The sequence below is a fragment of the Panthera uncia genome, chromosome D1 (genome assembly GCF_023721935.1).
Source record: "Panthera uncia isolate 11264 chromosome D1, Puncia_PCG_1.0, whole genome shotgun sequence".
Taxonomy (NCBI): Eukaryota; Metazoa; Chordata; class Mammalia; order Carnivora; family Felidae; genus Panthera; species Panthera uncia.
The window spans coordinates 106,281,374-106,353,462 of record NC_064808.1 but is presented as its reverse complement, the minus strand read 5'-3'; positions in this window follow the sequence as shown (position 1 = coordinate 106,353,462).

The following is a 72,089-nucleotide window of genomic DNA, read 5'->3' as shown; positions in this document are numbered from 1 at the left end:
GACAATACAAAGGATATGTGATAGAATTCCTGCCATTATCTGGCTTATGGTATGTTGACATACACATGGAAATAATTAAAAAGTAATGCTGGATGGAATTGGATTGGATTTTAGAGAAATTACATGCAGCAGTCAGTAGAGACTAGAGAAGTGACCATCTTCTGAAGCAAAGGAGAAACCCTTCATGAATCAGGGTGGTTTCAAAGGAATCTTTTTCAAAAGAAAAAAGGAATTCTCAGACAGAAGGATATACAGAACTGGAAATAAGAATGTTCCAAAGCAAGTGGTAGACTGGTTGACTGGTTTGAGGATTGGTCTAGCCAATGCAGAGCAGCAAGATGTACACTTATGTAGGAGGCACATGGTGAGCTCTCATTATGTGTTTATTAAGTAACTATGTGCCTCATACACATATTCTTTCCTAAGTCTGCAGGATCTTGGGAAATTTAAGCTCTGTTTCTCTGATTCCTCATTTGTAACTAAGGATAATAATAAATGAGCGTCATGGTGCTACTGTGATTAGTAAATCTGTGCAGAGTACTTATGCAGTACTCCGGTCCAAAATAAACACTCAACCATTATCTTGTTCTCTGCTGTATCTGTAGTCCCACGGAACTTTCTGACCCTTGCTCAAATGTTGTTAAAAGAATTAAAAAAAAAACAAGCAAAGCAGGGAAATGTATGTTCTAGGTAGAATGAATGAGTTAGTCTGGTAGCTGGAAATGGAAAATCAGATTTGAGGGATTTGCTTTGGAAGAACTTTGTCTTGGTCATCAGTAACAATGTTTATCAGGGACACTACATTAACAAAAGAAAGTGTAAGAAAAAATAATTTGACACAGCCCATAAGCAGCCTCCAGTGGCCCAGGCACATGTAAAGACCAGAAAGGTGATGTTTTTATTTCATTTTTTTAATATGAAATTTATTGTCAAATTGGTTTCCATACAACACCCAGTTCTCATCCCAGCAGGTGCCCTCCTCAATGCCCATCACCCACTTTCCCCTCCCTCCACCCCTCATCAACCCTCAGTTTATTCTCAGTTTTTAAGCGTTTCTTTCAGAACAGTTTTAATTTTATTTTTCATAAACTGCTTTTGGGTCCCAGCCCTTCCAGAGGTCAGCTCCCCTGTGTCCAGCACTGGAAATATCATACAGGCATAGGAACATTCCTTCCAGAATAAAGCTATGTTACTACTTTGGCCCCTCTTCCCCACAATTGGACATTTTTAAATTCGTTCTTGTGACCTGCCATGCTATTATAGTCGTTAATTATGTACTTTTCCATGGTTCTTGATTCTGTCCTCCACTCCTGAGTACAGAAATCCCTTTGATGTGGATGTGATTGCTTTCCTGTCCCCTCATCTTGCTACTACTCCACACGGGAAGTTTATACAGTGGTCAGCCCCAAGCTTACCTTCCATCACCCTCTCCAACGTGATCACCCCTTAACTGGGAGCACGGCTCTGCACCTTGCAGGCCTTGGCATTGGTTACTTCTGTCAGTTTGCCCAACATTGAGCCTTTCAGGCAAGCATTGTGCAAAATGAGATACATTATTGTCATGATTCTACAAGTTCTACAAATGTTCATAGAGCATACACAGACTTAGATACACTAGTGTTGGAAAAAGAATAGGAAATAAAAATAGACATCTTCTCTATCCTCATGAAGCTTTCAGTGTTCCTGGAGTCATGAGCAGTTGAATATGTTGCAATAAATGTAAATTTACAACTATAACATTAAAAAATTACCATGTTCTCATAAATTGGCGAGCCCCAGCCAAATGAACGTAAGATTAAGTTTTATGCATCTATTTTGGATTTGAAAGCAGAAGTCCATAGACCTTGATTAATTGGATTTATTTTGTTTTAATTTTTTCAAATTTTATTTTAGAGATTGCAAGTGGGGAAGAAGGATAGAAGAGTAGAAGGAGAGAAAGAGAGAATCCTGAGCAGGTTCCATGCTCAGCATGGAGCCCAATGTGGGGCTCCATCCCACCACCCTGGGATCATGACCTGAGCTGAAATCAAGAGTTGGATGCTCAACTGACTGAGCCACTCAGGTACCCTGATTGATTAGGTTTCTTAATTCAAGATGATTCACTCAACTATATTCCAGGTTCTGTGCAAGCATTAATGTGCAGAGGGAAAAGAGATGAGGTCCTGGAATAGGATCTCTGAGATTTGAAGAACTTAAGGCAAAAAATGTCAGGAAAGGTTAAAGAATTCATGTTTCATCATGGGATATGAGAAAGAAGAGCTTGTCAAGAAATGAATAGATTTGTTTATCAAACACTATATTTTAAAAAAGGAAGGCATGACCTGAAAAGTAACACCTAGTTGAAAGCTTGGAATTCATTGGTAAAATAAGTAAAAGTATTAACCAAATGGATTTTTTTTGTCTTATCAAAGGAAAGGTACATTGGTTGATGTTCAGATAATTTAATTAAATAAAGAATTGTAACTCAATGACAGAACAATTACAAACCTTAAAAAAAAAAAAACTTGATCAGGATTGTATCTTGTAGCACCCATGATTTCTTAGAGTGATTTCATAGTGCATATCATGATTCACATTTTGAAAGGATCTCTGTTTTAGCTGGGTGGAACATAACTTAAAAAAGAAAAACTGTGTCCCTAAACTTACTCTTGATCTTCGCCATCATTTGTCCATATTTCCACGGACCATTCCTGTCTTCCAGTCAAGGCTTCCTTTATGATGATGTTCCATGACTGTTAATGAAAACCATTCTATAAGTGACCAGATTAGTTACTATGTACAGGAAACCTAAACCTAACTTGGCCTCTTCCTGATATGTTTTAAACAGATTTCCACTGGAAACATACAATCTCTTTATTTTATTTTTGATTTCCATACTTGCTCTCTCACATAAGTGTGCTGTATGAATTTAATGAGCTGTTTACTCCAGTTTGTTAGATGGGATAATAGGTCTTCTGCCTCCTGCACAACGGAGGTTTCCATAAATACATTTGCTCAGAGGACATACCTTGGCACACATTGTCTCTTCTTTGTTTCCTATTTTGAAAGTACCACTCTTGGAGGATGCCAAATACAAATTATTTGTACACCATATGCCCATTAGCACCTACAGCAGCAAGTAGCACACATGCTCCTTAGTAGGATGGTCTTGACAGCATTTCCAAGTTAAAGTGATCTAGAGATGTCCTCTCTCTTGGATGCAGAGGAACAGTTAGTTCTTCTTGCTGGGTTTTACTCATGTGCAAGCACTCAGATTAAGGGATGACCTCCTCTGCCTCAAAGAATATAATAATTATGTTTTCCAGCTTTTGTTTGCATGAATCTATCCATATTCTCCCTGTTACTCCTCTCTACTGCATTGTCAGTGATGTCATCAGGAATGCAGTTGGCCTAAGTTTGGAGGAAACAGTGGGCAAGTGGTGAAGACTAATTGGAAAATTCGCCTCTGACTGAGTAGATAAAGAGGAGTTGGGGAGTACTGAGCATCAGTGAATCAGTGAAGGGCTGATTGCTTGATGGTGCAAATTGCTCTTTTCTCTACAGGACCATATTCTTTTCTGAATATGGTTAAGGTCTTGTGTAATTTGCCTCCATGCTTTTCAGTTGTGTCTTCATATTTACCCTCTATTCTTACATATTCACTTTTCTGTTTATGAATATAATCACATCCCTCTTAGGCTTATCATTGCTAATGGTCACTGTAAATCCAAGATATCCATCCACAACTCATTTCAATCCTAGAGAAAGGAGAAGCCCTAAGATGGAAGCCTCCTTTAGTGTCTGCCTCCAAATGTACCAAGTTACTTGCGTTTGTACTCCCCGCCTTTTTTCCTTAGGTTTCCCGCTCTTGTCTACATTCAACCTCTTTCTCTTGAGGCAACTATGTACCAGAATTTACCCTATGCAACTTTCTTTTCTGTTCAAAAAAGAGGTCCAACTTCTCGAAAGACTAGATTACACTGCAGTTTCCGTTTTTTCGCCACCTTCTTTACTTGATTCCACAGTCTTCAAGCTTCAGTCCCTCACAAAGCACCAGAATTAATTGTTGCTAATTTGAATGCTCAAGTTTCATGCTAAACTTTTTGGTGCTTATCTAACTTAATTACCTCAGTTTTGGAATCTTTCTCTCCAAAAAACACCTCTTTGCTTCCTTGTCACCCTTCCTCTCTGATTCTTCTACCCAGCCTTTGTAGGGTTTCTCTTCCTCATATGTGCTGTTCCTCAGACTCTATTTTCTCATTCCACACATTCTCCTTGGACAGAAAATGACTTGAAGAATGATCTATTAACTGGAGGTCTCTAAATCTGTATCTTCTCCCTCACTTTGTCTCTCCTTCTCTTGTCACTACTTGAAGGAAGGACCCCACAATCCAATTAGTTGTTCTAGTCCATAATGTGGGCATCTTGCAGTCTCTTCTTTATTCACCCCATCCATGCAGTCAGCCACAAAGGCTCCTGAATTTGTCTATTGCTTTGTCTGAAATAAAAAGGGACAAAGATAATTATCTATTTTCCATGTGTTTTCTTTTTTTTAATTATTTATTAGTGTTATTTATTTTTGAGAGACAGAAAAGGAAACAGAGAGCAAGCAGGGGAAAGCAGAAATAGAGGGAGACACAGACTCCAAAGCAGGCTCCAGGCTCTGAGCTGTCAGCACAGAGCCTGACACAGGGCTCGAACCCATGGACCATGAGATCATGACCTGAGCTGAAGTTGGATGCTTAACCTACTGAGTCACCCAGGTACCTCTCCATGTGTCTTCTTTTGTTATGAGATATCAGAGTAAAATAACTTATAAATATTTATCAGGCTACCTTCTATGTGCCTTTTAAATTGCAGGGGGATAATAGTAGAGGATAATAGTACAGAAATAGGAAAGATGTATACTTATGAATAAAGACTGTAGTATATTTTGAATGAATAATAAAGTAAAGCAAAATTTTTAAAATCTTTGTATCAATGGAGAACCAAAGAAAATTTAAAACATGGAATGACTTACTTGAATTTTGAGAAATAAGGATGTAATTGTGTGAAGAATAGTTTGGAATAAGGGTTTAGGGGAAAAAGTTACTTAGTAAAGAGGTCAAGGTAGTAAGAGGGCCTGAATTAGGACATGAGCAAGATCTTTGCATGTATATAATGGAAACCTGTTATTTACATTAATATACTTTTTAAATGACATAGAACCTATACAGTCTACTTTTGATTTCTGAAGGACGTTTCTGATAATGTTTTTTTTTTTTCCACTATCTTCTTAAGAGATGGGCAGATTTTATGTTACTTGTTAGATTCCCTCCCCTCCCCTTTCATATACACACTAGGAATAACTGTAAAGTAAATGAATATATTTTAATATTCTCAAGAAAATCTGAGAACCTAATTGGAAACACATAGCTACCATGCAGACTTCTAACACTGCTTCAAAGATATCTCAAATAAATGATCAGAAAGAATAGATATATTCTTCTCTTAAGTCAAACTATACTCTAGAATTTCCTGAGTATTGTGCTCTTTCTAGATGTCTAAATAAAAAGCTCTTTGCAGCACCCATAATAACTGCTTAGTTTCAAAAAGTGCACAGCTTTTAAGCTGACATCTTATGAACTCTGATGGATACAATAGTACCTAGTGGCTTAAAAAATTCAAAATAAATCTTGAGAAAAGAGACACAATAGGGTGTAAATTCCTTCTACATGGAGTGTTGGAAGACCCAGGGGCTCTAAGCATTGAAGGAAACTGTGGGAAGCTGGATAGACAAATAAGAATGAGAGAGAGAGAGGGAGAGGGAGAGGGAGAGAGAGAGAGAGAGAGAGAGAGAGAGAGAGAATATCAAGCCATGTGAATGAGACTTTGCTGAGTTGAGAGTGTAGGTTTTATGCAGAAAATACTTATATCTTATCATGCAATGTTAAATTTGGACTGTGAGAAAAGTTGCATTATTACCGTAAACTCAAAATTAGGAATGTAGGTCACACTGAGCACTCCATGGAACATGAGAAAGTCATCCAGCCATTTCTTACCTGAGACCTATTAAAATTGCCAGAGTACAAACATAAAAATTTACACAGGAGTACTCTGAGTCATCTGAGGGGTTTGGTAGTTGGCCCACCCCGGCTCTTGGTACCCAGGAACTGAGGATCCCTGTCACTTGACCACTTTCCTTAAGTACATGGATGCAAGGAGGCTGTGGTCTTGAGTCAGAAATAGGTAGAAAATGGGACTCAGGACAGTGTGATCTTGAGAGGCTAATATTACAAAAACATGAGTAGACTTTGGATGATGACTCAGAAGCAGAGTTAATAGTTGAAAATCTCAGCAGTTACCTTAAATAGGTCTGAGGAAGTAAATAATAAGTATAACTTTTACCTTATTTTATACTCTGAATAAATTTTACTATTGAATTTTACTTGTGTGTTTGAATTAAATCATTAATTTTATTTTTTTAATTGAATAAAGATTTTTAAAAATCTTTTTATATTATCTAAATGTCATACGGTATCAATTGAATCTTCTGATTCTGAAGGTCAAATTACTAAATAAAAATATGCCAGTTCAAGGAATCTGAGCTGTCATATATTTTAGGTTGACATACATTTCTTTTTTTTTCTTTTTTTTGTTAACTTGTTTTATTTTTTATTTTTTAAAATTTATATCCAAATTAGTTAGCATATAGTGCCACAGTGACATCAGGAGTAGATTCCTTAGTGCCCCTTACCCATTTAGCCCATCCCCCATCCGAAAACCCCTCCAGTAATCCTCAGTTTGTTCTCCATATTTATGAGTCTCTTCTGTTTTGTCCCCCTCCCTGTTTTTATATTAATTTTGTTTCCCTTTCCTTATGTTCCTCTGTTTTGTCTTTTAAAGTCCTCATATGAGTGAAGTCATATGAATTTTGTGTTTCTCTGACTACTTTCACTTAGCATAATACCCTCCAATTCCATCCACGTAGTTGCAAATAGCAAGATCTCATTCTTTTTGATTGCCGAGTAATACTCCATTGTGTATGTGTGTGTGTGTGTGTGTGTGTGTGTGTGTGTGTATCTATACATATATATAGTATCTATACATATAGATATAGATATATATATATGTATAGATATATAGATATCTATACATATAGATATATATAGATATATATGTATATATATATATATAGATATATAGATATATAGATATATAGATATCTATAGATATATATAGAGATATATATGTATACCACATACCACTTCTTTTTTCGTTCATCCATCGATGGACATTTGGACTCTTTCCATACTTTGGCTAGTGTTGATAGTGCTGCTATAAACATGAGGGTGCATGTGACCCTTTGAAACAGCACACCTGTATCCCGTGGATAAATGCCTAGTAGTGCGATTACTGGGTCGTAGGGTAGTTCTATTTTTAGTTTTTTGAGGAACCTCCATACTGTTTTCCAGAGTGGCTGCACCAGCTTGCATTCCCACCAACAGTGCAAAAGAGATCCTCTTTCTCCGCATCCTCACCAACATCTCTTGTTGCCTGAGTTGTTAATGTTAGCCATTCTGACAGGTGTGAGGTGGCATCTCATTGTGGTTTTGATTTATATTTCCCTGATGATGAGTGATGTGGAGCATTTTTTCATGTGTCAGTTGGCCATCTGGATGTCTTCTTTGGAGAAGTGTCTATTCATGTCTTTTGCCCATTTCTTCACTGGATTATTTGTTTTTTGGTGTTGAGTTTAATAAGTTCTTTATAGATTTTGGATACTAACCCTTTATCTTATATGCCATTTTCAAATACCTTTTGCCATTCTGTCAGTTGCTTTTTAGTTTTGCTGATTGTTTTCTTTGCTGTGCAAAAGCTTTTTATTTTGATGAAGTCCCAATAGTTCATTTTTGCTTTTGTTTCCCTTGCCTCTGGAGACGTGTTGAGTAAGAGGTTGCTGAGGCCAAGATTTAAGAGGTTTGTGCCTGCTTTCTCCTCAAGGGTTTTGATGGCTTCCTGTATTACATTGAAGTCTTTCATTCATTTTGAGTTTATTTTTGTGTATGGCATAAGAAAGTGGTCCAGGTTCATTCTGCATGTCGCTGTCCAGTTTTCCCAGCACCACTTGCTGAAAAGCTCTCTCTATTCCATTGGATATTCTTTTCTGCTTTGTCAAAGATTAGTTGGCCATACGTTTGTGGGTCCATTTCTGGGTTCTCTATTCTGTTCCATTGATCTGAGTGTCTGTTCTTATTCAGTACCATACTATCTTGGTGATTACAGCTTTGTAGTATAGCTTGAAGTCAGGGATTGTGATGCCTCCTGCTTTGGTTTTCTTTTTCAAGATTGCTTGGGCTATTCGGGGTCTTTTCTGGTTCCATACAAATTTTAGGATTATTTGTTCTAGCTCTGTGAAGAATGCTGGTGTTAATTTGATAGGGATTGCATTGAATGTGTAGATTGCTTTGGGTAGTATCGACATTTTAACAATATTTCTTCTTCCTATCCAGGAGCATGGAATCTTTTTCCATTTTTTTGTGTGTCTTCTTCAATTTCTTTCATAAGCTTTCTATAGTTTTCAGTGTATAGATTTTTCATCTCTTTGGTTAGATTTATTTCTAGGTATTTTATGGTTTTTTTGTGCAACTGTAAAAGGGATCGATTCCTTGATTTCTCTTTCTGTCACTTCATTGTTGGCGTGTAGGAATACAACCGATTTCTGTGTGTTGATTATATATCCTGCAACTTTGCTGAATTTATGAATCAATTCTAGCAGTTTTTTTGTTGAATCTTTTGGGTTTTCCATATAGAGTATCATGTCATCTGAGAAGAGTGAAAGTTTGACCTCCCCCTGGCCAATCTGGATGCCTTTTATTTCTTTGTGTTGTCTGATTGCAGAGGCTAAGACTTCCAATACATTGTTGAATAAGTGGCTAGAGTAGACATCCCTGTCTTGTTCTTGACCTTAGGGGGAAAGCTCCCAGTTTTTCCCCATTGAGGATGATATTAGCATTGGGTTGTTCATATATGGCTTTTATGATCTCGAAGTATGCTCCTTTTATCCCTACTTTCTTGAGGGTTTTTATCAAGAAAGGATGTTGTATTTTGTCAAATGCTTTCTCTGCATCTATTGAGAAGACCATATAGTTCTTGTCCTTTCTTTTATTGATGTGATGAATCACATTAATTGTTTTGCAGATATTGAACAAGACCTGCATCTCAGGTATGAATTTCACTTGGTCATGGTGAATAATTTTTTTAATGTATTGTTGGATCTGGTTGGCTAATATCTTGTTGAGGATTTTTGCATCCATGTTCATCAGGGAAATTGGCCTATAGTTCACCTTTTTTAGTGGGGTCTCTGTCTGGTTTTTGAATCAAGGTAATGCTGGCTTCATAGAAAGAGTGTGGAAGTTTTCCTTCCATTTCTATTTTTTGGAAGAGCTTCAAGAGAATAGGTGTTAACTCCTCCTTAAATGTTTGGTAGAATTCCCCTGGAAAGCCATCTTGCCCTGGACTCTTGTTTTTTGGGAGATTTTTTATTACTTATTCGATTTCCTTAGTGGTTATGGGTGTGCTCAAATTTTCTATTTCTTCCTGTTTCAGATTTGGTAGTGTATATGATTCTAGGAATTTGTCCATTTCTTCCAGATTGCCCATTTATTGGCATATAATTGCTCATAATATTATCTTAGTATTGTTTTTATTTCTGCTGTGTTGGTTGTCATCTCTCCTCTTTCATTCTTGATTTTATTTATTTGGGTCCTTTCCTTTTTCTTTTTGATCAGACTGGCTAGTGGTTTATCAATTTTGTTAATTCTTTCAAAGAACCAGCTTCTGGTTTCATTGATCTGTTCTACTGTTTTTGTGTTTAGTTTTTTGGTAGTTTGTTTTTGTTTTGTTTTTTTGTTTTTGTTTTTGTTTTTTGTTTTTTTTGGTTTTCCATAACATTGATTTCTGCTCTAATCTTTATTATTTCCTATCTTCTTTTGGTTTGGGGTTTTATTTCCTGTTCTTTTTCCAGCCCCTTAAGACCTAAGGTTAGGTTGTGTATCTGAGATCTTTATTCCTTGTTTAGGAAGGCCTGGAGTGCTATATACTTTCCTCTTATGACCACCTTTACTGGGTCCCAGAGGTTTTGGTTTGTGGTGTTATCATTTTCATTGACTTCCCTATAATTTTTAATTTCCTCCTTAACTGCTTGGTTATCCCCTTATTCTTTAGTAGGATGTTCTTCAGTCTCCAGAAGTTTCTTATCTTTCCAATTTTTTCTTGTGGTTGATTTTGAGTTTCATAACGTTGTGGTCTGAAAATATGCATGATATGATCTCGATATTTTTGTACTTATTTAGGGCTAATTTGTGTCCCAGTATATGGTCTATTCTGGAGAACATTCCTTGTGCACTGGAGAAGAATGTATATTCTGCTGCTTTAGAATGAAATGTTCTGAATATATCTGTTAAGTCCATCTGGTCTACATGTCATTCAAGGCCATTGTTTGCTTGTTGATTTTTTGATTAGATGATCTGTCCATTGCTGTGAGTGGGGTGTTGAAGTCTCCTACTATGATGGTATTACTATCAATGAGTTTCTTTATGTTTGTGATTAATTGATTTATATATTTGGGTGCTCTCATAGTTGGCACATAAATGTTTATAATTGTTAGGTCTTAGTGGATACACCCCTTGATTATGACATAATGCCCTTCTGCATCTCTTGATACAGTCTTTATTTTAAAGTCTAGATTGTCTGATATAAGTATGGCTACTCCAGCTTTCTCTTGTTGACCATTAGCATGATAGATGGTGTTCCATCCCCTTGTTTTCAATATGAAGGTGTCTTTAGGTCTAAAGTGGGTCTCTTATAAACAGCATATAGATAGATCGTGTTTACTTATCCATATTGTTACCCTATGTCTTTTGATTAGAGCATTGAGTCCATTGACGTTTGGAGTGAGTACTGAAAGATAGGAATTTATTGCCATTATGATGCTTGTGGAGTTGGAGTTTCTGGTGGTGTTCTCTGGTCCTTTCTAATCTTTGTCTATTTTGGTATCTATCTATCTATCTATCTATATATATCTATATAGCTATATATATCTATATAGATATCTATCATATATATCTATATAGATATAGATAGATAGGTATCTATATAGATATCTATATAATCTATCTATATCTATCTGTCTATAGATAGATATAGATATCTATATATATATCTATATATATATAGATATAGATAGATCTATATCTATATCTATCTATCTATATCTATCTATATCTATATAGATATCTATATCTATCTATATCTATCTATCTGTCTATATATATATATTTTTTTTTTCATCTTCTCTCCCTCAGGGAGTCCCCCTTAAAATTTCTTGCAAGACTGGTTTTGTGGTCACAAACTCCTTTAATTTTTGTTTGTCTTGAAAACTTTTTGTTTCTCCTTCATTTTGAATGACAGCCTTGCTGGATAAAGAATTCTTGGCTGCATATTTTTATGATTCCATGCATTGAATATAACCTGCCACTCCCTTCTGGTCTGCCAAGTTTCTGTGGATAGGTCTGCTGCAAAACTGATCTGTCTTCTCTTGTACATTAGGGACTTTTTTTCCCTTGCTGCTTTCATGATTCTCTCCTTGCCTGAGTGTTTTGTGAATTTGACTATGATATGCCTTATTGATAGTCAGTTTTTGTTGAATCTAAAGGGGGTCCTCTGTGCTTCCTGGATTTTGATGTATGTGTCTTTCCCCAGGTAAGGAAAGTTTTCCGCTATGATTTGCTTACATAACCCTTCTACCCCTATTTCTCTCTCTTCGTCTTCTGGGACCCCTGTGATTCTGATGTTGTTCCTTTTTAATGAATCACTGATTTCTCTAATTCTTAAATTGTGCTCTTTTGCCTTAATCTCCCGCTTTTTTTCTGCTTCCTTATTCTCTGTAAGTTTGTCCTCTGTATCACTGATTCTCTGTTCTGCCTCATCCATCCTTGCTGCTGCTGCATCCATCTGTGATTGCAGCTCAGTTATAGCATTTTTAATTTCATTCTATTTTTTACTTCTTTTATCTCTGCATAAAGGGATTCTAATCTATTTTTTACTCCAGTTAGCATTCTTATTATTGGGATTCAAAATTCTGATTCAGACATCTTGTTTGTATCTGTGTTGGGTTAAATCCCTGGCTGTTGATTCCTCATGCTCTTTCTGTTGGGGTGAATTCCTTCATTTCATCATTTTGAAGGGAGAAAAGGAATTAATGAGTTGTAAAAATTAAAATTAAAAAATTAAACACACACACACAAAATCTAATAAATGATGCTAGATTCTAGGTGTGTTTTCATCTTGGTGTTGAAAGTGGTTGACAGATTAGAGAAAAAAAAGGGAGAAAAAGAGGATATCATTTGAGAATTTGAAAAAACGAATACACTGTAATAGAGTAAAATGAGATGATTGGAGTAAAATAGAATTTGAAACAATTTACACAAAATTAAAGAATATAGCAGGAAACAAATAAAAATATTTTTAATAAAAATTAAGAATAAAAATGAATTTTTTCTCTTTATTCAAGAAAAAAGAAACAAAGAAGAGAAAAAATAGGAAAAAAATGAAATCGTTTGAAAATTTGAAAAAGTGAATATACTATAGTAGACTAAAATAAAATGCTGGAAGTAAAATAGAATTTGAAAATATTACATAAAAGGAAAAAATATAGTAAAAAATTAAAGAAAAATATTTCTAATAGAAATTGAAAGTAAAAATGAAGTTTTTCTCTTTCTGGATTCAAGAAAAAGAAAAGAAACTGAGAAAAAAGAAAAAAAACAAGGGATTCATTTGAAAATTGGAAAAGATAAACAGACTGAAGTAGACTAAAATAGAATGATGTAAGATAGAATTTGAAGAAATTTACACAAATGTAAAAAATAGGGTAAAAAATAAAGAAAAATATTTTTAATAAAAATTGAAAATAAAAATGAATTTTTTCTCTTTTTGTATTCAGGAAAAAGAATAGTGTAAAAGAGGGAAAAAAGAAAAAAAAGAAAGAAAATTGAATATATGGACCTGCTAACAGATTGAAACAGGACTAAAATTACTTCATTTTCCCCTAGAGGTCATACTATGAAGCCCTTCATAGTCCATAAACTAAGTAGGCTCTTAGACTTGTGTTCTTGAAGAGCTAGGTTGGCCCAGTTGTGGGACTCAGTGTAACAGCTCCATTCTTCACTAGATGGCGCTGCTAGCCTACTGGGGTGGATTGTTGCTGGGCTCATACGTGCATATGCACATGAGCAGGAGTGGTGAAAATGGCATCACCCAGCTACTCAGTCTCTAGAATGGGAATTGTTCAGCAATCACGCACCCACCCCCTGTCTTCAGCTTTTATCCACTCTCTACTTCTTCACTGTCAGTGACCAAGCCCCAGGCACTACTTTTCTCCTGAATTTTGTCTCAGATGTGGCTGTTTTCCCCAGCTCTTTACTTCTGAAGGACTGCGGCTTTGACCCGTTCTACCCCTCTGTGGGAGGGTCTCACTGAGCGATGGCCAAATGAACAATGGCCAAATGTTGGCTCTACCCAGGAATGCCCACTGGACCCTGCTGTTGCTGGTGCCCCGAGACTGTGGCCAGGTGCCAGCCCATTCCAGAAGAAGTTCTCAAGATAGTGTAGCAGCATTATTTCAGGGATTATGGAAAATCACAACACACATCTGGCACCAGCCTTCACACTTAACATCCTTGTTCCAATACCAGCAAATGTGGCCATTTTCTGGGGTCTGCTGGGGCCAGGTGGCTTCAACAGTCTCTACCAAATGTCCTTCCAGCAGTGGAGCTGCTTTTCCCCATGTGGCCCGAGAATGGCCCAGACCCCACTCTGTTCCCAGGGATTCGCCCTTCCCACCAGAGCACTGCCAGATTTCGAGCTGCAGAGTTGCGGTCTTTGTGCTCCCCGTGTTTACAGTCTTAATGGAATTTAAACCCTCTCCTTTTTCCTTTTTCCATTTTTAGTTTAGTCCCTGCAGCTGTTTCCAATTTTCCACTTTCTCTCCAGCTGCTTTTGGGGAGGGGTGCTTTTCCCATATTCTCCCCTGCCCCAGTCTCTGTCCTCTCTCTGCCTGCAAAGGTGGCTCCCTGCCCACTGCTGGCCTCTCACTCCCAAAGTTCACCTCTCTGTGTCACGTACATGCTGAATTCTGTGGTTCAGGTTGTGCAGATTGTTGTGTTAACCCTCCAATCAGTTTTCTAGGTGTGTAGGATGGTTTAGTGTTGGTCTGGCTATATTTCATGGATGCAAGACACACAAAAAAGTTCCATGCTGTTCCACCATCTTGTTTCAGGGCTCTTATGTCATTTAATTTTAAACCTGAGACCCTCATCTCTTTACAGAGATGCCTAATAAATGCTTGTTGCTTGAACAAATCAGGTTTAAACAAAAGCAGAATTAATGTTTTTCTTCTTCCATTTTGAATATACTAGGCAAACCACCGATTGCCCTCTTTAAGGGGTAGGGTCCTGCCTGTGAGACAAAAAGAATACATACACTAAGCATTTCATACAGAGGAGATTTGATACAAGGAGTTAGTTACACAGGCTGTGGAAGGCTGAAAGAGAAAAGTGGAACAGCAAACAAGGGCAGAGAAAATAACATCAGAAAACAAGTAGGACTTAGGAATCCATAAGGAATGGGGTGGGGTTACTAGAATGTAGACACTAAGATGTCTGAGGAAGGGACATTCCTGGCTGTTTCTGACAGCTCTAAGAATGAGCTGAGGTTGGTCTGGAAGTGCCAAAGGAAGCCAAAGGCTGGAACTAAACTGATAGGAACAGAAAGAACCAGAGAGGAAGTTCGTTCTCTCTACTTCCTCTTTGAGCCCCCTCTAGGGTTTATGCTGGCAGAAACTGGTAGGAAATAAGCTAACTTGCTTCCTTGAAGTTGGTGAGCTTAGTTTGCAAGGTCACTGCTGAGTAGAGGAAGAAACATGGGTTTGGAGCTGGAAAACAATATGTAAAATCCTGCACACCTGTTGTGAAAAGGGAACATGACCAACTTGAAAGTCACAATAGCAGTAAATGATATGTGAGGTAGATGTTGCCTCAGGGGCTATTTCATGGTTGGATTATCCCAACTTGTATTGAGTTCAGTTACCTGTGCTATTTGAACCCTCAACATTAATTATTTAGTAACACTGACATGCTATCCAGGTAAAATGGCTCTTTCTGCAGACACCATGATCTTTCTCTTAAATCCTAACATATTCACATAGCCACAGCATTGAAATTTCAACCACTTTTTGGGCAAAGACAGGTCATTTCTGATTACAGTGTCCTTAGAGATTCTCCTTCTCCTGGTAATCAATGAACAGATAGCCCGCCTCTCCAAATTGTTGAACTTTCCATGCCACTCTTTCCTCTCTATTTTCCAGGCTATTCATGTCTGCAACTGTCCATTTACATTGGGCAAAGCTGTTTTCCAGAGCTTAGTTTACCCTGATGGGAAGTAGAACACAGCTGAACAGATGAGTTTACTAAAACTTAAGATTATTTCATTTTCCAAAATCTCCAAATAATTTTGTATTATTTCTGGGCACTCCAAATATTAGTATGCCTTGCACAATTAAACCAAGTTGCCCCTTATAAGGGAATGGTTGCCTTATCAAACTGAGTGTACATGCTGTCAATTGTTTAGCTTCTGCTGGTAGAGATGGACAGGCAGTATGGATGAAATCTACAGATGATCTCCAGTCCCCATTTTACCTAACACACAATTTCATCTCATACAGAGAAAGCCTGGGGCTTGTACCAAGATTGTTAATACTTGGCAATGTGGTCCATTAGTCTTAATTGATGCACTAATTGATGAACTCCCTGAAAATAAAGATTAGGTACTTCTAGAGTTTAGCATTTTTTTTTTCTTTCTGTTAAGCTTTCTGGAAAGGAATATTTTCCAAAGCTCATCTGGTGTCCAGAATTAAAACCAATGGTTTTAAAAGTTGGCTTAGCATCAGAATAATACATGGAGCTTTAAAAATTTGTTTTTCGTGTTTATTTGTTTATTTTTTTAAAGACAGAGAGAGTGCGCACACATGAACACAAGCGGGGGAAAGGCAGAGGGAAAGGAGAGAGAATCCCAAGCAGTCTCTGTACTGTCAGTGCAGAGCTTCATGTCGAGCTCGAACTCATGAACCTCGAGATCATGACCTGAGCTGAAATCAAGAGTTGGATGCTCAATGGACTGAGCCACCCAGGCACCCATATATAGAGCTTTTTAAAGAATAGATGTACAATCTTCATCCCAAATGCACTAAAAAGAGTATCTGAGTTTTGGGGCCTATATGTTACATGTAAAGCTCTATACAACATTTTGATGTATCATCAGAATTGAGAATTGCAGATTTCTTTCCCCAGGGAAAGTGTAAGCATTATTGAATTAGTATTGACAGTTTGGTATGGTTGGTGTCAAACAACTGATGGAAGAAATGTTAGTCAAAGGATCTTAGTCACTTAGCTAGGTTTAAGTATCAAAGACTGTTTTCTTTATTGGTTTGTTTGTTTATTCCTTGTGGTTCTGTTGTTAACTTGAACTCTCTTAGATGGCTCAGGATCGATTCATATTCTAACATGTATTCCACTTGGTTCTTTTGTTTATTTAAAAGCTCTCACATGGGCAGGATGGATAATAAAACCTACTTAGATGCCAGCTCTGGACTTCCTGATATAAACTGGAATCTAGCCTGCCTTACTTAGTGTGTGGTTGATCACTTAATGATCTGTGGAAAATCTCAAAGTTTGAGTACAGAGCCCTGAAATCTCCAAAGGGAAAGCCATTTTTGCTCTGGGAAATAATTGGACATAAGTGTGGTAAGGACCTACTCAGTGTCAAAAAAATGAAGAACAGGCAACCATTTTCAAGGAGTTGAAGAAAATGGCCTGTTACAAAAATGGAGAAAGAAAAGCAGGGGCACCTGGGTGGCTCAGTCGGTTAAGCATCTGACTTCAGCTCAGGTCATGATCTCACAGTCCGTGAGTTCAAGCCCCACGTTGGGCTCTGTGCTGTCAGTTCAGAGCCTGGAGCTTGCTTGGATTCTGTTTCTCACTTTCTCTCTCTCTCTCTTTCCCTCCCCCACTCACACTCTGTCTCTATCATAAGGGACTCTTAAAAACTGAAAATAAACAGGGTTGATGGGGGGTGGGAGGGAGGGGAAGTGGGTGATGGGCATTGAGGAGGGCACCTGTTGGGATGAACACTGGGTGTTGTATGGAAACCAATTTGACAATAAATTTCATATTAAAAAAATGAATAAATGTTAAAAAAAATTTTAAGAAAAGCAGCTTCCTGAGAAAAGAAGGGAAAGTGTGTCACATTCAGAAGAAGAAAACAAATCCACTTGAAGGACTAGGTTCTGGCAAGAGAGGTGCCTGGGAATCTGCTTTGGGCTGTGATGAACCATTACCATCTACAAACCACTGGGCCAACTTCAGCAGATAACTCCAGTTGTTGTTCGTCTTATTCAGGGATGTAAAAATACTTTAATAAAAGGAAATCAATGCATATAATAAAGGTGAAACCAATGTTTGTAAGACTTTAATAGCTGCTGAGAGACATTTGCTAAAAGTTAATTTGCTGATTTAAAAAATTCCATCAAACATTGCTCACAAGAATAGAGAGAAATGTACTTTAATTCATTGTAGTGATATAAAGTGGTTTGATAACTTGGGAAGTGATTTGAATATCTAAATCTCATGAGATACAACTTTTTTTTTTGGACTCATTAATCTGAATTTTTTTCTTCTTGTTTTCTAAGGAAAAAATCTCACAAAATAATGATAAAAGCTCTAAACACAGAGATGGAAGTTTGAGAATTAATTTTTTTGATAGTGAAAATTTGGAAGCAAACTAAGTGGTAAATGATTTGAGCATTTATGCTTTAGGGTAAAACAGTATTTGAGCTTGCATCTCCTTTACATATCTAATTATTTAGATACAAATTATGCACACAAATGTTAACATATATAGCATATGGACATACACAAATAGAAACTGAAGGATGGGGCACCTGGGTGGCTCAGTTGGTTACGCGTCCAACTTCGGCTTGGGTCATGATGTCACTGTTCATGAGTTGGAGCCCCATCTCAGGCTCTGTGCTGACAGGTCAGAGCCTGGAGCCTGCTTTGGATTCTGTGTCTTTTTCTCTGCCCGTCCCTCACTCATTCTCTCTCTCTTTCTCTCTCAAAAGTAAACATTAAAAAATTTTGTAAAGAAATTGAAGGATGAATTGATGTTATTGACAGTACTACTTATTTTTTATAAGAGCATTGTGATTGACTATACCTTAAGTTTTTAAAAATACTTGTTTAATACTTGATGTTTTGGCCATTCTATGGGCTGCTCTTAAGATGACTTTAAAGGTAAGCCTATAGAAACAAAATTTGCGTACAGTAAAATTCACTGGTTTAAAGAGGACAGTTTGTTTCCGCCGATGTATACAGTTCTGTAACCATTACCACAATCAAGATGCATAACATTTTCCTAACCACATAAGTACCTTGCCCCAACACCCCATACCAGGCCTCTTTATAGTCAATCCCCTGTTCTCATTCAGCCCCTGGAATTGCTATTTGAATTTTTGTCCCTGTAGTTTTGCCTTTTCCAGAGTCAAATAAACTGTACTATTTTCTGTATGCCTTCTTTCACTTACGCTTTTGTGTCCAGCTACTCTCAAAAAAGCAAATTACTTTTGTTATTATCCAGGTTGCTGAATGTACATCCATACTTCCTTTTAACTTAGGATTGTGTTCCTTGTAGGGTAAATGACTATTCATTGACCAGTTCATGGATGTCTTTGTTCAGTTGGATACTTTGTGACATACATACTCTTGAAACCATCACCACAGTCAAGACAATAAATATTTCCCTCACTGTCTTTAAAGAAAAAGTTCGTTCTTGACCCTTTGCTTACCATCCGTTCCTCCATCCCATCTCCAGGCAACCAATTGCCTGCTTTGTATCACTATAAATTAGTTTGACTAGATTTTGTGTAAATTAAATCACACAGTATGTACTGCTCATTTTTTTGTATGTTTCTTTTCCTTCAGATAAGTGATTTTGAGATTTATCCATGTTGATGCATGTTTCAATAATTCGTTTGTTATATTTCATCTATTACCATAAATTGTTAATCCAAACACTAGTTGAATCACATTTAGTTTTAATGCTTGCCATACTTGATAGAGTTATCTCACACAAAGACATGATGACTGAAATGGAATGTAATGTTGACTCAATTTGTTGAATTGTTCTACTCATTTTCCAAACTATTCACCAAATAGATAATTGGTTTTGCTGAAATTTCAGTCTGCCCTCATGTCAGTCTGTTGGTATTACAAATTAATTGTAAGTCATTAAATAATTACATTTGTGATGAGTATGTTAAATCCACTCAAGCTTTTCATTGAAAGATAGTTTCTACTAAACGATTTGTAAGTAGATTAGAAAATTGTGCTTCTAAGTGTTTTCAGCATATAGTTGAGAGACATTTTATAGATGAATAGATACACATTGTTTTAGGCATTAAAATCACTTAATGCTTAAAACATTTGTAAACATCCTTTCAAAAATTTATAAATTTCTTTTGAATAGCAGCTACTCTCTCTTTAATTGTTAAAATGTCATCTTGAAGTTTAATATTTAATGTTTGTTTTTCTGAAATTATTTGGTATCAAGTTATATACTTTTCATTATGGAAATTAAAAATGAAATTATGTCTTTTTATAGAAGGAAAATGAGTTGTGCCTCTTTGCTTGACAAACCTCCTAGGTAGTTGGACATAAAATAACCAAAAACCTCTTTGTTATAAAAGTTTTTTTAAGATTGTTTCCTTTTTATTACTATAAGAACTCTACGATAATTTTAAGACATTTAAAAATATAAAATTAAGTTCAATGATAACATCCTGTAGCACTTTTGACATTTCTGGTTGTGGCTTGTGTGCTGAAAGGACTAATAATAGAGTAAATTAATTTCAAATATGCTATTGCACCTGTAATTTGGTCAAGGACAATTTTTGAAAGAAAAATTACTGAAATATGCTATATCAACAGTGATTACACTTTCTCAGTTTTTAAACAATTTTTTACTTTGATAATACATCCTCTCTAGCATAGGTTTCCTTTTATAGCTCAGAAAAAGCTATTACATGCTTAAAACAGAAGCTAGCAAATACCATAAACTGAGACGTTATTTTTTTTAAATTTTTTTTCAACGTTTTTTATTTATTTTTGGGACAGAGAGAGACAGAGCATGAACGGGGGAGGGGCAGAGACAGAGGGAGACACAGAATCGGAAACAGGCTCCAGGCTCCGAGCCATCAGCCCAGAGCCCGATGCGGGGCTCGAACTCACAGACCGCGAGATCGTGACCTGGCTGAAGTCGGACGCTTAACCGACTGCGCCACCCAGGCGCCCCTGAGACGTTATTTTTAACTTTGAGCCAAGTCTATAGTAAACCTCCTACGCTGTGTAAATGTTCTAATACACATTTGTTCAAATTGTTAGCAGTGTTGCCTGTGAATCTTCAAACATTAATTAATAGGCAAAGAAATGTTGACTATGTTGTTTTCTGCTCATGCCAATAATTTTTATAAACCGTTACGTAAAAGGAAAAGATCTATTTCTCCAGTGGTCTGTAAATTTTGTCTGTAATTGACAAAGATACCCCAAAGAAGGTTTGAAACTTTAAAGTTTCATGAAATTTTGTTAATATAGAATTGGATTTTGTGTGACTATGATCACTGGTGGGGGAAAATTTTTTATAACAAAATTTTTTTCCACTCTTACTAGATTATTGTTGGTTTTTACATATGAAATGTGGCTGATGAAGAGCTTATATTAGGAGTAAAACTGTCAGCCTTGCCATTAGCCATTGACCACAGATCTAGAAATTCAACAGGGAGGAAGTGTATATCCATTCACTGGCAACTTATTTACCCAATAAAATAATAGCTCTGCTGGTACAAAGGAAAATGTGAAATATTAAGTGTTAGGTTACCAAAAAAGTAATCGGCAAAATTTTATGTGCATCATGAGAACTATGTAAAAAAGACTAGAAAAGAATATATATTTAAAAAAAAACTCTACCAGGATGTTAGGATTAAAGATATTTTGTTTTTTTCCTTAGTTGTCAAGTTCTTTATATTTTATTTAGAATTTTAAGGCAATGTATTTGTGTCATATTTGCCTCTTTTTCTTCGGGAAATCTCTGAATCTGTGTGAAAGTTAACTTACTTTCATATAGAAGTGTTCACTTGACTCTGACCAATAATAGATTTGCTAATTGCTTTCAGTTATTAATTTGAAGGGAAAGTAATTATACTGTAATATTTTTATGCATTTCCCTGAATACTAGTGGTCATTCTTCCTTAAATTCTTTTTTTAATTGAAGTATGGTTGATATATAAAATATTATAGGATTTACCTGTACCACATGGTGATTTGATGGTTATATACATTATGAAATGACCATCACAGTAAGTCTAGTTACTATCTGTCACCATGTATAGTTAGTACAATATTATCGAATATATTCTCTATGCTTTACATAACATCTCATGACTTATTTGATAACTAAGTTTATATCTCTTAATCCCCATCACCTATTTCACCCATCCCTCCATCCACCTCCCCTCTGGTAACCATCAGTTTGTTCACTGTATTTACGAGTCTGTTTCTATGTTGTTTTGGTTTCTTTAGGATTATATTCCACATATATAAGTGAAATCATATGTTATTTGTTTTTCTCTCTTTGACTTATTTGACTTAGAGTAATACCTGCTAGGTCCATCCATGTGTAACAAATGGCAAGATTTCACTCTTTTTTATGACTGAGCAATATTTCATTTGTCTTTCTTTGACTTACTTCATTTAGCATAAAACCCTCTAGGTTTTCTTGCAAATGGCAACAATGTACTTTGTTGCAAATGGCAATATCTCATCTTTTTGTAATTGTGTATATATATATATATATATATATATATATATATGTGTGTGTGTGTGTGTGTGTGTGTGTGTCTTTATACGTATCTATACGTACATATATATATATGTACACATACACATATATATACACACACACACATATATATATATATATATATATATGTACGTATATACCTGCTACATATTCTTTATCCATTCATCTCTTGATGGACAATTATGTTGCTTCCATATCTTGGCCTTGGCAAACAATACTGCATTGGAACATGGGTGCATATGTATTTCCAGATTGGTGTGTTCATTTTCTTTGGATAAATGCCCAGAAATGGAGTTGCTGGATCACATGGTATTCCTATTAACTTTTTGAGGAACCTCCATACTGTTTTCCATAGTGTCTGCACCAATTTACCTTCCTACCATCAGTGCATGAGGGTGTCCTTTCTTCAACATCCTCATCAAAATGTGCTACTTTTTGTCTTTTGATACTAGCCATTCTCACAGGTGTGCAGTGGTGTCTTATTGTGGTTTTGATTTGCATTTCCCTGATTTGGGGTGATGAGCATCTTGTCCTGTGTGTTGGCTATCTGCAGGTCTTCTTGGCAAAATGCCTATTGAGATCCTCTGCCCATTTTTAATCAGATTGCTTGTTTTTTTTTGGTGTTCACTTGTAGAAGTTTTCTTATAATTTGGACATTCACCCTTCATCAGATATATCATTTGAAAATATATTCTTGCATTCAGTAGCCTGCCTTTTCATTTTGAAGATTTCCTTTGCTGTGCAAAAGTTTTAGTTTGATGTAGTCCTAATCAGTTATTTTAGGTTTTGTTGCCCTTGCCTGAGGAGACAGGTCCAAAAAATATTGCTGAAACCAATATCTATGAGATTACTGCCTATGTTTTCTTTCATGAGTCTTATGGTTTTAGGTATTACACTTAGATATTTAATCCATTTTGATTTTATTATTGTGCATGGTGCAAGAAAGTGGTCCACTTTCATTCTTTTGCATGTGGTTGTCCAGTTTTCTCAGCAATATTTACTGAAGAGACTTTGTTTTCTCTGTTTCATATTCTTGTCATCTTTGTTGCAGATTAATTGACCGGATGAGCTTGAGTTTATTTCTGGGCTGTCTATTCTGTTCCATTAATATACGTGTCTGTTCCTTTCCCAGTTACATACTGTTTTGATTGCTACAGCTCTGTAGTACAGTTTGAAATTAGAGAGCATGATAGCTTCATCTTTGTTCTTCACAAGATTGCTTTGGCTATTCAGGGACTTTCGTGATTCCACATAAATTTTAGAATTGTTTTAGGTTTATGAAATAAGTATCATTGGTACTTTGATAGAGGTTGCCAAGCCAAGTGTTTATAAATGGAACATTTGATTTCATTGTTAGTTAATGACTGTAGTAGAAGAGGCCTTCTCTAACTACCTTTGACAACTGTTTCTCAACTTAATGCCAGTGCCCGGCTTATATTTTTATTTTCCATAATACTTAATTGACTGGTGTATATGTGTGTATGTGTACACACACACACACACACACATACACACACACACATTTTAATGTGTGCTTCTTTTTCCTGTGCTGTCAAATTTGGGTACCAGGTGGAGTATTGTAGATGCTTTAAAAATGTTGAATGAATGAAGGAATAAATAAACCTCTACACATTTTTCTGGTGGAGTATTCAGATTTTATTTATGAATCAGTAAGACCTCTTGCAATATTAGAGATGACTTCTAATCATATGTTGCAAAAAGTTTTTAAATGGTCAGTTTTTATTTTTAATGTTTGAGAAGTTTAATAGTTTTCTAGATGCATTACTATATGGTTTTGGCGCTTAGTGTTTTGTCTAGAAATACTTCTCCTCTTCCTGCTGTTCTGCGTGTGTGTGTGTGTGTGTGTGTGTGTGTGTGTGTGTGAGAGAGAGAGAGAGAGAGAGAGAGAGGAATGAATGAATGAATATAGAACTCATGGTGGGACCATTGTAAGGTAAAAAGAGCTAACTTCTCTCCAACGTGGAGACTTCACTATATCTGCACTACTTAGTGGGTGATGGTCCTTCACCTTGGAAGGCTGCCTTTGTGATAGACTGAGTATATACATGCCCTTGGATCTGCTGCTGGGCTTTCTCTCCTCTACCATGGAGCTACCTCACTGTGGCAGCTGTTTCACTGTTAGTGTAGCTCTGCTGTATTTTTGAATACTTGAGTAAATCCCTCTGTGATTTCTTTTTTAAAACTATTTTAGTTCTTTCTTCATCCTTTCTGATAAATGCGGTGAGCATTTTTCCATGAAAAAATAAGCGAATAAATGGAAATAAATTGTGCATGTCTGAAATACAAGTTTGAGCCTTTGGCAGAGACTGTACCTGCTGCCCATGAGCTTTTAGACTCCAGACCATCTCCTAGGACCACTGTCTAAGAAGCATGTTAGGAAATGCTGCAGAATCATTCCCTAATGTGTAACCTATCTTACAGGTTTTCTTTTTTTTTTTTTTTTTTGTTTTTTGTTTTTTGTTTTTTGTTTTCAGGGACTTAGGAACTTTCAGGGTTGTTTGAAGGATTTTCAGGTTGAAATTTTCATGACTTTTCAGTAGCTGCCTGTTTTTATATTTTATGGAGAATTTGATAACTCCTTTCCTTTTTTCTTTATTTTAAAGAAAATGGCTGAACAAATAGTAGAGCTGTGAAAATAGTGTATGCTTGTGGGAAAGCTATAGAATGCCTGGTTTTCCCAGATACTCTGACTGGGTGCTTCTTATACCCAAAGCAGATCTCCAAGACTGGTCCCAGATGGAGTTTTGATGCTAAAAGTAGCCAGCCAAGAATAGTTGAAAGGGCATGACTTAATTTTGTAGGCATACAAGAAAACTGGTCCCGATATGCCCTGGGAAATTTCCTCCATGGTGTGTTGTCTTGCCTCCATTTGGAGGATAAGTCCCGAAAGCTGAGGTGCATACATTAGAAAAGTGTTCTTCTATGTCTGGAATCATCTGACCAGGGAGAAGGGGCACCCTCATATGTCCTTCAGTACTCCATGTCAATTTAGGGCATCTTTATTCAAAGTGTTAAAATATTTTGACCTTTCAAAAAGGGAAAGACCCAGTCAGTGTATCTTTGGCAATAGGTCCCATCAAATAGGACACAGAGGTTTCTTTAGTTATGATCTCTCTCTGGGATAGAGATTCATAAATGTGACATAAATCTCACAAATGTGCCCACTGTTTTGTTTTATATTCCACTACATTCCCCAGGAGGTTCTAAGTGACATTCTGCGGGTTCCAAATCAAATGGGCCCATTGTTTGTTGCTTGGTTTTTTCACACTGAGAAACGTAAAGCACTTAGTCGTAACATTTTTGTTTTAATGTCTTAAAAAATTATCCTTTCCTGCCTTCCTTCTGCACAAAGGCTTGGGAGACACAATGGTGGCAGTACAAATAAATGAATTTAAATGCATTGCTTCAATAGTTAAAAACAACAATTGCCTTGAAAACTAATGACATTCAACTGAATGGACTGTTATAGTAGGCTCCCATTTTTTTACTTGCAGCTTTTGGAGCTTATTTGTCATCAGTCTGTCACTGTTTACCATTCCATTCTTGGACACACAGCTTGATCTGCCTCAGATGCCCATCAGGGTGCCCTGCAGCAGCTTCCTGGGCTGCAGGGACTGTTGACTCAAAGGCAGCCAGGGCCCTGGCCTTGCAGGTAAGCTTTTATAGATGAATTTGGAGAAATGCTTGTCTTGCTTTGTCTGTCTTTCCCATCACCCCTGATTTATTTCCTCTGCAGTGTATACCATGGTTTGAACTACCTCTATTACTCCAACTTAATTTGTGGTTTATTAGAAAGTCTTGGTTCTGTTGTCAACAGTCCTACTCAAGGAATGAAAGGGCACGGTCTTCTGAATTCCGTTGAAGAAAAAACACTTGAGAGATTCTCATGTATAATAGCAAAGAAAAGAACAGTCACTAAATTAAGAAGTCCACATTTTGGCAGCTTAGTAAGAATATGAATATTTACTGGCTGTCTATTATGTTCCAGGCACAATTGTTAAAAATCAAAGGGCAGTAGGAGATCATGAATGAAGTTCTTCCTCTTTCTCCAATTTCAGTTTACTTAAATTATCTCAGATACTTGGTAAAAGTAGGTAGAGTATAAAATATCCTATAGAACTAACATTTGGCATTTTCTGAATTTCTTTAAAAGCCACATCTGGACGAGTCACCCTTAGGCTCATCAGGCAGGACTGTGCATCACACTCATGTTGGAGGCTCACCTGCTGACAGGTGAGCTCTGGGCTCACTTCATTCCTTCTCTGATCTCTGCATTCCTCCTCCTCCCACACCTGGGTTCATCACATTTGCCACCTCCCTTTTCCCAGAACCCACCCAGGTGTGCTCTTCCTCAAGGTCTTTGCACTCAGTGTCCTCTTTGTCCAGAAACTTCTTCCTGCAGGTATCCCTCCCTTTCTGTGTACCTTTGCTCAACTATTCCTTTTCACAGAGGCGTCTATGACCACTCTATTTCAAATTGTGACGCTGATAACACCCCCTTACTCTGGACACACTGCCCAGTGCTCTGCTTCATTTTTCATGATGTCTTATCACCTCGGGGCATGATTTAGCATTTACTTATTTATGTGCTTACTGATGTACTCTTGCCCTGGAAAGCAAGCTTCGTGAGGGAATGATTTCATGTTTCCTTCACTGTGGTATCTCCAGTGATTTTCACATTGTTTGGTCATTAAATTTGTTAAAAACCAGCAAATAAAACTTTTATGTAACAGTTCAGATGCTACTCTTTAAAAAATTATTTTGCTATCTATGTTTGGAATGGGTTATGATTCTAAGAATCAAACAAGTAACCCAATGTCTCTAAGGTCTGGGCCTTGTTACAGGGAACACCAGGATGAGTTCATGCTACTTCTGCTTACAACAAAATGGCTTGGAAAAAGTTTAAGACAATTGGTAGCAGCAACAGTAATAACATTCCAAGTAATAGCTCCTGATGACTTAATGTGGCAAAAGCAGAGGTAATGGAAAACAACCTTGGGTGTTTTTCACATCAACCTGGTATTTCTAAGTAGACACAGGAAGTGGGTAGAACAAAAATACAGATGACGTTTATACCTTTTGTTAATTGTATTAATACTTGCCCTGCCTAAATCCTAAAACTAGTAAAAAAATTTGAAATAACTAATATTAAGTGATACTGGAAATTGAGGGCAAAAAATACTTTGAATATTCTATTCTTCTGTGGGTCATTGACACCTTGGAAGGCTATGGACCCTCTCTCCAGAATAATGCATAAAACACATACTACAAACAGTTAAAACTTCACATGGGTTCCATGGATCCCTACAAGTCCATTTGTGTGTCCCAGTTTAAACATATCTGGGTTAGAGGAATGCAGAAGAATAACCCAAGACAAAGGTAACATAATTACAGTGATTCAGCCTTGAGTTCTCCTTGAAGCATACTAACAAATTAAAAAATAGACAAGGAATTACAGAAGAGAAATAAAAATCATGGAAAAGTGACAACTTTTACACAGCTAGTCTGTAACTTATTTTATGCCAGGCTTTTAAAATCTACTCAGTAGCTCTAAATTTCCAGAGCACTAGTCTGAGGAAGTTCTTTTCCACATTTTATACATGAAGGAAAAAAGAGCAGTAATGGAATTTAAATCCATGTCTCAATAATTTCAAAAGCCTACAATCTTTTTTTCTAGTGATAGTAAGCTTGTTAGTTTTCAAGGGAAGAAAGACACATCAGTGTGTGTGTGTGTGTGTGTGTGTGTGTGTGTGTGTGTGTGTGTGAAAGAGAGAGAGAGAGAGAGAGAGAGAGAGAGAGAGAGAGAATCGTAACAGAGACTAGAACTTTCTACAAGCTGGGAAAACCATGACATTTCAGGTTTCTTCAGTCTTTCCTTCGCTGGGCAGGTTACAGACCTAAGATCTGGGGGTTTATAAAGTTTTATCTGTCAGTGAACTTGTTTGTGTTTTGAGGATAGATGGTTTTTGTTTCTGATAGATTTTCTGCTCTATCAAACTATCCTGCTTTGTATATAGAGACCCATCAGGACACAGTGGCCAAATGGTTGATAATATTGAGGTCATTTTAAATGATTCTGAACCTGGTCTATTTTAAATAAACTTAGAAGCCTGTTAGGTTTGTAATGGGTCTTTAGAAATCCATGTACGTTAAACAGTTACCATTAATTCAACACTTACTAAACTCTAGGCTGTGTCTTAAGTACTTTTCATGAATCTTTCATTCAATTTCCAAACTATTTGTCAACTTAGCCAAAACAGACTAGTCAGTTCTTCCAAATTGTAGTCAAATACTCTCAATCAAAATCGTCTGATAAAAATGGAAATTAGAAAAGATGGAAATATTAAATCTATTTTCTAATGGCCATTTCTAAATATCGTGTGCTAGAGCTATTTTGCTAAGACCCAGTTTCAAATGATTCAGGTGAAGGCAAGGCTATCTAGAAGTGACCCTGCCTCACCAAGCTTGCCTGTCAAACTTGTTTCTTCCTAGGAGTTTGGCATCTCAGCAGATTGTGAAAAATCAATCAAAATTAGAGCAACTGAGGGCAGAGGCTCCAGGGGGCATCTGAAATACCACCTTTTCATGAACATAACCTGGCAGGTGATGGGCCTCCTCTGGAGACTTGGCAAACCTGCCTTGAAAAGGGCAGTTGCCATGTTGCAGGGTTGATTTCAAAGGATCTTGGCATTTTGTTATTATATTAAGAGGAAATCATTAGTGAGAGTAACCTTTTGATATTAACATATGCTATAAAACTAATTAATGCTGAAATCCAACACTCTACATTGTAAAGACATTTGTCTTAGTTTTTGCTTAAAAAGAGAATGGACTTCACTCATAACTGTATTTGGCTTCATGTGAGACATGAGCTCTAGCTGTCTAACCACTCTCTATGCTCATTTCCATGCAAAAAAAGCAATTTCAGATGGGTGATAACTTTCCATTTTCAGTGACCCCTGAGAGAGTTTTTGAGCAGATTCAGTACTGAAGCTGTGTAGTTAATTTAGGGATTTCTCGAATCACCTGGGGTTGTTTCTGGCTATTCCTGATTTATCTTGAAAGTGTATGCCCTTGAGGGTCTGATTCACCTCAGCAGGTAGACCAGCAGACCCTCTGCTGCCTCAGTAGAACAGTCACAGGTGGAACCATAGAGGGCACCCTGGTACTGGGTAGGGTGGGAGGATGAGGTGAGGGAAGGGGGAGCTAGAGTTGAATCTACTGGTGATAGAAGGAGTGAGGACTACCTGACAGAATGTTTACTGTGTGGAGAGACAGTAGCACAACCGCAGAGCAGATTCATGATAAAGTATTCTAGCTGTTGAGGGAGACACCGCTCAAATGGGTTTTGCCAAGCTCCAAATTGTCAGCTTGGAGCACTGCTGGGAAGTTTTATCAGAGTCTATGATCCCTTCTCTGGAGTCAATCCAGTATTAGAAAAAAAGGATTTTAATTTTTTTAGACATAAGTATCAAATTATGATTGCATGCCTGAGCAGAAAGCTAAATTTTTAAGCATAAAAAGGGTAGACGATTGATTTTTTAGAAAGGTGGAATACTTGAGATTTTGTTAATCAGGTATGATGAGGTGAACAAATAAGGAGATGAAGGCCATTGAGGAGATAGTCAATTACTTGTACCATTTATTCCAACGCCATTGAGAAGGTCCCAAGAGGAAGAGGACAGGTCATGCCATGCAGGGCCATGAGGTTGGCCACAGGAAGAGAGAGAAAAAGAGCAAGAGGACTTTGGAAATGCCTTCACTGTGGCTTTTCTGGGAAAGAATGGGTGAGGTACAGTAGGCAGACTAAGCAGGCATAAGATTAGGTAGTTTGAATAATTTCAGTCATGGGTGGAAGGGTATGGGGATTTTCTCTAGTTGCCAAATGTGTGGTCTGGAGTGGTCAGGACAGAGGAATAGTGTCTTTCAGTCAAGGGCAGGCAGCAGGGAAGTGTGGGTTGTGGACAGTTAGTCCGTATATGGAAGATATGTCCCAGGGAAAACTCATTGTGGTATATCTAGCACCCAAAAACCCTGTTCATTGAGGCCCCAGATGCCAGACATCTCGGCCAGGAACTAGATAACTAGTTAATCCAGTTGTGTGCAGGATTCCTTGTTCTTTTTTTCACACAAGAAAAGTAAATGTGTGGCTAGCAAAATAAATGTCCTGTCCCATCTCCTAAGGGTCTCTTGTGTGTCTCTGGACGGTGAAAACCAGTGTTGAGTGGTTTCATGGCAGAAGAGCAACAGATTCCCTTTGACTCATCCAGGGATTTGGTGTCCTCTGGTCTGGAGGGAGCCTTGAGCCTTTATCTTTGTGGTGGTTCTGGGTCATTTGTAGAGCAGATGTCTCTGCTAGTGGTTGGGTGCTGATGGCTCATGTGCTGCTGGAACAGTGTGCCTTACCAGTGCATCCGGGGACATTTTCCTGAGAACTACAAAGCTAACCCTCTTGTTTTCATTGTTACCAAATTGTCAAGAAGTATTGGAAAGACACTCTGAACCCCAGGCTTGCCTTTTCCTTGCTATCTTCCTCCCCATGTTCACTCCCTTCCCCCATCCAACCTTGAGTCATTGGTGTGGTGTTGCCATTTCTCAGATCGCTTTTACACACATTTACATGGAGGACTAAGTAGGACATTCCATTACTATGTAAATTCCGTCCATCTTTCCAGACACAGCTGGGAAGTTTGGCTTCTTTAAAGTCGTTCATTTATTCGGTTAATGCTAATTGAGCACCTAGTCTGAGCCACCATTGTTTTACAGAAAAGCCAGGAATAAAACAAACACAATACCTTCCTATTTTTTGCTGAAATTCTAAGGGAGCAGACAATTAAAAAAATGTTTATTTATTTTGAGAGAGGAGGGAGGAAGAGAATCCCAAGGAAGCTCTGCGCTGTTTGTTAGCAAAGAGCCCGATTCTGGGCTCATTCCCACAAACTGTGATATCATCACCTGAGCTTAAATTTTTTTTTTTAATTTTTTTTTCAACGTTTATTTATTTTTGGGACAGAGAGAGACAGAGCATGAATGGGGGAGGGACAGAGAGAGAGGGAGACACAGAATCGGAAACAGGCTCCAGGCTCTGAGCCATCAGCCCAGAGCCTGATGCGGGGCTCAAACTCACGGACCGTGAGATCGTGACCTGGCTGAAGTTGGACGCTTAACCGACTGAGCCACCCAGGCGCCCCTGAGCTTAAATTTTTTTAATGTTTATTTATTTTTGAGAGACAGAAAGAGAGCAAATGGGGGAGGGGTAGAGAGAGAGGGAGACACATAATCTGAAGCAGGCTCTGAGCTCTGAACTGTCAGCACAGAGCCTGACGTGGGGCTCCAACTCACAGACTGTGAAATCATGACCTGAGCCAAAGTCGGACACTTAACCAAATGAGCCACCCAGGTGCCCCATCATCACCTGAGCTTAAATCAAGAGTCTGAGGCTTAATCGACTGAACCACCCAGCCCCCCCACCCCCAAACCACCAAACAATTAAATAGGCAAATGTATAGGGTGCCAGATGGTTAATGCCATAGAGACAAATAAAGCAGGGTAGCAGGAATAGGGAATGTAAGTTGACAAGGAAATGCTATTTTATCCAGGGTGACAAGGGAGAGTCTTGCTCGTCATGTGAGCATTTCTGTCTTGTGAGTTTTCCATTCAGAGGGAACAGCATATGTAAATGCCCTGAGATGAAAATGCACTTGGGATATTCTAGGAAAAGCAAGGAGACCCTTGTGACTGAAACAAGGTAACATAAAGGGAGAGAAGCAAAAGATACAACCAGAAAGTGATGGGCAGTGGGTTAGAAAGGAAAGGCACTGGGCCTTCCAGACCTTTCTAAGGACATGAATGAGAAGGGATGCTATAGGCAGGTTTGAGCAGTGGAAAAAGAGGGAGAAATGTGCATTTTAACGGGATCATGCTGGCCTCAAAAAACAGCCCACAGGGATTAAGGACAAAAATTGGGTGGCTTTTGTAATATTCTGGGTGAAAGATGGTAGAGGCTTGGACCGTGAAAGAAATGGAGGTAAGGAGAAGAGAATACTTGGGGATATATTTGAAGGCACAGTCAACAGGGTTTGCTGTTGGATTAGATATGGAATGTGACAAGAAGGAAAGTTGAAGATAAGCCTATGGTTATTTACTAAGTAAATGTAGTAAATTGGTATTCATTGTTTTGAATAAACCTGTAGGAGTACCTAGTTATGGCAGAACAGGGAGGGGGTAGGAGAGTGGGGGTGAAAAGGCTGAGGCATTCAATTTGGATCTAGACACATGAATGGAAGTGTTGAATAGGCAGCTAGACATCCAGGAGTGGAGTTTAGGGGAAAATATAAATTTGGAAATCATATAGGTAATGTCTATGTCTATGTCATATAGGTAATGGACATAGACATTAGGAGGTGCAAGGACCATATGCTGTGAACAACAGCATTTAAATACTGAGTAGCTGAGAAGAGACAAAGAAAAGGGTTTATAAAGGAATAGCCAGCAACTTCCTCAGAAGCCAAGTTAAGAAAGTGTTTTCACCACACTCAGATATCACCTCACGCCAGTCAGAATGGCCAAAATGAACAAATCAGGAGACTATAGATGCTGGAGAGGATGTGGAGAAATGGGAACCCTCTTGCACTGTTGGTGGGAATGCAAATTGGTGCAGCCACTCTGGAAAACAGTGTGGAGGTTCCTCAAAAAATTAAAAATAGACCTACCCTATGACCCAGCAGTAGCACTGCTAGGAATTTACCCAAGGGATACAGGAGTACTGATGCATAGGGGCACTTGTACCCCAATGTTTATAGCAGCACTCTCAACAATAGCCAAATTGTGGAAAGAGCCTAAATGTCCATCAACTGATGAATGGATAAAGAAATTGTGGTTTATATACATAATGGAGTACTACGTGGCAATGAGAAAGAATGAAATGTGGCCCTTTGTAGCAACGTGGATGGAACTGGAGAATGTTATGCTAAGTGAAATAAGTCATACAGAGAAAGACAGATACCATATGTTTTCACTCTTATGTGGATCCTGAGAAACTTAACAGAAACCCATGGGGGAGAGGAAGAAAAAAAAAGAAAAAAAAAGAGGTTAGAGTGGGAGAGAGAGCCAAAGCATAAGAGACTCTTAAAAACTGAGAACAAACTGAGGGTTGATGGGGGGTGGGAGGGAGGGGAAGGTGGGTGATGGGTATTGAGGAGGGCACCTTTTGGGATGAGCACTGGGTGTTGTATGGAAACTAATTTGACAATAAATTTCTTATAATAATAAAAAAAAGAAAGTGTTTTCAGGAGAGAACAATGTAAAATGCTGCTTTAAGACCATAGGTTTTAGCAACATTGAGATGATCAAGAACCTTGAGGAGAACTGTTTGCAGGACACAGTGAGTGACTTAATTCCTTTTGGGAGAGAGTTCAAGAGAGAATTGGAGAATAAATGTAGAGTACAGACCCAGAGTTTGGTTTTTGCACTGGGTGGGGGTGATGGATTTTTACAGAAAAGGGAGCAGAGAAAGGGGATGGTTGAACTAAACATGTGGGGTCAAGAAAGGAAAATCTTTCTTGAAAATTCTGGACCATGTTTCTCTTTAAAATCAACCCAGCCTAGATGCTCTACAAATGTCTATTGTGAGAATAAGTGGTTATATTCTGACCTATATTTCATAGTATGCTGTATTGAACTACTTTGAGGTTGTTTCATGGCTATTTTTTTTTGTATAATCAGTGCTTGGTTGAGAGTCATTAATCTGACAATGTATAGAAAATAGGAACAAAGTGGGTGCTAAAATTTCAGATGGTGTGTTTATTGTGCACATGATCCCCTTAGCCAATCCAGAGAGCAAAAGTAAGATTGATTGGCTTGCTTGTCCAGCTTAGTCTGTGATTCCACATTGCCAAGAGCCATGCCTTGTTGGGTCTCTGAATCCTCAGTATATAAACAGTACCTGGAGATTGGACGCCTTTGAAAAATATTTATTGGCAAACATGATTGAGTAGCAAGTAGTACAAAGTCCTGTGCAGAATCTATCATCATCTGAGAGAATACAAATTTCATAAAGAACAGATGCTTCGACTCTCAGAAACTTACTGCTAATGGTAATACAACAGGGGCAGAATCTTTGAAGAAAAGCCATTCATTCAACCTGGGTCTTGTAGACTTAAACTGTTTATGAATATCAAAAATAAAAGAGAAGTGATTTTAAGATTGAGTCTAAGAGATCTTTTTTTTAAATTTTCAGACTTTGAAAATTCTAATATATGAAGGCCTTTGTTATAATTGTTCTTCACAATTCACTGATCATAATGATTTAATTATTAATAGGACCATCAGTCACTGGGGTCAGAATTCCATTATGGTCCAACAGTAATAAATCATTTGCCACAAAAGTATCCCCAAACTTCTAATTAAAAAAGCCAACACTTGTATCCAGTCTTGGTCCCCTAATGGTGAAGCACTTTTGTGCAAGCCCAATTTCATGACTTTGTGGTCAGTTGACATCCAGTTCAAGAGGGAAATCTGGTTGCTTGTTCACTTTTCAGCCTATGGCTGGGTACTGACTCCTTCCAAACCACATACTGGTCAGGAGTTTTTTGTTGTTGTTGTTGTTGTTTCCTCAAGAGGAGAGAAATGTTTTCATCCATGAGGGCATAGCTTAGCCACAGAATTCTTAGGAAACCATACTTCGATTATTCTAGTGAGACTAGCTCCCTATAGCATTCAGATTTTCCACAGACACTAGAAGCGCTATTGGGTCTAGTCCCTAGTGGTGGGGTTCTCTCCACACTCTGAAAGAGCAAGAGCACTTGTCTTGCTCATGGTACCCTGCGATGTATCCTCAATTTGATGAAACTTGGCGCTGGTGTCTTAATGACTATACATCTTTGACCTCTATTTTCTTAGAGGACTTACTTGATAAAACTTATAATTGTAAATTTTAAAATTATTAAATTTTCTCTGTCCCTTTGGTAGATTATTTTCCAGTTCCTTAGAGCTCTCCTATGATTTTTTTTTAGTTTTTATTTTTTCATACAATTGACATATAACATTGTGTAAGTTTAAGATACACAATGTGTTGATCTGATACGTATATTTTATTTTATTATTTTTAAATTATTTATTTTTTAAATTTATATCCAAGGTGGTTAGCATATAGTGCAACAATGATTTTCAGTGGTAGATTCCTTAATACCCCTTACCCATTTAGTCCATCCCCCCTCCCACAACCCCTCCAGTAATCCTCTATTTCTTTTCCTTATTTAAGAGTCTCTTATATTTGTCCCCCTCCTTGTTTTTGTATTATTTTTGCTTCCCTCCCCTTATGTTCATCTGTTTTGTATCTTAAAGTCCTAATATGAGTGAAGTCCTGTGATATTTATCTTTTTCTGACTAATTTCACTTAGCACAATACCCTCCAGTTCCATCCACATAGTTGAAATAGCAAATTTCATTCTTTTTGATTGCTGAGTAATACTCCATTGTGTATTTATATCACATCTTTATCCATTCATCCATCAATTGGGCTCTTTCCATACTTTGGCTATTGTTAATGCTGCTATAAATATTGGGGTGCATGTGACCCTTCGAAACAGTATACCTGTATCCCTTGGATAAATACCTAGTAGTGCAATTGCACAGTGGCCAGCCCCCCCCCCCCCCCACTAATGTCTTTTAGTACTTTCCCACAGACTTAACCAACGTCTTTTTGTTTCAGTAGATTGGGTCTTTCCCCCATATTGTAATAGTCTTTTATTTTAATTTTTTTAATGAAAAAAATTTTTTTAACATTTATTCATTTTTGAAAAGCAGAGATAGACAGAGTGAAAATGGGCGAGGGGCAGAGAGAGAGGGAGGCACAGAAACAGAAGCAGGCTCCAGGGTCTGAGCTATCAGCCAAGAGCCCAATGCGGGGCTCGAACTCATGAACTGCAAGATCATGACCTGAGCCGAAGTCAGCCACTTAAACAACTGAGCCACCCAGGTGCCCCTGTAATAGTCTTGCAAAAATATATTCTTGCCTATATAACTCCATCCTGTAAAATTTATCTTTGACACCTTTGACAGCTCATTTGTAATTTGGTAAATAGGTCAAAGCACTACCAGTAAATGTGGTGTATGTGGCTTAGAGATAAAAATGAAATTTTAAAAACCCATCAAGTACTGTAACATGATTTTGAGTTGCTTGAGGAAACATAGTGAACCCAGAATCTGTGTCCAGTTCTGTACTGATCAGTTCTGCTAAATGTAAAATTACCTTCCTTCCTCCTTTGTGTAACATGCTCAAGATCTATCCTCACACATTTTCTTATTTTCTGCTGATATAAATTAGCAAAATTTTACAATGCTTTGTTTTGTTTGTGCTCTCCTTAGAAGAGGGGCTCTGTACTTGGTCCTCTGGGGCATATCTTGATCTGACTTGGTATATAGGACTTGAGAAAATGAAGGTAGTGATTTTTAGGTCTAAGAGTAGTAGACATTTTTGGACAAAATAATTATTAAGGCAAGGTCGTTACAGAGTTGGAAACAAAATAAGGCTATACTATTCACATAGGAGAGAAGGAGTAGTTTTTGCTGATAAGGGGATTCACTGGTTTTGGAAGGTTCAGGATATTCAGATTGACTCATATCATAGGTTCACACTCTTTCACAAAAACTATCCACCTTTTCATATAACAGACCATCAAGACAGGGAATTCTGCTTATATTGTTGTTCAGCACTTTCAGGACCCACTCTTGAATTAATTTTAAAGTTATATCAGCCCTGTAACTCCAATAAATAAAAGGCTTTTTTTAGGGAAAGTAATACAACCTCCCTGTAGCCCCATAGCATTTATGTATCATATGGTGATTTTGTCTAAAGTATTTTTAAAGCACACGTTTCATGGACAGGACCATGGATCCTAATTAAAAAACTGTTTTTCCACTTGAGGGCTTAGACTGCTTGTGTCCTGTTGTCTATCAATAGCTGTATTGTCGCGGTATTCAAGCTCAATCAAGCAAGATAACAGAGTAAAAATTGAGAACATTTATTACCAGAAAGTGTAACTAAGAAAATTCTAAGAAGAGTTATATTTGATAAGTAAGGAAATGATCTAAAAAAAGGTCTGAAATACAAAATGGAATAGTGAACAATAAAATGGGTAATTCTATGTATATTTAAACATTGGTTGAAAATTAATTATAATTTGAAAGATAAGAAATCTGGGACAAAATTCTGTGCAATGTTACCATGTAAATCATAAGGTGGTGATGAGAATTTTATGTTCCAGTGTCCTTGTAATGTTCGGGAGGCTAAGATATTATTATTTTTAAAAATTTTATTATTATTATTATTTTAATTTACATTATTAGTTAGCATATAGTGCAACAATGATTTCAGGAGTAGATTCCTTAATGCCCCTTAGCCATTTAGCCCATCCCTCTCTACAACCACTCCAATAACCCTCAGTTTTTTCTCCATATTTAAGAGTCTTTTCTGTTTTTTCCCCCTCCTTGTTTTTATATTGTTTTTGTTTCCCTTCCCTTATGTTCATCTGTTTTGTCTCTTAAAGTCCTCATATGAGTGAAGTCATATGATGTTTGTCTTTCTCTAATTTCACTCAGCATAATACCCTCCAGATCCATGCATGTAGTTGCATATGGCAAGATTTCGTCCTTTTTGATTGCTGAGTAATACTCTATTGTATATATACCACATCTTCTTTATCCATTCATCCATCGATGGACATTTGGGCTCTTTACGTACTTTGGCTATTGTTGATAGTGTCGCTATAAACATTGGGGTGCGTGTGTCCCTTCGAAAGAGCATACCTGTATCCCTTAGATAAATACCTAGTATTGCAATTTTTGGGTCGTAGGGTAGTTCTATTTCTAGTTTTTTGAGGAACCTCCATACTGTTTTCCAGAGTGGCTGCACCAGCTTGCATTCCCACCAACAATTCAGAAGAGATTCTCTTTCTCTGCTTCCTAGCCAACATCTCTTCTTGCCTGAGTTGTTAACGTTAGCCATTCTGACAGGTGTCAGGTGGTATCTCATTGTGGTTTTGATTTGTATTTCCCTGATAATGAGTGATTTTGAGCATTTTTTCATATGTCGGTTGGCCATCTGGATGTCTTCTCTGGAGAAGTGTCTATTCATGCCTTTTGCCCATTTCTTCACTGGATTCTTTGTTTTGGGGTGTCGAGTTTGATGACTTCTTTATAGATTTGGGGTATCAATCCTTTACCTGATATGTCTTTGCGAATATCTTCTCCCATTCTGTCAGTTGCCTTTTAGTTTTGTTGATTGTTTCCTTTGCTGTGCAGAAGTTTTTATTTTGATGAGGTCCCAGTAGTTCATTTTTACTTTTGTTTCCCTTGTCTCTGGAGACGTGTTGAGTAACAGGTTGCTGAGGCCAAGATCAAAGAGGTTTTTGCCCGCTTTCTCCTTGAGGATTTTGATGACATCCTGTCTTACACTGAGGTCTTTTATCCATTTTGAGTTTATTTTTGTGTGTGGTGTAAGAAAGTGGTCCACGTTCATTCTTCTGCTTGTTGCTGTCCAGTTTTCCCAGAACCACTTGCTGAAGAGACTGTCTTTGTTCCCTTGGATATTCTTTCCTGCTTTGTCAAAGATTAGTTGGCCATATGTGTGTGGGTCCATTTCTGGGTTCTCTATTCTGTTCCATTTATCTGAGTGTTTGTTCTTGTGCCAGTACCATATTGTCTTGATGATTACAGCTTTGTAGTATAGCTTGAAGTCAGGGATTGTGATGCCTCCTGCTTTGGTTTTCTTTTTCAAGATTGCTTTGGCTATTGGGGTCTTTTCTGGTTCCATACAAATTTTAGGATTGTTTGTTTTAGCTCTCTGAAGAATGCAGGTGTTATTTTGATAGGGATTGTATTGAATGTGTAGATTGCTTTGGGTAGTATTGACATTTTAACAATATTTTTTTCTTCCTATCCAGGAGCATGGAATCATTTTCCATTTTTTTTGTGTCTTCTTCAATTTCTTTCATAAGCTTTCTATAGTTTTCAGTGTATAGATTTTTCACCTCTTTGGTTAATTTATTCATAGGTATTTTATGGTTTTTGATGCAATTGTAAATGGAATCAATTTCTTGATTTCTCTTTCTGTTACTTCATTGTTGGTGTATAGTATTGCAACCGGTTACTGTGCATTGATTTTATATTCGGCGACTTTGCTGAATTCATGATCAGTTCTAGCAGTTTTTTGGTGGAATATTTAGGGTTTTCCATATAGAGTATCATGTCATCTGGGAAGAGTGAAATTTGACCTCCTTCTGGCTGATTTAGATGCGTTTTATTTCTTTGTGTTGTCTGATTGCAGAGGCTAAGACTTCCAATACTATGTTGAATAACAGTGGCGAGAGTGGACATCCCTGTTTTTTCCTGACCTGAGGGGGAAAGCTCTCAGTTTTTCCCCTTTGAGGATGATATTAGTGTTGGGTCATTCATATATGGCTTTTATGATCTTGAGGTATGATTTTTCTATCCCTACTTTCTTGTGAGTTTTTATCAAGGAAGGATGCTCTATTTTGTCAAATGCTTTCTCTGCATCTATTGAGAGGATCATATGGTTATTGTCCTTTCTTTTATTGATGTGATGAATCACGTTAAATGTTTTGTGGACATTGAACCAGCCCTGCATCCTAGGAATAAATCCCACTTGGTTGTGATGAAAAAAAAAATTAATGTATTGTTGCATCCGGTTGGCTAATATCTTGTTGAGGATTTTTGCATCCATGTTCATCAGGGAAATTGGCCTATAGTTCACCTTTTTCGTGGGATCTCTGTATGGTTTTGGAATCAAGGTAATGCTGGCTTCATAGAAAGAGTGTGGAAGTTTTCCTTCCATTTCTATTTTTTGGAAGAGTTTCAAGAGAATAGATATTAACTCTTCCTTAAATATTTGGTAGGATTCCCCTGGAAAGCTATCTGACTCTGAAATCTTGGTTTTTGGCAGATTTTTTGATTACTAACTCGATTTCCTTACTGGTTTTGGGTCTGTTCAAGTTTTCTATTTCTTCCTGTTTCATATTTGGTAGTGTATATGTTTCTAGGAATTTGTCCATTTCTTCCAGATTGCCTATTTTATTGGCATATGATTGCTTATAATATCATATTATTGTTTTTATTTCTGATGTGTTGGTTGTAATCTCTCCTCTTTCATTCTTGATTTTATTTATTTGGGTCATTTCCTTTTTCTTTTTGATGAAACTGGCTAGTGGTATTCCAATTTTGTTAATTCTTTCAAAGAACCAGCTTCTGGTTTTATTGATCTGTTCTTTGGATTTTTGGTTTCAATAGCATTAATTTCTGCTCTAATCTTTATTATTTCCTGTATTCTGCCTGTTTTCGGTTTTATTTGCTGTTCTTTTTCCAGCTCCTTAAGGCGTAAAGTTAGGTTGTGTATGTGAAATCTTTCTTCCTTTTTTAGGAAGGCCTCGAGTGCTGTATACTTTTGTCTTATGACTGCCTTTGCTGTGTCCTCAAGGTTTTGGGTTGTGGTATCATCATTTTCATTTGTTTCCATATACTTTTTAATTTCCTCTTTAACATCTTGTTTAGCCCATTTATTCTTTAGTAGGATGTTCTTCAGTCTTCAAGTATTTGTTACCTTTCTAAATTTTTTCTTGTGGTTGTATTCAAGTTTCATAGCATTGTAATCTGAAAATATGCAAGGTATGATCTCGATCATTTTGTACTTGCTGAGGGCTGATTTGTGTCCCAGTATTTGGTCTATTCTGGGGAACGTTCCATGTGCACTGGAGAAGAATGTATATTCTGCTTTAGGATGAAATGTTCTGAATATATCTGTTAAGTCCATCTGGTCTACGTGTCATTCAAAGCCATTGTTTCCTTGTTGATTTTTTGATTAGATGATCTCTCCATTGCTGTGAGTGGGGTGTTGAAGTCTCCTACTATTGTGATATTACTCTCAATGAGTTTCGTTATATTTGTGATTAATTGATTTATATATTTGGGTGCTTCCACATTTGGCACATAAGTGTTTACAATTTTTAAGTCTTCTTGGTGGATAGACCTCTTGATTATGATATAATGCCCTTCTGCTTCTCTTGTTACAGTGTTTATTTTAAAGTCTAAATTGTCTGACATAAGTATGGCTACTCTTGCTTTCTTTTTTGCACCATTAGCATGATAGATGGTTCTCTATCCCCTTACTTTCAATCTGAAGGGGTCTTTAGCTCTAAAGTGGGTCTCTTGTAAACAACATATAGATGGATCTTGTTTTCTTATCTATTCTGTTACCCTATGTCAGTTGATTGGAACATTTGGTCCATTGATGTTTACAGTGAGTACTGAAAGATATGAATTTATTGCCATTATGATGCTTGTAGAGTTGGAGAGTTTGTGGTGGTGTTCTCTGGTCCTTTCTAATCTTTGTTGCTTTTGGTATGTATGTATGTATGTATGTATGTTCTCATATTTTCTCCCCTCAGAGAGTCCCCCTTAAAATTTCTTGCAGGGCTGGTTTAGTGGTCACAAGCTCCTTTAATTTTTGTTTGTCTGGGAAACTTTGTATCTCTCCTTCTATTTTGAATGACAGCTTTGCTGGATAAAGATTTCTTGGCTGCATATTTTTCTGATTCTTCACATTGAATATATCCTGCCACTCCTTTCTGGCCTGCCAAGTTTCTGTGAATAGGTCTGCTACAACTTGATCTGTCTTCCCTTGTAGTTTAGTGACTTTTTTTCCCTTGCTGCTTTCATGATTCTCTCCCTGCCTGAGTATTTTGTAAATTTGACTACGATATGCCTTGTTGATGGTCGGTTTTTGTTGAATCTAATGGGGGTCCTCTGTACTTCATGGATTTTGATGTCTGTGTCTTTCTCCTGGTTAGGTAAGATTTCCGCTATGATTTGCTCACATAACCCTTCTACCCCTATTTCTCTCTCTCTTCCTCTTCTGGGTTCCCTATGATTCTGATGCTGTTCCTCTTTAATCTCTGTCACTGATTTCTCTAATTCTTAAATCATGCTCTTTTGCCTTAGTTTCCCTCTTTTATTCTGCTTCCTTATTCTAAGTTTGTCCTCTATATAGTTGATTCTCTGTTCTGCCTCATCCATCCTTGCTGCCATGGCATCCATCCATGATTGCAGCTCACTTATAAAATTTTTAATTTCATTCTGGCTATTTTTTACTTCTTTTATTTCCACAGAAAGGGTTTCTAGTCTATTTTCAACTCCAGCTAATATTCTTATTATTGTGATTCTAAATTCTGGTGCAGACATCTTGCTTGTATCTGTGTTGATTAAATCCCTGGTTGTTGTTTCTTTTTGCTCTTTCTTTTGGGGTGAATTCATTTGTTTTGTCATTTTGAAGGGAGAAAAGGAATTAATGAGGTAGAAAAATTAAAATTAAAAAATTTTAAAATGAAAAAGTATTAAAATTAAAAAATTGAAAACACACAAAAAATCAAATAAATGATTCTAGCTCCTAGGTGTGTTTTGGTCTGGGTGTTGAAGGTGATTTGATAGATTAGAGAAAAAGAGGGGGGGAAAGGAAATCGTTTAAGAATTTGAAAAAATGAATACACTGAAGTAGACTGAAATGAAATGTTGGAAGTAAAATAGAATTTGAAAAAATTACAAAAGTAAAGAATATATTAGAAAAATTTAAAGAAAAATATTTTTAATAAAAGTTAGAAATAAAAATGAATTTTTCTCTTTCTGTATTCAAGAAAAAGAAAAGAAAAAGAAAAAAAGGAAATCGTTTGAAAATTTGAAAAAGTGAATACACTGTAGTAGATTAAATTAAAATGATGGAAGTAAAATAGAATTTGAAAAAAAATTACATAAAAGGAAAGAATACAGTAAAAAATTAAAGAAAAATATTTTTAATAAAAATTGAAAATAAAAATGAGTTTTTTCTCTTTCTGTATTCAGGAAAAAGAATGGTGTAAAAGAGGGAAAAAAAGAAAAAAAAGAAAGGAAACTGAATAGATGGACCTGCTAACAGATTGAAATAAGACTAAAATTACTTCGTTTTCCCCTAGAAGTCAGACTATGAAGTGCTTTATTGTTCATAAACTAAGCAGGCAGTGAGACTTGTGTTCTTCAAGAGCGAAGTTGGCCCAGTTGGGCAGGGCTTAGGCTAACAGCTTCGTTCTCCACTAGATGGCACTGCTAGCCTACTGGGGTGGATTGTTGCGGCACTCGTAGGTGCGTATGTGCATGCGCAGGATCGGTGAAAATGGCATCACCCAGCTATCCATTCTCTAGTTAATCGGAACTCTGTTCTCCCTGTTCAGCAATCAAGCACCCATCCTCTGTCTTCAGCTTTCATCCACTCCCTGCTGTTTCACTGTCCATGACCAAGCCCCAGGCAGTACCTCTCTCCTGAGTTTTGTCTCAGATCCATCAGTTTTCCCTGATCCTTACTTCTAGAGGACTGCAGCCTTGACCTGTTCTGCCCTCTGCGGGAAGGTCTCACGGAGCAATGGCTGAAGGTCAGCTGCGCCCAGGAAGTCTTGCTGGACCCTGCTACTGCCGGTGCCCTGAGACTATGGCCAGGTTCCAGGCCACCCCAGAAAAAGTTTGCGAGATAGTGTAGCAGCAGCTTTTCAGGGATTATGGAAAATCACAACACACATCTGGCACCAGGCTTCACCGTTAATGATCTTGTTCCAGCACCAGCGAATGTGGCTGCCTTCTGGGATCTGCTGGGACCAGGTGACCTCAACAGTCCCTACCACATGTCCTTCCAGCAGTGGAACTGCCTTTCCCCGTGTGGCCCAAGAACCTCCTGGACCCCACCCTGCTTCTGGGGATTTGCCCTTCCCACCAGAGCACCGCCAGTTTTCGAATTGTGGAGTTTCAGACTCCGCACTCCCCTTATTTACAGTCTTAATGGAATTTAAACATGTTCCTTTCTCCTTTCTCCCTTTTTAGTTTAGTCCCTGCAGCTGTTTCCAGTTTTCCACTTTAACTCCAGCTGCTTTTGTGGAGGGGTACTTTTCCCGTATTCTCCCCAACCCAGTCTCTGTCCTCTCTCTGCCCACAAAAGCAACTCCCTGCACGCCTTGGCTTCTTGCTTCCCAAGTTCACCTCTCTGCACCTGCTGAATTCTGTGGCTCAGGTTGTGTACCTGCTGAATTCTGTGGCTCAGGTTGTGCAGATTGTTATGTTAATCCTCAGATCAGTTTTCTAGGTGTGCAGGATGGTTTAGTGTTGTTCTGGCTATATTTCATGGATGCGAGACACACAAAAAACTTCCATGCTGTTCCACCATCTTGGCTCCCCTCTGGGAGGCTAAGATATTATCAACTTCAGACTTGGTTAACTATGCTTGGCAACATTTGAATGGGAACCACTAAAATAACAGAAATACCGTATAACTTACGAATCAGTAAAGGAAAAATAAATAGGGAATAAAAACCATGCTTTAGTTAATTCAATAAAGCCAAGGAAGGAGGGGAGAGAAACATAAATAAGGAAAATAGAAAGTGCTCTCTAAGATGGTTAAGACATCACAAAATCTATCACTAATTATAGTAAATGTAAAGGCAGAAAGCTCACAACTTTAGATTCGTCTATTGATTTGAAAAATAAGTGACCATGCTCTAAGAACCAGATGGGGGAAACTGAAAGAAGGCGGTCAGAAGGTAGAAACTTCCACCTAGAATTTATGTTTTTATCTTATCTTCTAGGAATGCAATGTACATGAAGATGACTATAGTTAACACTGATGTCACTGGTGTAATTGAAAATTTTTAAGAGTGGATCTGAAGAGTTCTCATCATAGGGAAAAACTTTTTTTGGACCTATAGGAGATGATGGATGTTAACTAAAATTATTGTGGTTATCATTTCACAACATATGTAAGTCAAGTTATGCTGTGTACCTTATGTTTACACAGTGCTATACATGAATTACTGATAGAAGTGGGAAAATATGCATACTTAGAAAAGTTGAAGCAAAGGGAATGATGTATGACAAATATTACCAAAAAAATGATTTAGTTGCTATATTAATATCAGACAAAATAGACTTTAAGGAGAAAGCAAACAAGAAAGAATTGCTACATAATTATGAAGGATTCCACTCAACAGGAAGATAAAATAATACTAAATGTGTATAAAAGATCTAGCCTCGACATCTATAGGGAAATATGGATAGATTATCAGGATAATCAGGCATATCGTTCACTCTGTATTTCAGTGTACTCCTCCCCGCTTAATGCAAGTCTTAACTTCAGCTCTCAGGCAGGACTGAACCTGAATTTAGCCTCTGGACTCCAGGGAAGGTATCAGCCTTTGCTTCCAGAAGGCTCCCTGTCACGGTGACTTCATGTACTTGGTTATTTTCTCTTTTCTTTTTGGTCATTTCCCTTGTGCTCCAGTAGTGTATTAAAAAGAGAAATGTTATTATGTGTCAGTTTCCAGTTGTACTGAAGCAAAAGGGGCTTTCAGAGACTCTAGTCTGCTATGATGCTAGAAACAAATGTCTGTACTCCATCTCATTGTTTTCAGTCCTGTCCCCTTGCTAATGTAATCCTCATTTGAAGACCAGAGTGATCTTTCTAAAATGAAAATCTAACCATGTCACTACCCTACATGACAGTCTTCTATGTCTAACCATCACATTGAAGAAGTTGAATCCTCCTAGTCTCAAGAAAAGACTGCTTCAGGAACTTACCTGTCTGCCTGTTAAACCAGCATCCTCTCCTTTGGGCTCAGTCTGTCAGGTTTAAATGGGACAGCTTAGAGCTCTCTGTGGTCACTTAGTATTCTATACGTTCAGATGCCTTTAAGGTTCTCCCTTACTCAGGATGGATATTTGGTGCATAGGCAGTAGCAAGGACATGCTGGTTAAGATATCACATACTCTCATAGGGACATATAAATTATCACTATTGTCCTTCCCAAGACTCTCTGTCCTTTATCCCTCCTCTTTCCCAGTGAGTCTAACATCTGACAGCACACCTGTCAGAAACTGCTCGTGAGTTAAGTCCTGATTCCTTACTGTCTGGGCTATCCCAGCTGCTAAACATATCACCATTATTCCTGCTTCTACCTCTTTTCTAGGTGGATCCTACTTGGCATTCAAGGTTCCAGCAAAGCATCCCATGACCTTCTTTCTTTAGTCCTCCTCCTGTGCTGCACTAACTCTCTGCATACCTCTGTCCTTTCCTGTCCCACATTGTTAAGAATGTTTCTCCTATAGGCAGAGGCATGATTTAATTTTCATAGCATGTGCTGTTCATAGCACAGTGTTTGGCATATCATCAAACCTCAGTAGAACCTGAGATTTTGCACTGTGCCTTTATTTGGGCTCCACTCTTGCTATTTCTACAAAAGAGACTGAAAACACGATAACTTGGTGTTGCTTTGAGCATGAGTTTAGCAGCTGAAAGTCATACCAAGCCTCCCTTTTCCTGGAACAGAGTATCAGTAATAAGGAGAAGTGCCTTCTTCTGGATGGGAGACTCCATGCAAATTTAAGCAGGAAAAGCACACCCACAGAACATACTTTGTTTATGTTTCACATATAAAAATAATTTTGAATGATTTCTGATTCTTTACTGGAATTCTGGAGTGTCAAAAGTAGGGATGAAAAAGGTAGACTATATGCTAAAATATTGTACTAGAAATTTGTTTCTACTTTGGGAAGCTTTTTAATTTTGAAGATAATTCTCCTTAGATCTCATTCCTTACTCTAATCGAAAGGGTGTACCACATTTTCACATTGCTTTTGTTTCTGGTTATTGCCATGGTAACACAGACTTATTCTAACATATATGCATTTTGAGCTAATTTTTTTTTGCTTCAGAAAGAAGCTGGGAGTAAAAAGCAAGGAAAAGAAGTGAATGACTTCTGTGAAATAGATTTTATGATGCTCAGCAATTAATTTGATATCAAATAAAAGCAAGTGATTTCTCCTTTGGGTAATTAAGTGAAGGGCCAAAATATATTCATTTTAAAAGTACTTGTAAAATTCATAGGAGTGAAAAAAAAATGTTACCTAGGATTACAGATGGGAAAATAGAGTACAGATAAATACATTAAGAATCAGAGAGGTATGTGACTTGGTTTTTGGTCTCACTGGTGAGTGGTAGAGTTCAACTGAGCATTTTTTCTTCAAAATATGACCTTATTAAATGGCAAAGAAATCAGAGACATGGATGAATTTTTGTTAACAGAGGGTCATGTTGTTTTATTTTCATATTGACACATTCATATTAAATGAATATGCTCCAATGCCCATACTAAATTCTGGGATTTAATGTGAAACCAAACAAACATGGTCCCTGGCTTCACAGAGTTTATAGTCAAATAAGGGAGACAAACATTAACTTAGAAGTACTCAAATAAATAAATAACTAGATACTATGAAAAAGACATGAAGGTAAAGAATCTAGTGCTAAAGAAGCAGGTAACAAGCAGACTTAAAATAGCCCAAGGTGTCAGAGAAAGTCTCCTTTATAAAGTTAAATCTGATAATCTCCCCAAAATTATCAAAGTGCAGAGGAGGCTGAAGAGCATCCAGAAAGAGGAAACTAATGCATTGTCCTTAGAAGAGACAGAGTGGTGTTATTGGGGCACAGAGTTCTGGAGTGTGTGATGAGTGCTGGAGAGAGTGTTAGAGATAATTTTGGTTGATAGGAAGCTGAAGCATTGGAGGGAACAGATGGTATAGCATCCTCTGAGTCAAATTAAGGATTTTTATTTTTTGAAAATTATTTCTTAATGTTTATTATGTTTCTGGGAGACAGTGAGAGAGAGAGAGAGAGAAAGAGAGAGCGAGCTGTCAATATGGAACCCAACGTGGGGCTGGAACTCGCAAACTGTGAGATCATGACCTGAGCCAAAGTTGGCGCTTAACTGACTGAACCACCCAGGTGCCCCATGGGATTTTGATTTTGATCTTTATCTTGAGCTCCTTGGGAAGCCGTTGGAGAGTTTTAAGAGAAAAACTGGATCAGATTCATGGTTCCACAGTGCTCATGCTGGCTGCTGGTAGGGGCAGGAATAGATATAAGAGGCAGTCGGGGCATTTTTTCAATAGTCTGTGCAGTAGCTGAGAGTAATTTTCTTTAAGGAAGTGACAGTGGTGTTTTGTTTGGGAAAAATGATGTTCGAAGACTGAGGTTGTCTTTGCCAATAATTCAACACAGGTCCACTGCAGGAGTTATATTTCATACACCAGCAGCATACCAGATAATGTCTCTCGAGACAGTAAAGAAATCGCACACCCCAAACCAATGATAGACTAATTGCACTGTTGTTCCAGGCAACAAGGTGATAAAATAAATGAAATAAAAATTTAGTTGAGGTGCTTTTTATGAGTAGGTTCTCAGTAGAGTACATCCTGTCAGCTGAAAGCTGGGTATGAGCTGCTGGCTTAGGTCCTTCACTGCCGAGGCACAGAGCTGGTGGGTGACCACACTGGTGTTCGCAGGCAAGACGAGCTGCTTCGAAGGTTATTCCTCCAGGGACCATTACATAGCTTACACTACTGCCTATGAGAAGTAGCCCTGCCAAAGTATAAACAGATGCCCCTTCTCTTCCTGAGACTGTTGTTTACCCAAAGTAGCCTGGCCATGGCAGGAGCAAGTGTTTAAAGATCTTTGGAGAGCTCCTTAGAGCGGCAAAGAATAACCTTAGTCAGACTGAACTCTCTCAAGTTGATGGTCAGACATCTTGGTTTTTAGAGTTTACAGGCACCCCACATGACAGACAGCAGTGCCATTACTGTGATATCCATGATGCAACGGTCCTCTCCACTTCAGGTGCAAGAGTTAGATGAGGAAGTCTTAATATCCAAATTCAGAACAATTTCATAAAACAAGTTATTCAAAATGCAACTTTGTCCAAAGCATGGATTTGAAATAATAATTCAGCATACAATAATCTACCCTGGGATTTCAGATAACTTAGATATTCTCTCTCTCTCTCTCTCTCTCTCTCTATATATATATATATATATATATATATATATATATCCTAAAGACATACTGTTCTCAACAAATCTAAGTTCACATATGTATCAATTTACCCCATGATGTTGAATCATTTATGATGTTAATCACAAACCTTCAGTCATATTTTGTGGGTGTTTTCCTTTGACACACATCCTTTTACACTTTCATGACTTGGAGTGACTGTATTCCTGGGATTATGGATATATGCAGAGTAGAGAACACTTTAACATGATGCCATATCCAATCACCAAATGAACAAAAGTTAAGTAGCTTAAACCAGTCAACTTCCTTGACAGGTTTTCAGGCAAATAGTTTTAATAAAATTCCATGGTTACAAGCTTCCATAGCATCTCTAAGCACAGGCTCATTTGCCATTATATCAGAATTAAAAGCTGTCCTAACTTTGGGAGAAGCATGTTTTTGCTCTTTTTTTTTTCATTTCCTACAAATTAATTTTTATTTTATTCATCTCATAGTCTAGATGTTCTTTTACTCGTCTGAAGTTTTTTAATGTATGATTTATATTTATTAGATTAGTTTTAGGAGGTTCAACATGGAATAGGTTTCTAGTTATTTTAGATGTGTTCCTCTATTGTCTATTGGCTTTGAATAATATCTTTTCCCTTCTATTGTCACATTCATTACATGTTCTATTTTTTCACATTCCATCATGTTTGCCCCTTCTAATAGGTTAGGGTAAGGTTTGACTTAGAGCATGGTCCAGTTTCCCATATTACATATAACTAGTTGTGGAGGTATCAAGGTCGTAGTCATGGCTACTCATACCATAGGTCTATATACATATCTTCCAGTGATAAAGATATATTCGTTCCATTCCACCAGTATATCCTTCGGAACACATTGTCCTTCTACCATAAGGGAACTTTCTGTGGCCTAGGTTCCCCAATCTCCCTTTTCACATTGGGGAATTGCAGAAATGGGGTAACACGATGTCCTGTTTGCTTCTTTAAGTGTCATTATTTTAATTTTACATTTGTCCAAGGAATCACAGCCATTAGGATGCAAAGTATCTACTACAGTTCTGGTTGAGTTGTCTGTTATCTCAGATGACCAGTATTACCCCAAAATTATAGCTGATCTAAGAGTATTCCACATACCAACCAATCTTAACTGCACTAAGCGACAGTCTACACTTAGACAAAATTCTTTTGTTATTTCTTTATACTGTATTGTTTTAGTTTTTCTCCTACTGCTTCATGTAGAATTTCCACTGCTCTATTTATTTTCATGTGAAATTTATGTGTTGTAATATGCTACTCATTTTATCCACCTTTGTACCCAAAGAAGACAAAGCTGCCATTGCATATGTGTTAAACTGAGATGGTTTGGTTTAAAAGTTTTTAAAATAGAATATTATTTGATCAATTTGGAATTGAGAAAATATAGCTGCCATTGCATCTCCAATTAGATCTACCAGTTCAACAAGAAAGGGTTGTAAGGGTTTCCTTTCTTTTTTTAATGTTTACTTATTTTGAGAGAGAGAGAGAGAGAGAGAAAGGGAGAGGGAGAAAGAGAGGGAGAGGGAGAAAGAGAGGGAGAGGGAGAGAGAACACATGAATAGGGAAAGGGTAGAGAGAGTAGATCCCAGGCAGGTTCCATGCTATCAACACAGAGCATGATGCGGGACTCCATATCGTGAACTGGGATATCATGACCTGAGCCAAGATCAAGAGTTGGAGCCTTAAATGACTGAGTCACCAGGAACACCAGGGTTTCTTTTCTTTCATTGAAATTACTTTGGGCATAAGTTGTAAATTGGACATAAACGAAGATGGGGAAAACAGCACAATTTGAGGATCTACGTCTGATTGAAAAGTCAAATTAAATTTCAAGTTATGGGCTACACTTGTAGGTTCCAATATGATCATAGTAAGTTTTATCAGCATAGGTTTCCATATTGTTGGGGTAGAAATCTGTGGTGTGATATATAAGCCTGATGTATGCCACCAAAGATAATGATCTGTGCTATGTGGTTAGTTCTCTGTATGCCCGCTGTACACCTTCAAGATGTCTATGTTCTTTTAGTTATTTTTTTATTCTTTTTAATTTTACAGTGAGCACCGGAGGGGGTAGGGAGTGAGGGAGAGAGAGAGAGGGAGGGAGGGAGAGGATCTTAAGCAATCTCCATGCTCAGCGTGGAGCCCAATGCAGGACTCAATCCCACAACCCTGGGATTATGACCTGAACCAAAATCAAGAATCGGATGCTCAACTGACTAGCCATCCAGGTGCCTCTGTCTCTGTTCTTTTAAAGTCTGGACACAATATATATGGATCTATTGATAATTTTCTAAAAGATGAGTATGGATTAAACAGTGTAAGTTGAGGGTGTACTAAATGACCAATATTAGGCCCATTTATTTGTAAAGGTATGATTGCCTGATTGTCATCATGTGGATGTGATTTGACAATGTCTTTTCCTAAAGTATTACTACCCATGGTGGGAAGTAAATACTTAGTATTCCATGTGGTAAATGCATCTCTGTATATTTTTTAAATAGTTTTTCTAGGTTGTCCTAAATTTTTTGACTTAGTATTTTCCTTCTCACTCTTGGTTTCCACCAGTCATCTATTGATTTTTGATGTATTCTGTTCAATAAATAGAGCACAATTATGCTCCATTAGGTAACTTTTTAGTGTATTACTAGTATAAGAAAAGTTTTACACAGATATGACCATGTTACTGCCCTTCATCTAGTGATATTTACATCTTCATTATTCTTTTACATCCCAGTGCATGTATATGCATGTTCTGAGATTTCTCTCTCATCATTGGAGGAGGCATCTGACTGTGATTGATGCTTGGAATTTCTGTTTGTCATGTTACACGTTCTACTCAAGAACATGTTCTTCATAAAATTTAAAGTTTAATAATGGGCTTACTCATGGACCATCATAATGTTTGGTTCATAGTTGAATTGTTTGGTGCATCCCTACATGATGATTTAGAATCATTTTGTAAGGAAAAGATCAAGTTATAGTCTATGAATGTCACTGGAGTATTGATAGGTGTTTTGTTACAGCACCAAATAATTTATATCCCTTCAGTGTGAGCATGAAAGATCTGATACTGTCTGGTCTTGCAGAAACATTTAGTATACCATCAGAGCACACAGATACATTGCACGTAACAATTCACTCTACTTTCCTTGGTGTAGCTTAATTCTTCATTGCTGTGCTAATTTTTGTCTGTGTATATACTACTGGTCTTCTCCCTGGGTTACCAGTCTCTTTTCCCTTGATAAAATCTCCATGTCTACAGTCATCTTGGTAAAATTTGGTAAATAGTGAGAATATTTCCATTCTACATTTTGATGTGACTTTGGTCTCTGTATACCCTGATAGGTAATTGAAAAATTTTCATTGGATTAGGTCATGTTTGTAGGTCTCATAATTTAAGGTCATCAAGATTAATGGGAAATCCTATGTTGGCAATGTAGCTCAGAATAGGCAAGAGAATCATTATGTTTTAAAGAATGTGTAAAGGTTTGGGACACCTGGGTGGCTTAGTCAGTAAAGTGTCTGACTTCAGCTCAGGTCATGATCTCATGGTCTGTGGGTTTGAGCCCTACACCAGGCTCTCTGCTGACAGCTCAGAGCCTAGACCCTACCTCAGATTCTGTGTCTCCCTCCCTCTGCCCCTTCCCTGCTCGTACGTTGTGTGTCTTTCTCTCTCTCTCTCTCAAAAAAAAAAAAAAACATTAAAAAGTTAAAAAAAATCATGTGTAAGGGTTAAAAAAACAGGGATTCGTGGTGATGGGGATGCAGCAGTAGGTGTCTCATGTATGGATAGATTGCCATGATGAAGCATGTTAGGCCTTGCTGTGACATAAGTCTAACCTCTTTGCCATCAGCAGTGTTGTATTCCTGTGGGATTCCTAGGTATAGATGTTGTTTGTATAGGAATGGGGGTAGTCTGTAGTTTATTTCAGGTAAATTTTGGTGCACTCAAAGTGTCTTGTTAAATATTATAACTGATATGGTGGGTATTGCATGGTAGATGTGCTTTGGATGGTGTGAGTGGTAGTGCCCCATTATTTTCATAATAAAAATCATCATCCATAGACAGATATTTGTAAAACACTAGTAAGATGAACAAGTAGTTGCAAAAATGGTATTTAATTTTTTAAAAAGTCATAGACAAAATATCTTCCTATTTATATTCTAAGAAGTCAGACAAGATAAAACCAGAATGTTCATGAGGCTCATCTTGTTTGTAAGATTATATAAAATTTTATTATTTTCTATTTCTGTATTTACCAAATATTCAATAGTGGATGCACATTCTTTTATAGCCCAGGCTTTCCTATTTAAAATTGTCACCTCAACATACACACAGTTCCTTTCATCTTTTCCACTGTATTTTTTCTCTAAATCAGTTATCAACATCTCTCATACTATAATTTTGTTTATGATCCAAGTCTCTCAACTAGATTGAAAACTTCCCATGCAGAAATGTCAATAACCTCGTCTGGACAGATGGTGATGCTCAAATAAATATTTTTGAATGAATATTCTATACTTACACAATTCTTCTTGAACTAAATAGTGAACTTAATTTTCTTTTTGCATTTTAATTCCAATATAGCTGATAGACTATATCATTTTAATTCCAATTAATCATTTTAATTCCAATATAGCTGATAGATTTGTGTCCATTTCAGGTGTACAACATAATGATCCAGTATTTCAATACTTCAGCCAGTGCTCATCACAGCAAATGTACTCGTTAATTCCCATCATCTGTGTGAACTTACTTTTTAATTTTCCCAGTCAATGTGAATAGTATACATTTCACATTGTTGTCACATTAGTTTTAATGAATCTATTAGTCTAAGAAAATAAAAATAAAAATCATCATCAATGGTTCCCCTCCTTCTCTCATGCAGACGTACATTGCCACATAGCTAAGTGATATAGTCCTTTGAATGATGTCTCTAAGAACCAGGCACATGTCCTATGAACCTTTGGTTGTGGTTCTGTGTGTGTTATCAGCATGCTTATTTTTTTGCCCTCCAAAATGACAAAATCTACTTGGCGAGCATCTTGTGAGTGTAAAACATAGCCGTGTATCTATAAATATGGTCTTGGGATCTGCATTGAGAGTACATATAATCTCTCTCGTATATAATTAGTATATCTCATCATATTTCACCAATGTGGTAGATGAGAATTTCTCCTTCATGTTTAATTCTTTCATAGCATGGGGTATTAAGTTGTTCATTCTATATCTCTCTGCATATGGTTTAAGCATCTTTTCTAATACATCCTCATTAGTATGTGTGTATGTGGGCAATTTTGTAATTTCTTGTAGCCATGCTTGGTCTATTGCTAAAGCCAAATGTTTGCCTTGATATTGCATAAGATTTTGATCTACTGGGTAAGGATCAGTGGAGTGCTGATAGAGCTAACCTGAGTTCTTATAGATGTGTGGGAGATGTAGCTACCCTAGAACTTGGTGCTGAGGGTGCAGATGGTAAAATAAAGGTGTCAATGCTACTGTCGTGTCCTAGGCTTTGGCTCCAGGTATCCAAGCACCCATTGTGTAATTCTGTAGCTACTCTGTTGTGATAGTGTGCTAATATGCTTACTCTATCAGTAACCATATCTGGGTTGTTTTTAGTGAGTCTTTGCATTGTGTTTAGTGGAACTCCTAACTCAAACGTACAAGGGAAGGGAAGGACATGAAAGTCAGTACTTGAATGTCTTGGAATACATGCTGGGTCATAATGCCAAGAGCCCGTAAGAAAAGCTGGCCAACCTTTGTCCTCTGCTTCAGATTCTAATAATGGCTGATGTTAGGTGTCTCTCTCTAATTCTTTCCCTGATGGGAGTGTAGGCCCTGGCTGCTGCTTTAGCTTCCCTCAGGAGTCAGTCTCTCCTCCAGAAAGGAGGAGAGAAAAAGTACAAAAGTTGTCCAGAGTACACATGACACTGAGGGTGAAGATAGGGAGGTGGAGATGTGGGTGAATCTTGAGTTGCAATTTGGTTGTCCAGGTTGTTGCTCTGTGAATGAAGTGGAGGGTATCACAGACAGTGGAGCTGTATCTGGACCAGAAGGTAGTGTTCCAACTTGAAGTTGTAGAAAAACTGTTGCTAAAAGTGTCAGACGAGTGTCCATAGCTACAAAGAGTATGGCACTGAGTAGCGAGCAATAAGCAAAATGGTGTGATCAGTAGGTTGTACGGACCCACTTAACAATATTTGTAGGGTTGAGATGCATAGTGTGTTCATTTCTGCAAATGCTAAAGATGGTGTTTTTATCAGTCTCTGTGCCTCCCTTGTTCTTCTTGCTGTTCAAGGTCTATGGCAAGAGTGGCTGCCACTGCTGATACTCCTCCCAGCAAAGGAACCACCCACAATGTATGTGAAATTCACTCCCTGTTACAATGCCTTAGATGAGTATCTCCGTTAAGTGTCCTGTAATCAACAAGGGAGCTCAGGTTGTAATGAGGTGCACATGCAGATATCAAGCTCTTAGATCCAGTGTTATCAGTAAGCAAAAGAAGTTTACATTGTTCATGCCTGGAAGTTTTACAGAAACATGAAATTCTTCTGTCTGGTGCAGTATAACTTAACCTTCTGTTACCCAGCAAGTGTTATTTATAGCTGGTGCTAAATTTCACTTATAGGTGCCATTTTGTTTTCTGTTTTGTTTTGTTTTGTTTTGTTTTGTTTTGTTTAATTAGCACTTTCCTCTTTCACTTAGTGTTTGGGGTGCTATTGGTGGTAGTTTTTATATCTGTGAGCAGTTGCAGTATTGATCCTATACGTGTTTTGCTACTATTTCTGTACCTATGGTTTAATAAAATTGCTTCTTCTCATATTGCTTTAGTCCAAGCTTTCATGACTAGATTGTGAGTAAGCAAGCTACGCTTTTGTTCAAGCAGGCCATTGTATATTTCAATTGATTTATATTCACAGACTTTATTAGCTGGTGCGAATGCATTTTTCAAATAAATAGTCTGCCTCTTGAGTTTGTCCATCTAAATTTCCTATTCTTCCTATTTACTTTGTGCATGGGTTTTAAAATGATCCCCATATGTGGTATATGCTGTTACCAATATTCAAGCAGTCTTACCAGTTTCTGAGATTGTTCTGTTGTGATAGGAGTTGAGATGCAACCTATCTTGTTGATGACTGGGTCTGTTATTTTCTTACCTTCAGAAGACCAAATTATTCCTAGAAATTTTACTGTAGTTTGGGGTCTTTGGACCTTACCTGGGTAAATCATCCTTTGAGTGTAACAAATTCACTTGACTCTGTCTTGACCCTAGTCTGTTCTTCAAAGTTATCACTATAAAGAAGCATGTCCTCAAGATAGGAAATAAGAGTTTATGTTTGTTTTGTGTTTTCTTGAAGGGCCCGGATGCCTTGTTTGTGAAGGGGTGTGGGCTATCACAGGTTTGTTAAGGTATCTTTGTGGTGAGCTAGTAAACTGATATTTTCTACCTTCCTGTGTAAATGCAGTCATGGGTTGGCTCTCTCATCAACGTGTGTAACAAAGAACATGCCAGATAAATTTATCAGTGTATAGTAATTTCTGATTCAGTAGTGATACTGCTTGTGCTACTACCTATATCTGGAAGTTCTCTCTCAATTTTGGGAGAGTGTTTGTGTAAATTCCTATAATCTGCAAATCTCCAGTAGGCACAAAAATTTATTCCTTCGGGAGTTCCTGCATTTCTTTCACTAGTGTGTCCTTCCTTAAGGGGTATATTTGTTAATTTAGAGGGGCAGGCAGCTCAGTTGCAGTCATTTTGGTGTAGCTAAGTTATTCTTTGGGATGGCCCTATCTTTGTTGTTCACATGTTGTCTTATCCACCTTGGGGATGTTTTCTAAATTGGGTCCTATGAGGCATTTTGCCTTTCCTGGTGATGGTCATCAATTCATCAACTGTTAGGATATATCTACCCATGTTCCTGGGGTTTATTTTCCTCCTAATCCTTCAATTAGCTTCATCTTATTTTTTTTTTAATTTTTGTCTTATTGCATTTTCCCTGTATCATTGTTACTGGAGACCCTGTGTCCAAAAGCATAGTGGTATATGAAGTATTTTTATTTACAAAAGGGTTCCTATTGAAGTGACCCTTGTACATAAGGGCAATTTTCTCTGGCCAGGAGGCAGACTGCTAAGCCTCTATAGGGGGTTTGTCTAACTTTGTCTAGTTTGTCAGTGGTTCATCTATAAATGGGATTAGGTTTTGTGAACAGGTTATTCGTACTAAATGGGTTAGTGGATCTATTCCCTTTAAGTTTACTTTCTCTAAAAGGTTGTTTGTTTCTGATTCTCTGCCACTGTAAGTATTTTCTGGGATTTCTAATTGTGTTTCTGTTTTTACAGTTAGGATTAAAAGGTAGTGGTCTACATGGTATAGTTGACCAAAAGGGTTTTAGAGGTTTTGTTCTGCTATGTCTGTTGACATTAGGGGTAGGCCTGTTTTGTGTATATCATTTAATGCTAAAGCTATATTTTGTATCTTGACTCATTTTCTCAGCTGTTCTGATCAAGGCAGTGAGTTCTGGCACCTGCAAATACAGAAACAGTTCTGTTCTGTCCTGTGGGGCACAGCTTTTAGGATGATGACCTTTTAAATTTGTTCTCTTGTTTTAGCATGTCTGTCCCCTGTCATAAATCATAGCCAGTAGTCTTAATCTCATTATTATTAGCTTCCCCTGCTGCTTTCCATGGAGGTGTTTCAAAGGGTAATATATTAGGTATAGGCCATTTTAATCCCTAGGCTGCTGCTACCAGTCAAACTGAGATCTTTGTGTATCAGTATAATTTTCTCCAGATAATCTAAGTTGTTGAGTAAATTCAGCACCACTGGCAATGTGTCTGAGTTGCACAGTCTCTACTCCTATGAGGAACAGGTTTTGTTCTCCTTTGGTCCATAATTCCAATAGCCACAGGTTTTCAGTGTCTAAATAAGTTTGTTGTAAGTCCATTGTAGTTTTTGTCATTTCTTGCCTAATAGAGGCTTTCTGTTCAGTAAGCCTGTTTGGTTCCATATTATCATTTGTTGTATTTTTGTCTATTCTCATGGGCTTAATTTCTAGTAGATTAAAGTTCCCCAAGTCAAAAGAGAAAAAATAACCATCATCTTTAGAGTGTTGATTGGTTCCTTTTAAGGAGAAAGAGGGTCTGGGTTTTCTCCTACTCTGGAGATAACATTTTGGGCTATGGTTTTTCTTTTCTGTTTGCATCAATGTTGTCTGAATCCTAAGAGCCCTGCAATTTCATATTTGCTCTTTTTAATATAGGATACAAGTCACTGGGCTGGATGACTAGGCCAACATCTGGAGTCTCCTTAATTTTAAGTCTATCTGGGCTAAATCTTGACTAGATCTGCATGGATCCTCAGAAGTTAGTAAATAATTCAAAATACCACTAAACAACCTCTTGAGTAATTTTGATGAGATCACTGAATAAAGCATATTCACTGATGTCCTCCTGCCTTTGATGACACTATTCAAAAAGTCTATTTTATTATAGACATCCTTACTAGAATGTTCCAAATTGTTTATAATATAGTGTGAGACAGTATTAAGATAAGTATTGTGAGTAGGTTTAAAATCCAAACTATAACGGCTCTATTAATTTTGCTCATTTATAGGCTATAATTTCAGTATGATGCTATAGATGATAAATGGTATATTAAGTTTAAAGTTTTTTTAACGTTTATTTATTGTTAAGAGACAGAGAGAGACAGAACATAAGCATGGGAGGGGCTGAGAGAGGGGGAGACACAGAATCCAAAGCAGGCTCCAGGCTCTGAGCTGTCAGCACAAAGCCTGACACAGGGCTTGAACTAAAACCGCGAAATCATGACCTGAGCTGAAGTCAGATGCTCAGTCGACTGAGCCACCCAGGCGCCTCAAGTTTAAAGTTTGTCAATCCAGTTTGAGCTTTACCAGATTTTGGTTAATTGTAAATTTAGCATAATTTATCGACCTGTTTTTTTTTTTTTTTTCAAGTATGAACTGTGGAATGGTATATTCCCCAGCACTGACCAATTTTAATTGTTACTTTGGGTCAGGTTGAATTGTTTTGTTCTGTGCAAATAATGGTCAGAGACTGAGATTATCTTTGTTAATGATTTATTTAACACAAGTTAACTGTGGGAATTATATTTCATAAGTCAATAGCAGGATAACTCCTCTTAATAAGCCAGTAAAGAAATAACACACTCCAAAACAATGACAGACTAATTGCACTTTTGTTTTAGTCTAAAGGGAGATGAAAGATATAAAGTCCAAATTACAAGCTGGTTCTTGGTAGAGTCTATCCTACTAACTAAAAGCTGGCTATTAACTGCTGGCTTAGGTTCCTTACTGCTGGGGCACATAGCTAGAGAGTCACGGCCACCAGTGTTGACATTCAAGGTGAGCTACTCTGAAGATTGTCATTCCAAGGACTGTTACCTGGTTTGCAGAGCTGCCTATGAGGAGTAGCTTTGCCGAGGCAGGATCAGATGTCCCTTCTCTTCCTGAACCTGCTACATAGTTTACCAACACTGTTTACCAAGAGTAACCTGGCCATCATAGAAACAGGTGTCTTAAGATCTCTGGAGAGCTCCTGAGGTGAGCAAAGAGTAGCCTTGCCCAGACGTAACAGTCTCAAGTTGCTGATCAAACTTTTTTGTACCTAATATATTACCCTTTATAACATCTCCATGGAAAGCAGCAAGGGAAGCTAATAATAATGAAATTAAGACTATTGGCTGTGATTTATGACAGGGGACAGACATGCTAAAACAAGAGAACAAATTTAAAAGGTCATCCTAAAAGCTGTGCCCCACAGGACAGAACAGAACTGTTTCTGTATTTGCAGGTTCCAGAACTCACTGACTTGATCAGAGCATCTGAGAAAATGAGTCAAGATAAAAACTACAGCTTTAGCACTATTTTTTTTTAATTTTAGATGTTTATTTATTTTTCAGAGGTGAGAGGGTTTGATGAGAAAGTCCTAATATCCAATTTCAAAACAACTTTATAAAAAGCAGGTTATTCAAAACAAGTTCAAACTACAATTTTGTCTAAAACAAACTTTCAAAACATGAACTCAAAATCAAAACAAGTCAGTACACAGCAAGTGGAAAACAAGTTAATTGGATGAATTAAAAAGGCATTTTGGAAGTTAAACAAGACTTCTGGGGATTAAGGGAAAGAAATCACACCAACAGGATCTTTTTGATAATCATACTACCTGGACAATAGGGTCAAATTTGTTCTAAATCCCTTAGCATTTTCTTGACTCCAAAATGTACGCACACCTTACCTAGAGAATTTCTCCTAAGACCTTCCTGGAAATTGCTACTTAGCTTATGAATTGGTGGTGTTGACATGGCAGGGGAAAGGCTAGGGTATAAATGTTTGTAAATACCATTGAAGCAAGCTAGCAAAAATTTGTTACTGATTCATGGACAAACCTGTTAGGTATCTACTTTGTTTTCCAGGAACTTCCTATAGTAAATAGTACACCAATCTACAAAATTCATTTTTTAAAATGAATCTTTTAAAAAAAATTTAATTGAGGTACAATTGACAAATAACATTATATTACTTTAACATATACAACACAGTGGTTAGATATTTATATGTTGCACAATGATGACCACAATAAATCTAATTAATGTCCATTACCATACATCGTTGCAAATTGTTTTTCTTGCAATGAGTTTAAAAATCTACTTTCTTAGTAACTTTCAAATATGCAATACAGTATTTAGTATAGTCTTGATGTTGTATATTACATCTCAGAACTTATTTTATAATTAGAAGTTTGTACCTTTTCGTTTCCTTCACTCATTTGACCCTTCTCCCTGACCGCTGCCTCTGGCAACCACCAATCTGTTCTCTGTGGAGTTGACTTTTTACATAAAGTAATGGCTTCTCAGTGAACATGCTTAAATGAATGAATAAACTTAAGGTTCAGTTTAAGACACTATTTCTTCCTGGAAAATCTCCCTGGACTTTGCTCCCTCTTCAAATTGGTTGAATGCCTTTCCTAGGTTCTCTCACAGTTCCTGCCCCCCCCCCCAACCTGCCCCATTATATGGCACAGATCTTGATTTCCTGGAACGATGATTTGTGATGGCAAGCCCCATGTATATTTTGTCCACAGCTTTATCACTTTAATAAACATTTGTTTAAATAATGAATGAAACATATTTGAAATTTAATATGATTAAAATAGTGTGTATTTCTGGAATCTTTGTGAAGGGATGGCTTCAATGTTCTACAGATGTTGATTTTATGTTTTCATTGTGCCAGCCCTAAAATCCTGCAAAGTAATTTCTTATATGGCCTCTTGACTTACCGTCTTTGATTTTGACCTGACCCAAATTTTACTTTTGGAGTCTGTTGAGAAGTTGAGCATCAGTCTTGAATGTCTTGTAAAATGATGTCATAACAGAGCTAGCCTATAAGCAGATAGGGGTTCGCACACTTTATGCAATCTCCATGTAAAGGACTTACTATAAAACATATTATTTCACAGATTTTGGTAACTTCAAGATATCTCATGGTAAATATATAAAAACCATCTTTGTGAAAAGCATATATTGTCCCCTATCTTAACTGTTATGCAAATCTGGATTTTTGTAATAACAGAAAATCACAATAGGTCACTAATTCATCTCCCCAATCCTACCGATGACAATACATCCAACATTTTCTATTGTGTTTTTCTTTTGTGTAAGTATTCTGATTTACATGTATATCTAGACTGTTACTTTCACAAAGTGCTAATTGATTATTTCCTCAGTTGAAAGAAGCTTATTAAGTTCTTACTGTATATTTGTAATTTGAAGTGATCCATCTATTCCTCAAACATTTGTTAACTGCCTGATAAGTATCAGGCACTCCATGAGGCACTGGAAATTCAAAGACAAAACACAGTGCTTCTTTCTGAGGTATCTTAGCTTTATAATGGAAGCAGATACCTGGATACATATTTTTTAAATTCATTGAGATTGGTGGTCTGATAGGCACGGATTTAGGATGGGGCACCAAAGAGGGAATGTTCAACCTTCTGGGTGATGGTGGGCAGAGTGGAAGTAGTCAGGGAGAATGTCTAAGATGAGAAAAGAGAGAGTTGGATTTCTTTTCATGGGAAGGAGAGTAAAGATGGATGATGGTCAAAGAGAACACTGGTGAAGACGTGAAGCCATGCAGTAAGATATTTTGTTCACAGATGTTACAGGCTCCTGGGCATCAATGAAGAAAAGGCAGGAAATGGCACTGGACAGGTAACCAGAATCCAGATCATAGAGGTCCAAAACAACTTTGCTACAGTTTTTAATCTTAAATTGTAAAGTTTTAAGTATGAAGGTATTGGTATGGAGGATAGATGGGAGGAGAGAAAAGAATGAAACCAGCCAGAAATATCTCTTAAGAAGTGGTTCTGCACTCTAACTGGGCAGTTATGAGGGCCTCATATAGCACATTTGGGGGATAAGTAGAATTAGAAGAAGTTAATCATCAATATGGTATAAGGGAGAGAGAGCAATCCAGGATGACATCCAGTTTCCTTACTTAGGTGAATGGTGTTAAATGGTGGGATCAGTTCCCAGCATAGGGATCATAAAGAGAAAACAGATTTAAGGTTAGTTTCTTCTATTGAATTGAAGTGTCTCAAGGATAATAAGTACTGGATAGTTGGATATGAGTTCTGCATAACAGGAAAGAGATCTGTGGTGGGTAAGTGTATAGATTGGAAGGTTATCAGGGTGAAACTGATAGTTGAGCCTCTGCACCTGGGTGAAATTACTTGGGGACATTATTAAAGTGAAAAGTTAGTGGAAGACAGAAACTTGGTTACCACCACCATTGATAAGGAAAGGGAAAGGAACAGAAGCCAATAGTGAAGATGGATAAAAGATTCAACAAATAAGGGAGAAGAACCCAGATGTCATGGAACAATGCTCTCAAAGAGAAAATAGAGCTTCATAGAGGACATTTTCATTTATGTGAAGATGTTAAACAGAATGAGAACCAGATTGAGTCCATATTAATTAGCAACAAAGTATAAATGAGGAAAATGAATTCGTATCCTTGACAAGAGTAGCTTCAGTGGTGTATTGGGTTTTCAGGTAGGAAATGAGAAGGTGGAGGTCATAAGTGAACTGGTTTTCCAAGTGGCCCTGCTGCAGTGGGAGGAAGTGATACAGATAGATATGGAAGTGTCTGCCACAGAGCGGACAAAATGTAGTTATGTGTGAGTATATTTATAATTTAGGAGAAGGTTTTAGGTGTTTTATGTGAAGAGGCTCACACACAGTACTGAAGGCAGGGTGGGATAGGAAGAAAAAGAAAAACATATTGATAGAATGAGTCTAATGGTGAGATATGTGGTGGGGGGAGAATTAACTTTGGAAAGGGGAAGGGACATTTCTTCATATAAAACCAATGAGAGGGTACTGTTATAGAATAATACAGATAAACTGATAGCTGTTTAACATCATTTAATAAATAGTAACTTGAAATACCCTGTATTTTTCTGCTATCTTTTGGAGAAAGTTTAAAGGAAGTGAGATACAGGCTCACCTTTTTACTTTTCTTTTCAAATGATTAATTTTTTGCATAGCAGCAAGTCACGGGCTCTTCCTTTGACAACTTGCACTTGTGTTCTCCTTATTATACAATCTGAAGAGGTGGGTTGTGTCTTTGTTGATGTCAGTCAGCAAAGATTAAAGTGCATTGCAAGCCTCTGTGAACTCTGCTAGGGTGATGCCCTCAAAACTTAGGCTTGTGACTTGAATTTACTTTTCAAATTTCCAGTAGAATGACTCACAGCCTGCAAAGGCATACCCTTTCCTCCTCCAGTTTTCCAAGGACAGAGTTTGGACATGTGTCCAGGGGGTGCTTAATAGCCCCTATTTTTTTTCTTTAGCTTTAATTATCCATCTGGTTTTTCAGACAATTTATTATACTCTAAAAAATCTGAACAGATGGGATATAGCAATTGAAATGGGGTAAGCAATGGGGAGTTCAGGCAAAACAAAGACTGAACCCAAAGAGCCCATAACACGTATGATCTCACCTAATGCATACAGCATCTCAGACACAGACTTCGTTATGATGGCTGAAGTCAAGCAGCAACTGCTGGGATCACATTGTTATAGGTATCAGTTAAGGAATGGTGGGAGAGGCATGTGTTGGTTCACATGGAGGGACTGATACTTGTCAGAAGGATATACTGATACTAGATGGGGCATAATAATGTATATTATAGGAGTGTTGGAGACAGAGTCAGATTCAGTAAGTTATATGAGATATAGTACTTTGGACTCAGCAGCCAAAGAAGGGGAATGTGATTTACCACTTCCTCATCCAGACCATGGGACATAACTGTCTAGGTCCCATGGTCTGGATTTCTGAGTGCTCTTGTCCTGGAGACACATTGAGTCTTTTTGTTTAAGAGCTGAATTGCCAGCTATAGCCAGACTACAAAAGATAACTTTGCCATGCTGTCTTTGTTGGTAAGGTGTAGGCCTGGGTCTAAGGACTACACTGGCCAACAAGGCAACATAAAGGAATGAAGAGAGCTGAACGTAAAACAGTTTGGAGCATTGAGGACTGAGAAAAGTGGTGGGTGTGTGCCCCAGTCTGAAATGCTCCTCAATTGTTGTTCACTCTTAACATTCAGGAATGTGGATCCAATTGGCCAGGTCGTTTGATTTACTAACTGAAGTCACAAATAATGAATTCTAAAGTGAGTTCACTTCTAATTATTCTCTCACATGGTATAACCTATGTTGTGGATGAAACAGATGGTTTTGTATTTAACTGACTGATTCTGGGACTTCTGGTCTGTGTCCTTCAATTTAGTGAACTTGGATCATCTGAGGCAGGAAGGAGTTGTTTCCAAGGAGGGTGTAGTAATCACAAAGCTCCTTAAGACTCAGAGGACCAAAAAGTGGCAGCCTCTCTGAGTGGTTGACCCAAGTCCTACTCACCTCTAAGGGCACCTTCAGAGATTTAGGTACAAAACCCTATTGGTTTGGAAAACACAGCAAATGTTCCAAAGCAGAAATTGGCTTAGCAAGAAAAGAGCTATTACAGGGAAGCAGCGAGATAGGTTCTTCATTGGACCTGAACAAGACACAATGAATTAGGATGTTCTGGACTGAAAACCAGGGCTTTTCCTTGTTTCTCCTGAAGTATGGAGGCCTGCTATTTCAGAAACAACCTAGGGGAAGCAGAGGTAGCATGAAAAGGACTGAGCCAAATTTCTTGATAGCTCTGGGCAGTGAGGAGGCTTGAGGAAGATATTCTGTGATTAAGGGAAATAAAGAAATGTGGCATTGCTTATGCTCCAGACTTATAGGACATCCAAGGGTTTGTGGCAACTCTTGGGTGGGACCATCCCAAGACACATTGTGAGCTCTGTGGAGAAAGGGATTGTGGCAGAAGCTGGAGCAGTGATTTCTTGTTGGAATCTATGAGACTGAAAACTACACTGTGTTGTCCAGAGTGATAACAAGTGGGTGGAAAGGCATTATTCTCAATTTCATTTTGAGATGCCCTGAGGTACTGATGCCTTGACCACTCAAATGCAGGGAATGATAGGCTTGCAGTTGATACTTTGGATTCTTTGGCAGCTTGAGAGGTTGCGGTTTTTAAAATTTTAGGAGGGAGAACCTTTGGATTGGACATCAGGATTTCACCAGCAGCACTGCGTGCAGGGAGGCTTCAGAGAGCACAGATGATAGAGCAGGAGACCTTTTAGTGCACCATGGCCAGAAGACATGGTCTCAGTTAGACAGTAAAACCTTGGTTTACAAGCATAATTTATTCTGGAAACATGCTTGTAATCCAAAGCACTTTTATATCAAAGTGAATTTCTCCATAATAAATGATGAAAACTCAGATGATTTGTTCCACAGCCCAAAAATAGTCATATAAAAATGATTACAATATTGTAATATAATACAAAATAATAAAGAAAATACAAAATATAAAGAAAAATGAACAAATCAACCTGCATTTACCTTTAAAAACCTCTTTGTGGCTTGTGTGAGGGAGAGAAGACAGAGGAGGCTTATTGTGTAGGACAACTTTCACTATCACTAATGGATGTTGACTACAGTACAGTATTCATAAACTCTGGCCATGTACTGTATTTAAGGTAACTGGCAATAAGGCAGCAGAGGAAAGGGTCTATATATGCAGGCAGCCTGACCTAGAATAAAGCTAAGCATTCCTAAGCTTACTCTTGTATGGAAAAGCAAAGGACTGTCCATAGATGCTTTGAAGGGACAAAACACACTAGTTACAGTTGTGGGCAACTTCCAACGTTCTGAAAAAATCACTGATTTCTGACAAACACCATGGCCTGAGACGCAGCATCTGAGCATGGGAGAGGATCACCCACAATCCTGCGGAGAGAGCGAGCGAGCAAGTGAGAGAGAACAAACAGTTGGCTCAGTTGTGATCATGTGATGTTTGGCATCACTTCGTATTGCAAGACATCGCTTATTTATCAAGTTAAAATTTATTAGAAATGTTTACTTGTTTTGCAGAACACTCGTGGAACAAGTTATTCATAATCCAAGTTTTACTGTACTTGAGACACAGCCAAGGACTTCCACATATAACTGGATGAGACTTTGATGAGGTCTTAAAAGAAAATGGAGACAAAATTAATGCAATTTTCATAATTCGCCACTGCAGACGAATTGTACTTTCAAGTGACGTCAGAGGACACTTCAGTTATATTTTCGTTTTATAGCTGAACATGCAGTCATTACAGTTAAGGTGCTTGCCCAAACTGTCCTCAATGTTTTGTGGTAAAACTCAGATTTAAATTCTGGGTTCTTTTTTTTAAATTTTTTTTTCAACGTTTTTTTATTTATTTTTGGGACAGAGAGAGACAGAGCATGAACGGGGGAGGGGCAGAGAGAGAGGGAGACACAGAATCTGAAACAGGCTCCAGGCTCCGAGCCATCAGCCCAGAGCCTGACGCGGGGCTCGAACTCATGGACCGCGAGATCGTGACCTGGCTGAAGTCGGACGCTTAACCGACTGCGCCACCCAGGCGCCCCTAAATTCTGGGTTCTTGACTTCAGGTTCACCATCTACTTCATTATACCTTTGCTGCCTTGCAACCCACGTATCAATTGATTATTTTTTATCTCAAAATTTTGCTTAGGAAATGTCTTATAAGTAGAGGCATGATCGTAAATACTTGGAGATCACTTAAAAACCCACTGGCTATACCTATTGTAATATATGTTGGTATATACTTACAAAGAGTAAGTAAATGGAGTGTCAGAAGCTATAGGCCGAGTTCCAGAAAAATAATTGTAATAATCGTGAAATGCCACATTAGCATAAATAAAATAGAAAGCAGGAAAACGAAGTTCTTTTTTTAAATATGAAATTTATAGTCAAACTGGTTTCCATACAACACCCAGTGCTCATCCCAACAGGTGCCCTCCTCAATACCCATCACCCACCCTCCCCTCCCTTCCACCCCCCATCAACCCTCCGTTTGTTCTCAGTTTTTAAGAGTCTCTTATGTTTTGGCTCCCTCCCTCTCTAACCTCTTTTTTTTTTTCTTTCCCTCCCCCATGGACTTCTGTTAAGTTTCTCAGGATCCACATAAGAGTGAAAACATATGGTATCTGTCTTTCTTTGTATGACTTATTTCACTTAGCATAACACTCTTCAGTTCCATCCATGTTGATACAAAAGGCTATATTTCATTCTTTCTCATTGCCACGTAGTATTCCATTGTGTATATAAACCACAATTTCTTTATCCATTCATCAGTTGATGGACACTTAGGCTCTTTCCATAATTTGGCTATTGTTGAGAGTGCTGCTATAAACATTGGAGTACAAGTGCCCCTATGGATCAGCACTCCTGTATCTCTTGGGTAAATTCCTAACAGTGCTGTTGCTGGGTCATAGGATAGATCTATTTTTAATTTTTTGAGGAACCTCCACACTGTTTTCCAGAGATTCTTAAACACATCAAAAGGTGAGCAGTTGTGATAAGTATGCAAATTCAGATTCATACCGCACAAAGGGAACCATTGGAGCTCCTCTCTCCCAGGATACCTGGCTGTGGCTTGGGTGCTGACACTCATCTCAGGTAGCAAATTCCTTCTTTTCAAATAAAGAATATCTCACGTAGATTTACTCAATCTTTACCTATTCTCTGTCTCAGTAGTCTCCAGTTTCAGTAGGCCTGCCTTCTGACAGCTCCCAGTGGACACTTCTGTTGTTGATGATGATCTGTTGTCCTCCTACATGGTTGCCTCTCCTACTTCCTAGACTCCACTAAGATGATTCAGTGAGGAGTGTCCTCCACAATCACTGACCTTGCTCATCTGTAATTCACATTGCTGGGGCATGAAAACTTGTTGCCCATAAATGGCTTAAAACTTTGTACCATAGAGGTACTTGGCACAGGGCTGAAAAATCAGTAGGAGCTTGGAATTCATAGTTACACTCCTTGGATTTTTTTTACATTAAACTGTGTTCTGAAAGAGGGAGGTATTTGGAGGAAATCAAGTTACAACTTAGCCTTTGAAAGTTACATAAGAAATAGCTTTCATGTTTCTATGAGTGCCACCAAGGTATATTCCATCTTTTTTTGTTTGTTTGTTTGTTTTTGTTTTTTAATTTTAGAGAAAGAGAGCATGAGTGAGGAAGAAGGAGAGAGGGGGAGAGAGAAAGAATCTCAGGCAGGCTCCATGTTTAGCATAGAGCTTGAGGCCATGATGCTAGGATCAGGACCTGAGGTGAAACTAAGACTGGATGCTTGACTGACTGAGTCACCCAGATGCCCCTGCATGCCATCTTTTTAAGCTCACAAACCATATTCAATCTCCTGTTGCATATTGTAATATTGGAAGCACTATTTGTATGCAGCCTCAGTCTACCGGCTTCTAACTACCAAGTCCTGTTATTATTCTGTTTGGGCAATTGGAAAATATTGTATCTTCCATTAAGTCATTCTATAACAGTACAGATGCCTAATAATTAAGTTGACTTAATCTGGACTAAATATAGGTAATCAATATAGGATGCTTTGCAAAACTATAAACAATAGAAAGAATGAAATGGGAATCTCAGTCAGAAAACATAACTTCTCCACATGTCATTCTCTTTATCCACTAAAATACAATGACTGACCCATAGTAGACACTCAACAAACATCTTTTGAATAAGCAGGTGAATGTATGTATGGATGAATGGCTAATTTACTCAGTTATGATGGCTTGGCTTACTTTCAGGGCTAGGATAAGGATAAACTGAAATAAAATATAAGTATATATTTAAAAACTATATATTTATTGTCAGAAAGACTTGGATTAAGATCCTGCCTCTGGTATTTACAAGCTGTGCTATGATGAGTAAGTCCCTTAGCCTTTGCACAAGACCTAGCCCATGAAGAGCGAGTGCTAGGTAGGTGAGTGCTATCATTTGTGAAAGGACTGATGTGTAGTGCAAGGTGTTTTCTTTCTTGTATTTGTCACTTGGCAGTTTTATAATCTGATAAATGTTTCTCTACAGATCTAGCAATCTATATTTCACACATTTCTTTTAAGTGACAGAAAAATAACATATTTTATGCTATAAATAATGTTCCCCCAAACAAAAAAGTTACATGTTCTAAAAACTAAGATAATAACTAGGAGATATAAGCCACTGATAGTCTGGTGTTTTATGCTGGTTATTATTTTAGCTAATAATTCTTCATGAAAGTCATTTTGAGCAGGGAGCTGCCAGTCACCTCTCAGCTTAGGTATTTACAGAGCTGTGTTTGGTGATTTAGCACCAAATATTCGGGACAGGGCTGGCTATATGTCTTTGTACAGTCCCCTCATAAATATGCAATATCCATCATAGGCATTATTGAGAAGAATGTCATTCACATGAACTCATTTGTCATTTTAAGCAATTTTTAAGAAAATAATAATGTATTTCTAAGCACAGAGGGCACCTGAAACAAAATGAAGCTGCTGGTACATATGTATGGGACATAAGCACTACCCTTTTCTGTCCTTCTCCGGTGTCCCATGAATTTTTCAATTCTTACTGAAGCCTTTTTAATCTTAAAAGACATTCTTTCTCCTTTATTATTATAGTGCTGCCCAGTTATCTGGAGGTATCAGCAAATAGGCTGTGTTGTACATAATGTTTTCCATGTATCTGAAAGGAAGCCCTTTGGGGGCCAATTTGTGGAAGGAGAAAATCAGTTAACTCAGGTAAAGGTGGATTTTCCATATTCCACACCATCTGTAGTTCTCCCATGTTCTGAGTATATTATCTGATAGGGACAGTTGTGGTATGTTCAGTTGTTTTTTCCTATAATAAAGTGATGAAACAAACAAGAATCCCAAACAATCCAAATGCTATGATTTCAAGTTACTATCTTTGATTTCTCTTTTGTTTTGTTTTTGTTTTTGTTTTTTTCTAACTGAGACTGTGGTTCATCACTTTTTGCTCCTGCCAGGCTTTTTACTACCTTGCCTTTTCTGATTTACTGCTTTGTGTGTCTCCTCTCTCCCCCACCCCCCCACACCCCTTCCCTCACTTTTCTCTTTCTTCAAGAAACTGTTTTTTTTTATTTTTTTAACCTTTATTTATTTTTTTGAAACAGAGAGAGACAGAGCATGAATGGGGGAGGGTCAGAGAGAGAGGGAGACACAGAATCCAAAACAGGCTCCAGGCTCTGAGCTGTCAGCACAGAGCCGGATGCAGGGCTCGAACTCACAGACCTTGAGATCAGGACCTGAGCCGAAGTTGGAAGCTCAACTGACTGAGCCACTCAGGCACCCCAAGAAAGTGTTGTTAAGTGCCTGCTCTGGGCATGGGCCCCGCCTTGTGCTGATGGTGCACTGATGCATGGACACCACTCCTGCCTCCTGCCACACACAGTCTGGAAGGGAGCAGACTTGCAATGAAGATAGAACATCCTATGAGCTAATTAATTCTAAAGGCAGCCTAGTGGGGGAACAGAATCCTAATAGAGAATTAAAAGAGCATACATTATTTGTGGAAGTGCATATCAAGTGATAAGGCAGCCTATGGAAGACAATGTGTCTAGATAATACAACAAATAGGAACAGAAAGGTTTAAGGAAAGAACTAAGAAATTTTTCTCAGATTGAAATACAACCTTTAGCAGCTCTTTTGTCTGCTTTATCTGTTTTGCTTTGCTCATTGTCTGAGTTGGCTCATTGCCTGAGTTTTGTGTGGTTGGGCAATTGTGATGTGATGTTACACTATTTGTTTGCAATAGAGCTGTAGTCTAGTCCTTATTTTTCTTGCCTATTGCCTACCAGAAGTCATAAGCCCCATTAGTGAGTACACCAGCCTCAGGGGGTGGTTTGTTTTAAAGTTAGGAAGCCATGCATCTGGTGTCTTTTGTCACTCTGCTGGCACAGAAAATGTAGAGTAATTGAGAATTAGGATAAATCCTCACAAGTCCTAGAAATTATAAAAAGTCTAATATGCATTTCATTCCCTCCTGTGTATTTTACATTTTAGATGTGGTCGGAAAAGTCATTTTAATTTCACATTTCTGTCTCTAAATAGTTTTACATTTTGAAAGTAGATATAATTGGCTTTTTAAGGAAAACCAGTATGGAACACCATCCTGGTAAGAGACCATTTAATTGTGCCATCTAGTTTCAATGCCTGAGGTTTCTTCTTTCAAGTCATGCTGAAAGTATTTTAAATAGATGTCTTAGAAATCCTGTGCCCCGGGGTGCCTGGGTGGCTCAGTTGGTTGAGTGTCCAACTTCAGCTCAGGTCATGATCTCACAGCTTGTGAGTTAGAGCCCTGCATCAGGCTCTGTGCTGACAGCTCAGAGCCTGGAGCCTGTTTTGGATTCTGTGTCTCCCTCTCTCTCTCTGCCCCTCTCCCACTCAGCTCTGTATCTCTCTCTTTCAAAAGTAAATAATCATTAAAAGAAAAAAAAATAAAGAAGTCCTCTGCCCCCACAGAGTGAATCTGTTTCTTATTGTTGGAATCAGTTCTGATTCCTAATGTTCAAGTATCTCTCTGTAGGAGATGATTAGATGGGAAAACATCTACTTTTATTATTTTCTTCCTTCTATTTTTTTGAGGGGGTGATATGTTATTCATATTCGGAT